Source organism: Nomascus leucogenys, chromosome 13 (assembly GCF_006542625.1).
Source record: "Nomascus leucogenys isolate Asia chromosome 13, Asia_NLE_v1, whole genome shotgun sequence".
Taxonomy (NCBI): Eukaryota; Metazoa; Chordata; class Mammalia; order Primates; family Hylobatidae; genus Nomascus; species Nomascus leucogenys.
In genome coordinates this window covers 62892781-62964869 of record NC_044393.1, presented here as the reverse complement: position 1 = coordinate 62964869, position 72089 = coordinate 62892781, and the positions used below count along the sequence as shown (strand labels likewise).

General features: G+C 36.2%; 1 protein-coding gene across 1 annotated transcript; it reads left to right on the top strand.

Moving 5' to 3' along the window:
- The first annotated feature begins 28019 nt into the window (after positions 1-28019).
- On the top strand, positions 28020-70448 carry PPP1R3A (protein phosphatase 1 regulatory subunit 3A). The gene is made up of 4 exons (XM_003261214.2): positions 28020-28864; positions 64968-65026; positions 65122-65246; positions 67161-70448. Exons 1-4 carry the CDS (start codon positions 28029-28031, stop codon positions 69555-69557), a joined length of 3417 nt encoding a protein of 1138 aa, XP_003261262.1. The 5' UTR covers positions 28020-28028; the 3' UTR covers positions 69558-70448.
- Positions 70449-72089: the final 1641 nt, after the last annotated feature.

The following is a 72089-nucleotide window of genomic DNA, read 5'->3' as shown; positions in this document are numbered from 1 at the left end:
ATGGAACTGGAGATCATTATTCTTAAGTGAAGTAACTCAGAAATGGAAAAGTAAACATTGTATGTTCTCACCCACAAGTTGGAGCTAAGCTATGAGGATGCAAAGGCATAAGAATGATACTATGGACTTTGGGAAGTTGAATTTATTTTTGAGTTGATTGTGCTCTTTTTTATTTTTTATTTTTCCCCTTAAGGATTTGACTTTAATGTTTGTAGTTTATTGAAACCTAAATCAGCTCTGGGTGATTTCACTGGTACAGGCTCTGTATGAGTTTTTTGGTTATAGAGTCTTTGTGTGATGGTTTTCTCAGATTCCGACTGCAGTAGTGATGTACTCAGTGTGTTCACTGTCTCCTGTCAGGCCAGAATGGCAAAGGTTTCATGAAGCTTATCTTATTCCCCAGTGGTATTCACTTTTTAAATTATTTTCCCCCCAATATTTTATTCACTTGGTTGAACAGTTCAGCCTTCAGTCCAAAGGAGGTTTCCACAGATAAAAACCAGCTGCAGCTCAATCAGGTGGATAAATGCAATGCCCAATGGTGGGCAGAGGTTCCAGCCTTGACAAAGATAGCTGGGGGAGCTCTCAGTGAAACACACTGAGATCTTTTTAGGGGGAAAAGAGAGAGCAACTTGCAGCTCTCTTACCCGGCCATCAGGAATGCAATCCACCTCCTAGTCCCACTCCTGATCCATTGTTCCAGCTATTCAGATCAGACAGGTACCTCTTTTCATCTGCAGGAATGCTATTGTTCCATGTAGAGAGAGATTGTGGCTGTCCCTCATGCAAGCCTGAACCTGGAGGGCACTCCTCCTGTGGGGATGCAGTCACCTTGAAGTGTTGCAGAGAGACTGTCGCAAATGCACCTACGCTGAGCTCCCATGGGAGAAGACCCAAAGTTGTAGTAGTAGATGAGATGGAGAAAAAGCCCCCTCCTCCAAGACTCTTCATGAGCCCCAGGGCTGCCTGACTGTTGGGGTAGAGCTGCAGACTTTCCCCACTGAGCCAAGCATTGCACCTGTGCCTCTGCTGGAAGAAACTTCTCATAAACTAAAAGTTCTGGGACTCAAGACCTGCAGTCTGGATTCTTTTGTCCTACAAGGTGCTCCCTTGATGTGATGCACTTTCTCTTTCCCTTGGAGTAGGAGTCCCTGAGGGCCAGAGAACTACAAATCCTTCTGCTCCTCTGGGTCTAACTGCGTAGTGGGGCTGCCATGCTTCGGACTGGTACTGGGGAATGTATGCAAGGAACCTAGTGATCTGACCTGTGCGGTAGTCTTCTAGCAGTGGGTACCAGCGCACACTCTGCTGGGGGTAGCAGGGGACTGATGTAGACTCTGTGAGATTTCCTTGCTTATAAATAGCCTTAGAGTGTTGGCTTTCTCAACTGCCAGCTGTAGTAGTAATGTATTGGTCACATGGACAGACTCACGACCTCCTGGTTAGCCAGGGTGATGCAGCAGTGGTGATAGCTGAGGTCATGCAAAAGTTTTCTCCTTCTTGGGCTCTGTGTTATTCTGTCTGCAGATGCTATACTGGATTGTGTTGGCTGGCCTCCAGCCAGGAGCTGGTACTTGCAAAAAAGCACCAGCTGCACTGGTAGTGGTAGGATTTGTGCTTGTCTTATGTCCTTGCCAGAGAAGGTACTCTGATTTCATAGGCAATGGGTGGGGCATTGGGGTTACCCAAAGTCCCCATCCTTTGTGATAAACTACCAGGTCAGGTAGGGGGACAAAGCCAGGTTGGGGCTAGGTCAGGTAAGTCTATGGTTTGGCTCCCCATGTGCAGGTACAAGCAGCAGCTCCAGTGGGGATGGGAGGGCATTTCTCTGGCCACTGGGGTAATGTTCCAGGGAGAAGTGCAGCTACATCTGCTGTACAAAAGAACCTGCACAGGGAAGTGGGGGTAGCAGGCAGCAGTAAGCCCCACCCAGCTCCCATGTACTTGGCAAGGCAGGTTTTACACCCACAGTGTTCCAGCAGCTAGCTGGGTTCCAGGCAGCCTACACTCAGAACTCAAAACTGCCCCAGGCCATAAGCCTTCCCTACTAAGACAGAAGCCACAGCTTTCAGGCCATGCCACTCCTGGTCTGCCTGCAAAGCAGGGATGCCCAGCTTCTGCAGCTGCAGCTACAGCATACTTCCTACTTGCCCCTTGGTTCTGGCCAAAGGGGTTTGTTCCCACTCAAGATTATATCATAAATCTCAGTTGGGAGCTTCTCTCAACTTGTGAATGCCACCTGAGTTAGCTGGCTGAGTTCCATGAGGTCCCTTGTGAGACAAGATCAGGAATGGCTTCCCTTCTTCTCTGCTGGAGTCTGGGAGTGCATGCAAAGCACACCCTGGTGCTGCTCCTTCTGTACTCCTCACTGCTCACCACATCAGCTCTGGTTCTAGATAGGGTTAAGGGATTCCCCCATGCCCTGGATTGCTAAGGTTTCCCAGTGGGATTGTATATTACAGAGACAGTCTCTCCCCATCTCACACTCTGGAGACTCACAGTTTTCCACCTGATTTATGGTATAGTCTCTGTCTGTCACTTTTTTTCAAAGGGTCTGTGGTTTCTTTCACTTTTCCTGTTAAGTTCCTGTGTTGCTTCTTGGGAAAAAGTTCACAACATGAATCTCTATACACTATTTTGTCTTTCCAAGTGGGAGAGGCATGCTAACAAATTCTCCAATCCAACATCTTGGGAAAAAAAGCTTCTGCCCATTTTCGAACTGGGGTATTTGATTTTTTATTCTGATGAGTTTTAAACACTATAGAGATTCTATTTATGAGTCCTTTATCAAATATATTATTAACAAATATTTTATCATTTTCTGTAGGTGGTCTTTTTCTTGATAATGTCCTTTGGAGCACAAAGGTTTTTAATTTTGATGAAGTTCACTTTTTAATCACTTGTAATTTTGGAGACCTAGATAAGTAAAATTGTCTACTCCAAACTCATGAAGATTTATGCCTATATTTCTGTCTATAAGTTTTATAGTTTTAGCTCCTACATTTACATCTTTTATTCCATTTTGGGTTAATTTTTATATATGGTGGGAGGTGGGAACAACTTAATTATTTTGCATGTGGATATCCAGTTTATTCAGAATTAAATGCTATACTTAATGATAAAATACTAAAATCTTTTTACCAGGTGAGAACTTAAACAAGGATGCTATTTATAGGAACTACTATTGAATATTGCATTATAATTTTTGCCAGTGCAATAAAGCAGTAAAATAGCACAAAAGATATACAGAGGAGAAATTGGGAAATGAACTATAATTATTCACAAAAGACATGATATTGTACACATAAAATGCAAAATAAGCTATAAATAAACTATAATTAATAAACTTAGTAAGATCATTAGATTCAAAATCAGTATGGAAAAATCAATTGTATTTCTATATAGAAACAAAAGGAAAATTTGAAAATGATATGTTTTAAAGGACACTATTTATGCTAGCATAACAAATAAAATACCAGAGAATTCATCTAATGATAGATGTGCAAGGGCCGCTCAATGCAATCTACCAAATATTATTGAGATAAATTTTAAAAAGCTAGAATATGAAGGGCTACACAATGTTTACCAACTGGAAAGGTCAATAATGTAAAAATGTCAATTATTTTCAAATTCTCTTCAAATATTCTATAGGCTCAATGTATTCTAAATAAAATCCTAGCAGTATTTTTGGGAGAAATTAAGCTGATTCTAAAATTTAAATGGAATTGCAAAGGGCCAAGAAAATTGTGAAGGATAATGAATCTGGAATTTACCTTGCAGGATGTTAAGGCTTATAATAAAATCTCAGTAATGAAAAATATAATCCTAGCATAAAATAATAAAATAAACCAGTTGTTCAGACTGTAGATTATAGACTACAAAAACAGATCTCCACACATATGGTTATTAATTTTATTATAAAGGTGACACCACAGTATATGGAAAAAGAGTAATCTTTTCAATAAATACTGTTGGATAAATTGGATATCCTTATGCAACAATAATATATCTTGATTCTCCTACTTCATATCATACCTACAGATTAATTCCACATGGACTATAGATCTAAATGTGAAAGAAAAATTTTAAAGGATTTACATAAAGAACTAGCAAATGGACTCCATTTAAAATAAGTTCTATTCATCAAAAAACACCATTCAGAGTGGAAAGACAAGTCACATAATGGGAGAAATAATCACATATAGACATATACACATCTCTTCCTGAAAGAGGACGCATATCTACATATATTTGTGTCTATCTACCTGACTTGAACTCCACTTCAAAAAAGCAAAAGATCCAATGGCCAAAAAAAAATGGTGCTCAAATTTATTAGACATTAGGAAAACTCAAATGAGAAACAAAGGATACCACCGTAAAACGACCAGAGTGACAAGCAAAAATACTGACAATATCAAGTGTTTGCAAGGATATGATGCAACTCAAATTCTTATACATTGCTGTTTGGGAGTGAAAATTTGTCCCACCACTTTAGAAAACTATTTGGCAGTATCTACTAAAGCATATATCTAATGGAAATGTGTATACTTGTGCATTAAATGACATATGCAAGAATGTTCAGAGAACCATCTTTAGAGGTTCAAACCTAGAAACAAACCGTAATGTTTATTATGAGTTATTTATAAAATAGAATATTATACATCAAGAAAAATAGGTGAATCTCACAAACATAATATATTAGGAAGAAAAGCTAGACACTGAAGAGTCTGGCTCTATTTATATGAAGTTCAAAACCTGCAATACTAATCAGTATTTTTCTACCAATGATAGAAGTTAGGATAGTGGTGCACTTTAAGAGGCACCTATTAGGAATAGACATAAAATGAATTTCTGGCTGAAGTGCTGATGATCTCTTTTTTGAACTAGTTGAGGGTTATATAATTAAGTTTACTTTTGAAAAATTCACTGAGCTGTATATTTATGGCTTGTGAATTGTTCTGTACGAAAGTAATACTTAAACATTTTGCAGCAGTTACAATAAATTTTTATGAAGACTTTGGTTCACACAATACATTCTTATGAGAATATCAAATGCTGCTTCTAAAACAAAAATAAAAATAAAACACAAAAACTGATACGCATTATATTGTGGCACAAAATTAGAAAGAAGTTTTAATTAAAGTTTTTCAAAAATGAAAGGTGCTGTTGTATGCAGCAGTGAATTTGTTATCATTGGATGTAGGCAAGCTGAAGCATTCCTGTTAACATATCTTATGGGGAGGCTTTAAAAGGTGAAGGTTGGACAAAATGACTTCCAAGCAGCTTTTCAACTCTAAGACTATATAACTTAAGTTGTATAATTCCACATAATACAAGTTCCCAAATGGGTTATACCACATAATTTGCCAAACACTGTTCATCAGTGAACAAATCACTTAAACTTTCAAACTGATTCCACTTGAAAGAACATATATTCCTCACTTCCTTCTATTTTTGACAACTTTTGTTACATGATTTAAAAATATATATGACTCAGCTACTGGGCTAGGAAAGAGATTATGCCTAGGTTTTTTTTTCTTTCTATTCTTAAGAAAAATCCAAAATAATCTAAAGATAGTTGACTGCTATAGTGGTAAAAGATGATTTGCCATAGGAAAATTTAGAAGGATGCTAAATATATCTATTCACTGTACTAGGAAATACCTTAAAAAATTAAGCAAGTTGCTATTTATTTCTCACCTGAATATTCAGATTATGTATACATAATATGTATATGCCTTCGTATTACATAGCAAAGATAATTTAATAACAGATACTGATTTAATTTTAGCTGAACAATAACTTTAGATGCATAAAAGGTAAATACTGGCATATACTTTACTTTTAATTCATAGGACCAACTCCTCCTGATTGTTAAATAATGATTTGCATATATCAGTAATAATCATCGTCATCTGCAGATTCAAATTTTTTATTTTCTATCATTTTATTATAAAAATTTAAAGCATACAAACAATTTGAAAAAATTATACAGAGACATTCCTAAATTTTTGATTCAGGTACCTGGGCCGAGAATTTCATATATTCTACATAGTGAAATGTAGACATGCACAAACAAAATATAATTTTAGATAACATTTTGGACCCTTTGTTTTCCATCTACAGACTCTGTGGGGTGTGCATATGCTAGATTACAAACTCCTGGCCTGGCAAACTAGTAAAATACAACATTTAGACAACTAGCTAATTTTTCTGGCTTTTTCATATTATTAAACATTATTAAGCATCCTACCCTGCAGGCTAAATTCAGTCAATTCTTTAAATTGTTGCAGAGACATAAAGTATTCATTATCACCCAAACTGTGCCAAGTACTGCATAAAGCATATGCATAATCTTTGAAACTTTTGGAGAAATTCATACTTATTGCTGAATTTTTACCTATATTAAGTAACCCAAATGATAGAAGATCCATAAAAAAATGAGTCACATATCTTACAATACTACCCTATAAACAGGTTGGAAAAAATGAAAACTTTTGTATGCTGATTTATGTAGGACCCCGTAATAAAATCCCAGTAACTCTTAATTTTCCACAATCAAATTTTGTTTTCTTCCATGTCTTATGTTGTTTCATCCTATTTTAAACCATTTATTGAATTCTATGACAACAGGAAGGACTAATATGGACTAGTGGAAAAGTACATAGTGAAGAAGTCACATAAATGGTCTAGTGAAAAAGGCAAAAGTCTTTTAGTAATCTGTACTAATGGTGACAGTCTAAAGAAAACATATGCCTCTAAAATAGAGTAGTATAAAGCAAATCCAAAACAACTAAGCAATTCTTCTGCTCTTATTTGGGTATACACATGATGGAGGGTCATCAATATCATGCATTGGGATTTACTCTCTTTAGTATGGAAAATATCTGATCTAAACAAAGAATAGAGATTTCTGTTTAAAAAATGCTTTGGAGATGGAGAATTGGCACATATACCACACATGAATAACCATTTTGTAATGATTTAGAAGGTACTTCAAGATCTTATATTGTTGAATATTGATTTTTACTATATTTTAGAAGTACAGAAATAGCAAGAAAATGTATCATTAATAGACTACTAGGAAGATGAGGGCTTATGTTAAATTCATTCATTCTGCCTGGTATCTATCCATTTACCCATCCATCTATCCAGTCATTGATCTATTGATCCATGGATGCATCCATTTATCCACACCATCCATTCATTCATTTACACACTATGGGATTTATGGGGATACAGTGTTTCACAAAATAGATATTTTTTTTTGTCATGGAAGCTTCAGAAAGAAAAATACGCAATGGCTATACTAGATAATGGGATTTTAAGTAATCTTTTCCCTTGTAAATTTTTAACTACATAATTTTGACTGATACAGATATTGTTATTGTTTCAAAGCTTTCTATTAACTCATTTGATCCCTGTAGCATCCTTTTGAGGTAGTAACTGTTAGTGTTCTTATTTTACAGTTGGGGGAATAAAAGCAGAGGAAGAGTGAATAATTACCTATGGTCACTCAGCTAATAAATAGAAGAAGCAGGATTTGAGCTTGTGCAATGACTCTTCAGACACCGTGACACTGTGTTCTGAACCCCACAGCTATGTTGTCTCTTAATATTAGAAGTATGTTAATACAATCATCAATACTGCAATATTATCAGCAAGAATAACAATAATAATATATGCCACTTTTACTGCTTATAATAAACTTGTCACTATTGATAACTGCTTATAGACATGCACTAGTTTAATCCTCCCAGTGATCAAATGAGTTAGGCATTATTGTGCTTCATTCATAGAATGAAAAGTAAGACACAGAGTGATTTGATATCCTGCTCAAGATCAAACAGCTTATAAGAAAAAGAGCAGGCATTTGAATCAGGTCTCTTATTCTAAAACCCAGATTCTATGCCAAGAAGCCATAAAAAAGAACAAGATGGTGCCATTTGCAAAAACATGGATGGAGCTAGAGGCCATAATCCTAAGTGAACTAAGGCAGGAACAGAAAACCAAATACTGCATGTTCTCACTTTTTTTTTTTTTTTGAGATGGAGTTTCCCTCTTGTCTCCCAGGCTGGAGTGTAATGGCATCATCTTGGCTCACTGCAACCTCTGCCTCCTGTGTTCAAGTGATTCTCTTGCCTCAGCCTCCTAAGTAGCTAGGATTACAGGAACGTACCACCACGCCCAGCTAATTTTTGTATTTTTAGTAGAGATCTGTTTTCACTATGTTGGCCAGGCTGGTCTCGAACTCCTGACCTCAGGTGATCCAACCACCTCGGCCTCCCAAAGTGCTGGGATTACGGGCATGAGTCAGCCCTCCCGGCCTGCATGTTTTCACTTATAAGTGGGAGCTAAACATTGAGTACATATGGACACAAAGAAGGGAACAACAGACACTGGTGCCTACTTGAGGGTGGAGGGTAGGAGGAGAGAGGGAATCTAAAAACTACCGCTGGGCACAGTGGCTCACGCCTGTAATGTAGCACTTTGGGAGGCTGAGGTGGGCAGATCATGAGGTCAGGAGTTCGAGAACAGCCTGGCCAACATAGTGAAACCCCATCTCTACTAAAAATAATAAAAAAAAATTAGTTGGGTATGGTGACAGATGCCTGTAGTCCCAGCTACTTGGAGGCTGAGGCAGAGAATCACTTGAACCCGGGAGGTGGAGGTTGCAGTGACCCAAGATTGTGCCGCTGCACTCCAGCCTGGGTGACAGAGTGAGACTCCATCTCAAAACAAACAAACAAACACAAAAAACTACCTGTCAGGTATTATGCTTATTATCTGGGTGATGAAACAATCTGTACACCAAATCCCCATGACACAGAACTTACCTATAAAACAAACCTGGACCCTTGAACCTAAAATAAAAGCTAAAGAAAGAAAAAAAAAAACCCACATTCCTGACCACTTGGTAAACTTCCAGCTAAATGTTTAATGAAATAAATATTGTGTATAGGCCGGGCGCAGTGGCTCACGCCTGTAATCCCAGCACTTTGGGAGGCCGAGGCGGGTGGATCACAAGGTCAGGAGATCAAGACTATCCTGGCTAACACGGTGAAACCCCGTCTCTACTAAAAGTACAAAAAATTAGCCGGGTGTGGTGGCAGGTGCCTGTAGTCCCAGCTAATCAGGAGACTGAGGCAGGAGAATGGTGTGAACCCAGGAGGTGGAGCTTGCAGTGACCTGAGATCGTGCCACTGCACTCCAGCCTGGGCAACAGTGCAAGACTCCATCTCAAAAATAATAATAATAATAAGTATTGTGTATAAAAAATATGACATACATTGGAACAACATGGCCAACTAGATGCAGCCAGGTGGAACAACTGCTGCTAAGGGTCTGGGACTACTGGTGCACTCCTAACAGATCTGCAGAGGGAAGGCACTGAGAGTGCAGGGACGGAAGACACAGAAGCTGGGCTGAAGGGGAGGAAGCTGGGAACCCTGCAAGGGGCTAGCTTGCACCAAGACTCCTACCTGGCCCCCAACGACTCTGGCGGAATGGGTGAGTTGAACTGGCAAGGAGCAACCTGCTCTCATTATAGAACTCTGGAATCCTGGAAGGAGGACACCCCTTGACCACCATGGACACTTGAATTGGCAGGGAAAGCTGCTTAGAGAAGTCTTAGGGGTAGCACATCAGCCAGTGCAGAGCCCTGAGGGTTTGGTGTGAGAGCATCTGTAGTAAAGCATGGGCAGGAATGCCCATCCCCCTAGGCTCCACTTGCACCCATAGCAGACTTAGGTCCTAGGGAGACTGTCAGACCTAAGCTCTGCAGGGCAGTCTTGCTCATCAGATGACGCCAGTCCTACCTGAGCAATCCTTGGTCTGCTGGCCTCTCCCAGGGCCCCAGCCTGTCCATGCCTGCTTGCATTGCATCCTCAGGTGCCCTGGGGGCCCATTCATAGCTCCTAGGCTGGCAGACCATGCCTGACCAGCAGACAGCTCCAGCAGGGCAGCCAGCCTACAGGGTCATGCACCAGCCTGCCTGCTCCCTCCCCAACTGCAGCTTCCTTGGGGGACCATGGCCACCCCCACATCACTTTGCTGGTGTGTGTGCACACGCAAATTTTGCCTTCCCAGTCCTGCCAGCACATGTATGTGCATGCACCCTGCCCTGACAGCACATGTATGTGCATGCACTGTGCCTTGCCACTGCTGCCAGTGGAAATTCACTCTGCCCCTCCTCTCCTGCTGTATTGCCATTGCACTTGGAGCCTTGGTGGGCACAGAGCCTGACAGCCCCATCTCCACCAGCACCTCACCCCCACCAGTGCCCCACCCCTGTGCCAAAACTGCCACCAGGGTGAAACTAGGCACTGGAGAACAGCAGACACTCCTTCACCCTGAGTGGCCACCCCCAACTGCATTAATGCACAGAGAGGGCACACACAGGCCTGCATCTGCCACTGCTCTGCCCCTGTGCTAACACCACCACCAGTGTGACTACGTGCAAAGTTACCAGTGGGTACCACCAGAGCCATGCTATCTCCATTGCTGCTGTGAATGCAGGCATGGAAGAAGGCACCCCAGCACCTGCTAGCACCCTGCCACAGCCGATGAGCATGTACCTTGCTGTGTTGCCACTGCTGCTGCTGGCACATGTGAATGAGGACAGATCCTGCTGCCACCACCCTATGAAATACTTTGGCTGGATGGCACCCACCAGAGGGTAGTGGCCAGTGGTCCAGGAGCACCTTGGCTCCACTGGTGCAGTGGGTTCCTAACCTCGAGGAGATGGAGAAGAAAGTTGGGCCTGTTACAAGTCCTTCAGAGTTAAAGCATGCAGCCCAGGAGATGGGATCTGAATCTTGGTCCCTAAAATCTTCCAGAAACAAGCCAGTCAACTGAACCCACCTTATACCTCAATCAAACTCTCAAGATCATCAAATAGGATAAAATGAAAAAAAAAAGTCCAAAGGACAGCAACTTCAAAGATAGAAGGAACATCAGCCCAGAAAGATGAGAATGAGCCAGTACAAGAACTCTGAAAACTCGAAAAGCAGACTGCATTCTTTCCTCTAAATGACCACACTACCTCTTTAGCAAGGGTTCTGAACTGGGCTGAGACGTCTGAAATGCCAGATAGAATTCAGAATATAGATAGGAATGAAGACACTGAGATCCAGAAGTATGTTGAAACCTGATATGGTTTGACTCTGTGTCTCCACTCAAATATCATCGTGAATTGTAATTCCTATGTGTCAAGAGAGGGACCTGGTGGGAGGTGATTGGAACATGGAGATAGTTTCCCCTATGCTGTTCTCATGATAGTGAGGGAGTTCTCATGAGATTTGATGGTTTTAAAAGTGTCAGTTTCCCCTGTGTGCTCTCTCTCTCCTGCTGCCATGTAAGATGTTCCTTGCTTCTGCTTTGCCTTCTGCCATGATTGTAAGTTTCCTGAGGCCCCCCTAGCCATGTGAAACTATAAGTCAATTAAACCTCTTTTCCTTATAAATCACCTAGTCTCATGTAGTACCTTTATAGCAGTGTGAAAGCAGACTAATACAGAACACAATCCAAGGAAGCCAAGAATCATGAAAAAATGATACAGGAGCTGAAAAAAAAAAGAATGTAACTGATCCGATAGAGCTGATGAACACATTACAAGAATTTCATAATGCAAGTATTAATAATAGAACAGAGAATGCTGAGAAAAGAATCTCAGAACTTAAAGACTGGCTTCCTAAAATAAGACAGCCAGACAAGAATAGAGAAAAAAGAATAAAAAGGAACAAACAAAACCTCCAAGAAATATGTGATTATGTAAACAGACCAACTCTATGACTCATTGATGTCCCTGAAAGTGATGGGGAGAATGAAACCAATTTGGAAAACATATTTCAGTGTATTATCCAAGAGAACTTCTCCAACTTAGTTAGAGAGGCCAACATTCTAATTAAGGAAATGCAGAAAAACCCAATAAGACCCTTCTTAAGGAGGCCACCCGCAAGACACATAATCATCAGATTCTCTAAGGTCCAAATGAAAGAAAAAATGGTAAAAGCAGCTATAGAGAAAGGTCAGTTTATCTACAAAGGGAAGCCCATCAGTCTAACAGAAGACCTGCCAGCAGAAACCCTACAAGCCAGAAGAGACTGGGGGCCAGTATTCAACATTCTTAAAGAAAAGAAATTCCAACGACTAACTTCATATCCAGCCAAACTAAGCTTCATAAGCAAAGGATAAATAAGATTGTTTTCAGGCAATGCTGAGGGAATTTGTTACCACCAGACCTGCCTTATAAGTGGTTCTGAAGAAAGCACTCAATATGGAAAGGAAAAACCATTAGCAGCCACTACAAGAACACACTTAAGTACACAGACCAGTGACACTAAAGCAACACACAAGTCTGCATAATAACCAAATAACATCATGATGACAGTATCAAATCCACACGTATCAATACTAACCTTGAATTTAAATGTGCTAAATGCCCCTAATTAAAAGGCATGGAGTGACAGGCTGGATGAAGAACCAAGATCTATTGGTATGCTGTCATCAAGAAACCCATCTCACATGCAGTGACATGTGTAGGCTCAAAATAAAGGATGAAAAAAAATCTACCAAGCAAATGGAAAACAGAAAAAAGCATGGGTTGCAATCCTAATTTCAGACAAAATAGACTTTAAACCAACAAGGATTTTAAAAAAAGAAGGCTGTTACATAATGGTAAAGGGTTCAACTCAACAAGAAGAACTATCTTAAATATATATGGACACAACACAGGAGCACCCACGTTTATAAAGCAAGTTCTTAGATACCTTCAAAGACTTTGACTCCCACACAATAGTGGGGGACTTCAACATTCCAGTGACAGTACTAGACAGATCAAGGCAGAAAATTAACAAAGATATTTAGGACTTGAACTCAGCACTGGTTCAAATGAACCTGATAGACATCTACAGAACTCTCCACCACAAAACAGCAGAATATACATTCTTCTCCTCACCACAGGGAACATACTCTAAAATAGAACACATAATCAGACAAAATGCTCCTCAGCAAATGCAAAAGAACTGAAATAACAACGACTCTGTTAGACCACAGCACAATAAAAGTAGAAATCAGGACTAAGAAATTCACTCAAAACCGTACAATTACTTGGGATTCAATAAACTGTCCCTGAATGACTTTTGAGTACACAGTGAGATTAAGAAAGAAATGAAGAAGTTCTCTGAAACTAGTGAGACAAGACATACAACATGCCAGAATCTATGGGACAAAGCTAAGGCAGCGTTAAAAGGGAAACTTGTAGCACTAAATGCTCACATTAAAATGTTAGAAAGATCTCAATTTAACAACCTAAAATCACAACTAAAATAACTATAGAACTGATTTGATTTGGCTGTCTCCCCTCCCAAATCTCATTTTGAATTGTAGCTCCAATAATTTCCATGTGTTGTAGGAGGTACCCTGTGGGAGATAACTGAATCATGGGGCCAGTTTGCCCCATACTGTTCTTGTGGTAGTGAATAAGTCTCACAATATTTGATGGTTTTATAAGGGGTTTCCCCTTTCACTTGGCTCCCATTCTGTCTTGTCTGCCACCATGTAAGACATAACTTTTGCCTTCCATCATGATTGTGGAGCCTCCCCAGTCATGGTTTTTCTTTATAAACTACCCAGTCTCAGTTATGCCTTTATCAGCAGCATGAAAATGGACTAATACAGTAAATTGGTACAAGGAGTGGGTGCTGCTGTAAAGATACCTGAAAATGTGGAAGTGATTTAGAACTAGGAAACAGGCACAGGGTGGAACAGTTTGGAGAGCTCAGAAGAAGACAGGAAAATGTGGAAAAGTTTGGAACTTCCTAGAGACTTGTTAAATGGCTTTGATCAAAATGCTGATAATGATATGGACAATTAAATCCAGGCTGCGGTGGTCTCAGATGAAGATGAGGTACTTGTTGGGAACTGGAGTAAAAGTGACTCTTGCTATGTTTTAGCAAAGAGACTGGCAGCATTTTGCCCTTGCCCTAGAGATTTGTGGAACTTTAAACTTGAGGGAGAGGATTTGGGTTATCTGGTGGAAGAAATATCTAAGCAGCAAATCATTTGAGAGGTGACTTTGGGGTCAGGCACGGTGGCTCATGCCTATAATCCCAGCACTTTGGGAGGCTGAGGTGAGCAGATTATGAGTTCAAGAGATCGAGACCATCCTGGCCAACATGGTGAAAACCCGTCTCTACTAAAAATACAAAAATTAGCTGGTTGTGGTGGCATGCACCTATAATCCCAGCTACTCAGGAGCCTGAGGCAGGAGAATCACTTGACCAAGGAGTCGGAGGTTGCAATGAGCCAAGATTGCCATTGCATGCCAGCCTGGTGACAGAGCAAGACTCCATCTCAAAAAAAAAAAAAGGTCAGAAAATTTGCACCCTGATAATGTGATAGAAAAGAAAAACACATTTAATGAGGAGAAATTCAAGTTGGCTACAGAAATTTGTATAACTAATGGGAAGCCAAATGTTAATCACTAAAACAATGGAGAAAATGTCTCCAGGGCATGTCAGAGACCTTTGTGGCAGCACCTTCCATCACAGGCCTGGAGGCCTAGGAGAAAAAAAATGATTTCATGAACCAGGGCAGTGCCCCCCTGTGGTTTGCAGCCTAGGAACTCGGTGCCCTGCATCCCAGTTGCTCTAGGCATGGCTTACAAGGGGCGAAGGTACAGCTCGGGCCATGGCTTCAGAGGGTACAAGTCTAAAGCCTCGGCATCTTCCATGTGGTGTTGAGCCTGTGGGTCCACAGAAGTCAATAATTGAGTTTTGGGAACCTTTGTCTAGATTTCAGAGGATGTATGGAATTGCCTGGATGTCCAGGCAGAAGTTTGCTGCAGGGGAGGGGCCGTCATGGAATACCATTGCTAGAGCAGTGTGGAAGGGAAATGTGGGATCAGAGCCCCCACAAAGAGTCCCCACTGGGGCACTGTCTAGTGGAGCTGTGAGAATAGGGCCACTATCCACCAGACCCCAGAATGATAGAGCCACCAACAGCTTGCACCATGCACCTGGAAAAGCCACAGACACTCAACTCCAGCCCATGAAAGCAGCCAGGAGGGAGGGCTATACCTTGGAAAGCCACAAGGACGGAGCTGCCCAAGACCAAGGGAATCCACCTCTTGGAACAATGCGACCTGGATGTGAGACATGAAGTCAAAGGGGATCATTTCAGAGCTTTAAGATTTAGCTGCCTCACTGGATTTTGGAATTGCATGGAGCCTGTAGCCTGTTAAATTTTGGCCAATTTCTCCCATTTGCAATGGGTGTATTTACCCAATGCTTGTAACCCCATTGTATCTTGTGAGTAACTAACTTGCTTTTGATTTTACAGGCTCATAGGTGGAATGGACTTGCCTTGTCCGAGATGAGACTTTGGACTGTGGACTTTTGAGTTAGTATTGAAATGAGTTAAGACTTTAGGAGACTGTTGGGAAGACATGACTGGTTTCAAAATGTGAGGACATGAGATTTGGGAGGGGCCAGGGCAGAATGATATGGTTTGGCTGTGTCCCTACCCAAATCTCATCTTGATTGTAGCTCCCATAATTCACACATGTTATGGGAGGGACCCCATGGGAGATAATTGAATAATGAAGGTGATTCACTACTGCTGTCCTCATAGTAGTGAATTAGTCTCATTCGATCTATTTATTAGTCTGATGGTTTTATAAGGGGTTTCCTCTTTGCTTGGCTCTCATTCTCTTTTGTCTGCCACCATTTAAGACGCTTTTCACCTTCCACCATGACTGAGGCCTAACTAGCCATGTGGAGCTGTAGGTCCATTAAATCTCTTTTTCTTGATAAATTACTCAGTCTTTGGTATGTTTTTATCAGCAACATGAAAATGGACTATTACAAGAACCAAGAGCAAACTAACTCCAAAGCTAGCAGAAGATAAAAAATGACCAAAATCAGAGCTGAACTGAAGGAGATTGAGACATGAAAAACCATTAAAAAGATCAACAAATCCAGTTGAATTTTTGAAGAAAATAATAAAATAGACAACTATCTGGAAAAATAAAGAAGAAAAGAGAGAGGATACAAAGAAACAGAACAGAAATGATGAAGGGGATATTACCATTGACCACACAGAAATACAAATAACCATTAGAGAACATTGTGAACACTTCTATGCCCACAAACTAGAAAACGGAAGAAATTGATAAATTCCTGGACACATACACCCTCCCAAGACTGAACCAGGAAGAAATTGAATCCCTGAATGGACCAACAATGAGCTCCAAATTTAAATCAGTAATACATAGCCTGCCAACCAAAAAAGTCCATGACCAGATGTATATTAGTCAGTTTTCATGTTGATGATAAAGATGTACACAAGACTGAGATGAAAAAGAGGTTTAATTGGACTTACAGTTCTGCATGGCTGACGAGGTCTCAGAATCATGGAGGGAGGTGAATGGCACTTCTTACATGGCAGCAGCATGAGAAAAATAAGGAAGAACCAAAAGCAGAAACTCCAGATATACCCATTAAATCTAGTGAGACTTATTCACTATTACGAGAATAATATGGGTAAGTCCAGCTCCTATGATTCAATAACCTCCTCCTGGGTCCCTCCCACAACATGTGGGAATTCCGGGAGATACAATTCAAGTTGAGATTTGGGTAGGGAGACAGCCAAACCGTATCATTTTGCCCCTGGGCCCTCCAAATCTCATGTCTTCACATTTCAAACCAATCATGCCTTCCCAATAGTCCTCCAAAGTCTTAACTAATTTCAGCATTAACCCAAAAGTCCACAGTCCAAAGTCTCATATGAGACAAAGCAAGTCCCTTCCACCTATGAGCCCATAAAATGAAAAGCAAGCTAGTTAGTTCCTAGATACATTGGGGATACAAGTATTGGGTAAATACTGCTATTACAAATGGGAGAAATTGGTCAAAACAAAGGGGTTACAGAGCCCATGCAAGTCTGAAATCCAGTGGGGCCATCAAATTTTAAGCTCCAAAATGCTCCCCTTTGATTTCAGGTCTTACATCCAGGTCACACTGATGCAAGAGGTGGGTTCCCATGGTATTGGGTGGCTCTGCTGCTGTTGCTATGTAGGGTGCAGCCCCCCTCCAGGCTGCTTTCACAGGCTGGTATTGAGTGTCTGTGGCTTTTCCAGGTGCACAGTACAAGCTGTCAGTGGATCTATCATTCTGGGGTCTGGAAGACAGTGGCCCTCTTCTCACAGCTCCACGAGGCAGTGCCCCAGTGGGGACTCTGTGTGGAGTCTCCAAACCTACATTTCCCTTCTGCACTGCCCTAGCAGTGGGTCTCCATGAGGGCCCTGCCCCTGCAGCAAACTTTTGCCTGGGCATCCAGGCATTTCCATACATCTTCTGAGATTTAGGCAAAGGTTCCCAAACCTCAATTATTGACTTCTGTGTACCCACAGATTCAACACCACATGGAAGCTGCCAAGGCTTGGGGCTTCTACCCTCTGAAGCTGCAGTCCAGGCTGTATGTTGGCCCCTTTCATCCATGGCTGGAGTGGCTGGGACACAGAGCACCAAGTCCCTAGGCTGCACACAGCAAGGGGACCCTGGGCCCAGCCCACCAAACCACTTCTTTCTCCTGGGCCTCTGGGGCTGTGATGGAAGGGGTGCTGTGAGTGTCTCTGACGTGGCCTGAAGACATTTTCCCCATAGTCTTGGGGATTAACATTAGGCTCCTTGCTACTTATGCAAATTCCTCAGCTGCCTTGAATTTCTCTCCAGAAAATGGTTTTTATCTTTTCTGTTGCATAGTCAGGCTGCAAATTTTCCAAACTTTTATCCTCTGCTTCCCTTATAAAACTGAATACCTTTAACAGCACCCAAGTCACCTCTTCAATGCTTTGCTGCTTAGAAATTTCTTCTGCCAGATACCCTAAATCATCTCTCTCAAGTTCAAAGTTCCACCCCTCTCTAAGGCAGGGGCAATATGCTGCCAGTCTCTTCACTAAAACATAGCAAGAGTCACCTTTGCTCCAGTTTGCAACACGTTTCTCATCTTTGTCTGAGACCAAGTCAGCCTGGACCTTATTGTTTGTATTGCTATCAGCACTTTGGGCAAAGCCATTCAGCAAGTCTCAAGGAAGTTCTGAATTTTCCCACATTTTCCTGTCTTCTTCCAAGCCCCCTAAACTGTTCCAACCAGTTGCAAAGTCACTTCCACATTTTGGGGTATATTTCAGCAATGCCCCACTCAACTGGTACCAATTTACTATATTAGTCCCTTTTCACACTGCTGATAAAGACATACCTGAGACTGGGAAGAAAAAGAGGTTTAATTGGACTTACAGTTCCACATGGATGGGGAGGTCTCAGAATCATGGTAGGAGATGAAAGGCACTTCTTACACGGAGGTAGCAAGAGAAAAATAAGGAAGAAACAAAAGCAGAAACCCCTGATAAACCCATCAGATCTCGTGAGACTTATTCACTATCATGAGAATAGCACTGGAAAGACTGGCCCCCATAATTCAATTTACCTCCCGCTGGGTCCCTCCCACAACACGTGGGAATTCTGGGAGATACAATCCAAGTTGAGATTTGGTTGGGGAAATAGCCAAACCATATCAAGATGGTTTCACAGCTGAATTCTACCAGATGTACAAAGAAGAAATTGTACCATTCCTGCTGAAACTATCCAAAACAATTGAAGAGGAAGGACTCCCCCCAAATTCATTCTATGACCCAGCATTATCCTGATACCACAACCTTGCAGAGATACAACAATAAAAGAAAACTTCAGGCCAATATTCTTGATGAACATTGTTGCAAAACTTCTCAAAAAATACTGGCAAAGCAAATCCAGCAACACACCAAAAATCTTATCCACCATGATTGAGTAGGCTTTATTCCTGAGACAAAAAGTTGGCTCAACATCTACAAATCAATAAATGTGATCCAAACAGAACTAAAGTCAAAAACACATGATTATCTCAATAGATGCAGAAAAGACTTTCAATAAAATTTAACATCCCTTCATGTTAAAAACGATCAATAACATAGGTATTGAAGGAATAAACCTCAAAATAATAAGAACCATCTATGACAAACCCACAGCCAACATCACACTGAATGGGCATAAGCTGGAAGCATTCTTCTTGAAAACTGGCACAAGGCAAGGATGCCCTCTCTTGTCACTCCTACTCAACGTAGTATTGGAAGTCCTGGCCAGGGCAATCAGGCAAGGGAGAGAAATAAAAGGCATCCAAATAGGAAGAGAAAAAGTCAAACTATCACTGTTTGCAGATGACATAACTCCATATCTAGAAAACCCCAGTCTTGGCTCAAAAGTTCCTTCAGTTGATAAACAACTTTAGCAAAGTTTCAGGATATGAAATCAACAAACAATAATCACTAGTATTCCTATACACCAACAACAGTCACGATGAGAGCCAAATCAGAAATGTGATCCCATTCACAATGGCCACAAAAAGAATCAAATACCGAGGAATACAGCTAACCAGGGAAGTGAAAGGTCTCTATAATGAGAACTAAAAACCACTGCTCAAAGAAATCAGAGATGACACAAACAAACAGAAAAACATTCCATGCTCATGGACAGGAAGAATCAATATTGTAAAAATGGCTGTATTGCCCAAAACAATTTACAGATTCAATGATATTTCTATCAACCTACCAATTATATTATTCACAGAATGAGAAAAAAACTATTTTAAAATTCACGTGCAACCAAAACAAAGCTCAAATAACCAAGGAAATCCTAAGTGAAAAGAACAAAGCTGGAGGCACCATGCTACCTGAAACTCTAGTATAGGGTCAAACTCTAGTATAGGGTTACAGTAACCAAAACAGCATGGTACTGGTACAAAAACAGACACATACACCAATGTAACAGAAGAGAGCAGCCAGAAATAAGGCTGTACACCTAAAACCATCTGATATTTGACAAAGCAGACAAAACAAGCAAGGGGGAAAGGACTATCTACTCAATAAATGGTGCTGGGATAACCGGCTAGCCATATATGGAAGTTTGAAACTGGACCCCCTTCCTTACACCATATAAAACAATTGACTCAAGATGGATTAAAGACTTAAATATAAAACCCCAAAGTATAAAAACCATGGAAGACAACCTAGGAAATACCATTCCGAACATAGAAACACTCTGTACATTTGTTTAAGTTCCTTATAGATGCTGAATGTTAGATCTTTATCAGATGAATAGTTTGAAAATATTTTCTCCCATTCTGTAGGTTACTCTGTTGATAGTTTCTTTTGCTGTGCAGAAGCTCTTAAGTTTAATTAGGTCCCATCTGTCAATTGTTGCTTTTGTTGCAATTACTTTTGGTGTCCACTCTGGACAAAGATTTCATGACAAAGACACCAAAAGTAATTGCAACAAAAGCAACAGTTGACAAATGGGATCCAATTAAACTAAAGAGCTTCTGCATAGCAAAAGAAACCATAACAGAGTAAACAGACAATCTACAGAATGGGAGAAAATATTTTCAAACTATGCATCTGACAAAGGTCTAATAAAGAACTTAAACAAATGTACAGAATAAAAGCAAACAACCCCATTAAAAAGTGGGCAAAGGACCTGAACAGACACTTTTTAAAAGAAGACATAACATGCAGCCAAGAAGAATATGAACAAAAGCTTAATATCACTGATCGTTAGAGAAATAAACATCAAACCCACAGTAAGAGAGCATCTCACACCAGTCAGAATGGCTATTATTAAAAAGTAAAAAATAAAAGGTGCTGGCAAGGCTGTGGAGCAAAGGAAATGCTTATATACTGTTGGTGGGAGTGTAAATTAGTTCAACTATTGTGGAAAACGGTGTGGCAATTCCTCAAAGACCCAGAAACAGAAACACTATTCAACCCAGCAATACCATTACTGGGTACATACCCAAAGGAATATAAATTGTTCTATTACAATGATACATGCACATGTATGTTTATTGCGGCACTGTTCACAATAGCAAAGACATGGGATCAGCATAAGTGCCCATCAATGGTAGACTGGATAAAGAAAATGTGGTACATATACATGATGGAATACTATGTAGCCATAGAAGAGAATGAGATCATGTCCTTTGCATGAACATGGATAGAGCTGGAGGCCATTCTCCTTAGCAAACTAATTCAGGTATAGAAAACCAAATACTGCATGTAGTCACTTGTAAGTGGGAGCTAAACGATGAGAACACATGGACACATAGAGGGAACAACACACACTGGGGCCTACCAGAGGGTGGGGTTTTGGAGGAAGGAGAAGATCAGGAAAAATAACTAGTGAGTGCTAGGCTTAATACCTGGATTTGTATAACAAATCCCTATGATATGAGTTTACCTGTATAACAAACCTGCACATGTACCCATGAACTTAAAATAAAAGTTAAGAAAAGACATATGCATGCAAAAAATGAGTGAAAATATACATTGTCTAAATGTAACTATTAGAAATAATAAGTTTAAGTTTAAATTTAAAATGATCTTTTGATAATTCATATTAACATAAATAGAACTTTAAATTTTGCCTTTCCCCCTAATTGCACAAACCAATGATTCAAGGCTATCTGTATCATACCAAGGGATATTTGACTCTGGTATGGACTCCTTGGTATTTCTTGGCTGATGCCTTTTGACTAGGGTGAAAGTGTGGGGTAAAAAATCAGCAGAGTTTTTGATTAGCATACAAGCACTTGAGTCCCTGCCACTGAATGATTAACAAAATCAACAAAGTCAATAGTCACAAAAGTCATTATTTGCAGGTTTTCAAGTCCAGACTTCTTTGAAATAGTGATGGATGGTCCCTTGCTGCTAAAAAAAATTGTAAAAATCTGTCTATGATACAAGAGTCCAATTCTAACATAATAAAGGGGAGACTATGGGCAGAACACCTAAAGCCAAGTTTATGATTTCCCAATCAATAACCAAAGCTATTAGCACAAGGAAGTGAGATCCATAATGATGGAGAATTTCTGTTGTTCCCTCTCTCCATTAGATGCTAGGGTATTGAGAACAGATTCTATATTTTATAACTTACTTTGTAATCTTAGGATCTAACACAGTGCCTGACGGAGTAGAAGTCAATATACGTTTGCTTCACAAATAAATGACAACTTTCATGATAAAATGTTCATGTGTCTGCAGATTTCACAGTTTTGAAGAGATTTTCAGTAATATTCAGACATTTATACAAAGAACTTAAATGATTTCCAAGGTCACAGTTTGTTAATAATAAGCATGGCTCTAGAACTTAGGCCTACTTACTCCTAATACAGTGTGCTTAGCTATATTTTTAAATATCAAAATGCATATACTATGAGCATAAATTTTATGGGTCAATTAAAAATTTCCTAACATATTATTAGATGGTATCTGTCTTTAAGCTTATAATATATTTTCCTTCTAGGGTTAATGCTGGAATCACACGTCAAGGGAGAATCCAGTTGACCACTGAAATTTCAATTTTCTTAAGTGTAAAATGAAGAGGTTATCTCTGATGTGTGCTTGCTAAACACCTTACAGATCTAGATTTCTGACTATATATTTGTATGTCTTTATTTTGTCAAAATTTAAAGCACATTATACAATTCCTGTAAAATAAGCCCTTGGTGCTTGAGTATTATACTAGTTTATCTTTGATAAATTAAGCTAAACAATCTGAATGCTGCCTTTGGTGGCCAAACTCTTCTGCTATAACATGATCAATTATCTATATTGAATAATTAAACTCTTCAAGAAATAAATGACACATCCCTTTACAAATGTAGTGACCAGACTGGGCAATATAGTGAGACCCCCATCTCTCCAAAAAAAAAAAAATAGCTGGATGTGGTGGCATGTTCTTGTAGTCCCAGCTTCTAGGGAGGCTAAGACAGGAGAATTTCTTGAACCCGGGAGGTTGAGGCTGCAGTGAGCCATGGTCACGCCACTGCACTCCAGCCTGGGCAACAGAACTAGACCATGTCTCAAAAAAAAGAAAAAATTACCTATATCTTGCAAAGTTTCCATTCTGTTCTGACTTAACTGTGCATGCCCTATTGGTATATATGAACATTTTCAAAGAAAACTTTTCAGTGACTGACATCTGAAGAACAAACCGGTGTCTCAAACTATATTTGAAGTGATACCCTTTCACTAGTAGTCTTTTAAAATACTAAATATCAAATTTAGTTCTAAGAAATTACATAATTCATTTTTATAACTTAGATCAGTAATTCTCAAATAGAAATATAGCAGTGTCTCTGAGGGAGAGAGAGAACAGTATAAGATATTAAATTTATTAAAGGGGACATAAGCTGGAAAAGGTTGAGAGAGCTTGTCACAAAGAAAAATTATCTGGACACCCCTGGAGATCTTTCATCAAATGGAAAAAAGAAAGTTCACAAAAGTTAATTGATTTTAAAAACATAAATGAAATCTAGAACAAATTAATTTTAATGACTATTTTCAAAGAATGATTAATTTGTTAATTATGAATTCTAAAACTAGAAGTTGGCATATGTATGGAATAATATGGACAATATTGGACTGAGAGCAAGAGAGAGCTGAGTTCAAGTCAGCTCTCTGCTATTAAATAATGGAGTCCTTCATTGTTCTGAATTTATGTTTTCTTATGTGAGTATGAAGGGACTAGCCTAGATGATTGCTAAGTGACCTTAAAGTTCTACCCAATTCTTGTTATTTTTTTTTGTAAAAGCATTTTATAGCCCCCACACACACTAAAATAGCACATAGTACATATGTAGAGGGATAATAGCTACAATTGTTTTCATAACTAGAACTTAAGTCCCTGACTATGGCAGACAGACTAGGAGATCATGCATTTTTTTTTTTTTGAGACCTAGTTTCACTTTGTCTCCAGGCTGGAGGGCAATGGAGCAATCTCCGCTCACTGCAACATCTGCCTCCTGGGTTCAAGCAATTCTCCTGCCTCAGCCTCCCAAGTAGCTGGGGCTACAGGTGAACACCACCATGCCCAGCTAATTTTTGTATTTTTAGTAGAGATGGGGTTTCACCATGTTGGCCAGGATGGTCTTGATCTCTTGACCTGGTGATCCGCCCGCCTTGGCCTCCCAAAGTGCTGGGATTACAGGCATGAGCCACTGCGCCCAGCCAGAGATCATGCATCTTAACCAAGTCTATATATCAGAATCACTTGTGAACCATCATCCTCTTGGAAAATCTTATTTGAACATCTCTCCCAGTAATTTTTGACATCTATCTCTGGTTTTAAAAACTACAGTTCTACACTCTCTCTTGACAAAACTTTTCTTTGGGTTGCAAAAACTATGCTAACATGGGAAACAAATGCAAAATCATAATTAATTTCAAAATAGATCATTTCTTTCCTACCCATTTGTGGATAAACATAATATCTTTTATTTGTGATTCTTACTGGATCAGAGCTGATCAGACCTTAGATATTTAACTTTTTCTTCTTGAACCCATGACAGTAGAAGATCAGGTAATAGAAACTCAGTTGGCATTGAGATAGAGTATGTATAAATAAAGAGGAACACACATATGTATTTTAAGTTATATATGTATGTAATATATATAATTATATCTGCATATATTTCATACCTCATATCTTCTGTTTGCTCCTCCAAATCCACTTACCACCCTTTCCACCATCTTCCTCCCTGTTTTCTGCTGCGGGAGACTGACCTGAATGAACTGTAATAGTTCCCATGCCCTCTGGCCAATAGGTAGCTCTAGTAGGACATCATAAAAAGGGAGAAGAATGAATTCAGTTTATTCATGCTCCCGGATCACTCCTGGCAAAGTCGTCTTCAACTGGCTGTGTCCCTTGACCAGGTCTCCAGTTGGTAAGCTCTTTATGGCACTCTCTGCTTTCAAGTTCTGATAAGTGTTCCCTTCCCTTATCCCTTGAGGATGGTAAAAGCTCTGATGCAACTGACCCCAGTTTGTCACACTAGTTCTTGTGGCTTCTCTGCCTTTACACTTTATAAATAGACCCTTGTAAATAAATCCTCCTGGAATTATCTTATTTGAGCATGCCATCTATTTCCGATTTACTGGGTTCCTGACTGTTACTGTTTTTTATGTTAATGGTGCCTTTGAGAATATTTGATTAATACCAAAAATTGTGGAATGCATGGAGACTTGAGCTTTAGTTTGCAAAAAAAAAAAAAAAAAAAAGAAAGAAAGAAAGAAAAAGCTCTAATTCTTCTAAAAACAATATACCTTAGCAGCTGAAGAAGAGTGTGATAAATTGTGTTGAAATTGAGGTAGTGGTGTATATGAGAAAATGGGACGTTGGTCTGATCTGTGATATGGAAATAAAGCAAGGAAATGTGAATTTTAACTGAATGCAAACACCAAGTCACAAGGCTGAGGCTGTTAGTATTTCTTTCCATGCTCCAGAGACACTTGATCTGTAATATTGCATTCATCTGGGGGCAGCTCATTAACAGAAAAATATAGGCAAGCTGGAAGGAGTTCATAGAGGAGTAACAAAATGGTAAAAAGCACTGGAGGATTGACATGTGAGAAGAGATTAAAAAGATGAAATCACTCTGCTTTAGCTAAGTGGTGACTAAGGGGGAACATGTCAACTGTCTACAATTATGTGAAGGTTATAAATTCCAAAAGAAAGGCAGTGATTACTACAAATCAAGGTAGTGCTCTCTGTAAAGAGACACATTAACAAGGGAAAAGTTTAGATCAAATAACAGGACCATTTTCTAATGTAGAGCTATATTATGTCTTATAAAGCTAAGTGTTACACACTATAGCCTTTGAAAAAGACAAAAATGAAACAAATTACAAATCATTTCTTAATGATATATATGAATTCTCTGTAGCTAGATAGATTACATATCTATCCATCTATCTATTGATATATCTTAGAAATCAGCCTTTTACAAACATATATCGGAATTAAAATAGTGACTGGTGCTATTACTATAGGTTTTGTGCTAGACATTTAACAAGAATCTTGTTTAATTTTTAACATTGTACTTTGACAATTAAGGCAACTGTGGGTTAGAACATCTGAGTAACATTCGGAAGGTCATCCAGCTAGTAAGCAGCAGAGCCAAGAAATGGACCCAGGGGTCTTCATTTCAATTCCTTTGCTAACTAACTCCTGGATAGTTAAAATATTTTAATACATTATTATATCTTAAATTTTCATTATCCCATTATTTACATGGCTATATGAACTATTTTACTAATTTCCATAAAGCATTTTGTTGCTGATTTCCTTGACTACATAGCAATGTATTTCAGGTACCTTGAAACATAGCTACTTATGGTCATCAAATCTGCAAGGCACAGACATTTCCACAGCCATTACCCATTCTTGAGCAATCCATGTGGTCACCACCCATTCTAGCTATGTGGAGGAGATAAAGCTCAAATAATTTCATTTCTTTATCCTTCTAGACACTAATCACTTATAATTTTAGAAAATAATTTCACCATCCACTACTTTATGCAATTCAAATTACCTAATAAGTTATACCATATTAATGAGGTTTTCATTTGAAAGAAATTATGCTATTGGGCTCTTTTTAAAAAGAAAAACTAATCACCTTTCACACTTTATATATTTTTTCAGTTTAATTAATAGATATTTTGCAAGAAAACCATGCTCATGTATAATATTTCAAACAATACAGCAGACCATAAAGTAAAATGAATAGAGCCCCCCTTCCTCTGCCATCTTTAAGTTCTGTGGATAGAAGTAAATACTGCTAACATTGTCTTTTGTATCCTTCCAGGAATTTTCTATGCACATATCTGTACACATTTTCTTTTTTTTCACTTAGCCATTTTCTTGGTTATCTTTCCACATTAGCACATAAAGTGCTACTTTATCCTTCTAAAACATTCTATTGTATGGGTTATTTATCCAGTGCTCTTTCGAGAGGGACATTTAACAGGTTTGTAGAGATTGTTAAACACACAATTCTGTTATGAACATAGATCTGTATTTATCTCTGTATACTTTCCCATACTGATAGAGCAAATTTCTAGCTGGGGCATTTCTGGGTCAAATTGTGTGCAGTTAAAATTTTTATAGGTTTTTACCAAAATTATCATCCCCCAACTTGGGTTTTATGACATAAAAAAATGTGACAGTTTAAGCAGGCTGTTCATACTTTAAAACTCATATCAAATTTCAAGGTGTGATGGTATCAACTTCTGCTTTGTGGGCATAAAATGGCCATTTGCAAAAGAACATTTTATTCTACATAAATGTATTAGTCCTGGGTCAGGCTTACCTTTGCCCACTTATATTTGCAAGTCAGTAACACGTGTCTTATCTGTATTTTCCCATGGCTTAATTAAAATAAATGTACTAATGTTTAAAATAATGAATTTGATTACTTCCTTGTTCTAGGCTTTTGCTCGGGCTATTTCTTCTACCTGGACAATCTGCCTTGTTCCAAGCTTGCATGTCTAAATTCCACCTGCCCTTCATGCTTTATTTAAAATGATACCTTCCCCATCTGAATCATGTTTCCTTCCTCAGAACTTTCAGCACCTCTATTTAACCCTTTTGTAATAAAACTATACATTTATAAATCCCTGAAAATGATAGCTGTCATTATTAGTAGGCTCTGGATCTCTTCAGTTCTATAAATGTTCTTATCTTTTCCTGTTTGCACTTACCTGCTCCATGGATTAATTTAGTCCAAACTACATATTCAGTATTGTGATACTACTTTTATTTTATTTAAAAAAATCCACATTTTCATTTTTAACATCAACTAATTAAAATAATATTTTTATCCTAAAGTTCCAGGATTTCCAATACAGCAGAATATTATTTAAAAATATCTGTGTGGAACTTAGCTCATAAACAAATACAACTTTAAAAACTGCCAGTTAAATCTGAAACATACTGGCGGGAGTAGCATGGATGCTATCATATTCAAGGCCTTTAGAGGGAGGCTAGCAGGGTTGCAGGCTAGCATAGTTGACACGCCATTGGACCTATTTATAGAGCTGACTTCTTTTTGCAGTGTCAACTGTAACGTTATACTTATTTTAAGCCTCAGTATCTCAAATGTCAGCCTCTACTAGTTGTACATTTCTCTCTTATTTAATATCAGAGAGCCCAATGGAGCCTTCTGAAGTACCTAGTCAGATTAGCAAAGATAATTTTTTAGAAGTTCCTAATTTATGTGACTCTCTTTGTGAAGATGAAGAAGTTACTTTCAAACCTGGTTTCTCCCCTCAACCGAGTAGACGAGGTTCTGATTCTTCTGAAGACATATACCTGGATACCCCATCTTCAGGTACTAGAAGAGTTTCATTTGCTGATTCCTTTGGATTCAATCTCGTGTCTGTTAAAGAATTTGATTGCTGGGAATTACCGAGTGCTTCAACCACTTTTGACTTAGGGACGGACATTTTCCACACAGAAGAATATGTTTTAGCCCCACTGTTTGACTTGCCTTCTTCAAAAGAAGATCTTATGCAACAACTCCAAATACAGAAAGCAATACTGGAGTCAACTGAGTCTCCTCCTGGGTCTACAAGTATCAAGGGTATTATTCGAGTTTTGAATGTTTCTTTTGAGAAGTTAGTATATGTAAGAATGTCTTTAGATGACTGGCAGACACATTATGACATTTTAGCAGAATATGTTCCTAATTCATGTGATGGTGAAACTGACCAGTTCTCCTTTAAGATTTCATTGGTTCCTCCTTACCAAAAAGATGGCAGTAAAGTTGAGTTTTGTATACGTTATGAAACTTCTGTTGGTACATTTTGGTCAAATAATAATGGCACAAATTATACATTCATTTGTCAAAAGAAAGAACAAGAGCCAGAGCCTGTAAAACCATGGAAGGAAGTTCCTAACAGACAAATAAAAGGCTGCTTAAAGGTAAAACCAAGGTGAGTATATATCTTACAAATTTTATTATTCGTAATCTTAAAGTTTTTATGTCATTCTTTATTTCATGTGTTGTAAGAAAGTCACTCTATTTAAAAATATACTGCTTGCTATGTAAAAAACAATGGTGCCAGGCTTTAACAAGGCCAAGCTATTCAAATAATAGCACTGTGTTATCCTTTCTACAAATGTGAGAAAAAATATGGCTATAATGCAATAGGTTGGGAGAGAAGTGCACTGTGTATACTACTTGCCTAATGAGTTATAAATTATTCCTGTTCAAACCATGAAATCTAGGTTATTCACATATAAAATTATTTACTTTGACATTTAAAGTACTTTTATTTTCAGTCGTTTTTAAATGTCTATGCTTTCCTTTGAAACAGTTTTGACTAATGTAAAACTATATTTCAATATGTATCTAGTTCTCAGAAATTTGTAAACTTCTCCCAAAAGCTGCAAAGAACTTCTTAATAACTGTTTGAGCTATACAGGGATGTTTGAAGTGATACATGTTAATTTAAATTATAAAAGAAATGACCTTAATGATTAACAGAAGGACATAAGTACATCAGTTATATATGAGTTACACACAAAATTTCATTAATTATAACCAAGAATAACATTATGGAACACAAATTAGTATAATTTAGTAAAAGTCAATGGAGCAGAACAAAAAATGACCCAAATATAAATAGGGATATTCAGCTATATAGATTAGAGATTTGGGATGTGACCCCTCATTAGTAACCTTGCTCTCTTGTTAATGTGAAAAATAAGAAAATCTGGCATTCAGCTGTCTCGATAGTACATAGCTGGCTAATTTCTGTGACACTAGGTAAGTAGAGAAAACATTCAGGAGAAGTGAGACCCCTTCTGCTCCTCAGTATCCCAGAAGGAAAGTCTACATTGCTTCAGCCACAGGCAAATGTTTGATTATCCTCTGAGTGCTCCATCCTAACTGTCCCTAAACCCAAGGATTTTGGTAACTGTACCAGAAATAGTGTAATATAGGAAATAGGAAAGATAGGAAATAGGGAAGGGAACTGTTTTGGAATCAAGACACCCAGATTTAATTCTCTAAGGGGAATTTAATACAAAGCATAAGATATTATATTGGGAAATTTTTAAAAAAAATATACTTTAAAGGATAAATAATAACCACTAAATGCATTGTTCCAATGTATTAATAAACTAAATGCAGTATAGATGGAAGCAATTCAAACATATACATTATGTTTATTTTCATTTTCCTTTAAAGTCATTTGAAATACTGGCTTAATCAACTTCATGAATTAGGCCAACTTTCCTGGTCTAAATAAAACTTTCTTTGATTTTAACTGATGCTGTTAGGACAGAGAGTATAATAATAATCTCTACATAGGCTAAAATAATAATTTGGATGTTTATGAAATTAACACATTAGCTACACTAACAAAATAAGTTCAACATTATTTAGCAAACTAATTTATATGCATAAATACATACATATTAAATACTTTAAAAAGAGATAATCATTAGTGGATATCTGTTAAACACGCTGCAACTTGCTCTATATGTTAGAGAAAACAAAATTTAGAAAAGGCGCAGCATTATTGTCTAAAAGCTCATAAAAGAGGCAGTGTTGAACTCAGCGGATTTTTCTGCAATTTAATGCAGTTTTAAAATTCAAGCAATACCTGCTGAATTGTGGTTTGGATAGGGGATTCCTTTGATTCCTTTGATAGGCCAAACTTGACTGATACCAAGACAAAGACTAGCCAACTGATAGGCCTCATCTTCTACCTTGGTCATAATATTTTTGGAACTTCTCCTAGTTGAAGATATGTAGAACTATATGTATCCACACATACATTTGTATTCAGAACAGTAATCATTGGATTCACAGCGGACACCATTCAAGTTTTAATATTGCTTTGGGGAAAAACCTGAGAAGAACTAAACCACAAAATGGTCTGAAGGCCTGTAAAGTTTCCTAATGAGTTATAAAAATGGAAAAAATCTCTCTCCCTCAAAACCACAAATACATTTTCTGCACTTCTGTAACTTAAAAATGACCAACATAATTCAAACCACATTTTGAAAAAAGCATTTGCCTCTGGAGGAGGCATTTTGTGCTGAATTTCAGTCCAACATGAATTTTTACATCTGATTTATATACCACTCAAAATGGAGTGCATAAAGGAAATCCTGACAGATCCTTAGAACAGCATGTGCCATAATAGAATATTTATACAGCTTTTCCATGATATAATTTATATGCAATGAGGTTTCAAATATTCCTAAAACTCACACAAGAGAGCATTATCAAATTTCTAAATGAATATTGCAGTTGGATTTTATTGTGAAGAGTTTGGTTTGTTTAGAGAAAAACAGCACACCTTATTGGTGTTATTTTACAAAATATGTACTTGACTAAAATAAAAATGAACTAATACTTATTTGATCAAAAAATTATAGATACTAAAATCTCCTCCTCTCTCCAAATAGTTACAGAATCTAAATGGGTCATTTCTGAGCATTTCTACACTTCCTATGTAGCTTAATTTGGAGGTTATTTCTTTCAGAAGGTAAAAATAGAATATATATATACATATGTATGTATGTGTATATACGTATATGCACATGTATGTATATGTGTATATACGTATGTATACATATGTATATACGTATATATGTATATACATATACATACATATATACGTATATATGTATATACATATACATACATATATATTATTTTTTTCTTTATACCTGCAAATAGATTAGTAATAGTGTGTAATATCATAGTTAAAATGAAAATCAGGCTGCCCTAGTGTAGAGAATAACAGCTAACTTCAATTATTCTTAATACAAAAGTTAATTTGCTATCAGGGTCCCTGAGATTGTATCTTCTGAAAGTGTCAATAATCCCTTCTAATAAGTATAGAATGAACGAATGTGGAAATACATTTAGGTAGGATTTCTGTTAAGTCAATCACCCACCCAGGCATTATGTTTTCTCTATGGAGATTTTTCTTATGTTAAGAGTTTGCAAATCTCCACATTGGTGTGGGTTGTCTATTTTCTTTTGATGCCTGATAGTCTATACACTTTGGACAGAAAGAACTATGTAGAGAGAGGAGGAGGCAGAGCTTGTAACTCATAGGCATGTGGTTGAGAGTGACCCAAAGATATTTAATTGCACCGAAAGGCATGCATCATGAGGTACTTGTTAAGTATCACCACATATGCTAGCAAACTAAGCAGATTTCTGATATATCTGATGGGTTTTATTTTAAAATCAATGACAAAAATGACATTGATATAAATCACATTAAATGTACATAGACAAATAAGCTAAAATAGCATGCACAACAATATAACCCCAAAGTTAAGTTTTTAGGCTTCAGAGTTAAAGATATCTGAGTTTGAATCCAAGCTCTCCTACTTGCTAGCAGTGTGAACTTGGGCAAGTTAAGCTTGTTTTTCTGGTATGTTAATTGAGAATAACCACAGCTCTATCTCATAGGAGTTGAGATTTTGGTGAAGTAATACATATAAATTTTTAGCACAGTGTCTGCACATAATAAGTTATCAGTAAATGTTAACTGCTGTAAAAAGGCAATGGTAACTTCAGCTTTAGGTGTATCTGAAAAACTGCAAGGCTCAAGCTGCACCAAATTTCTTCTCCTCTTTCCTTCCAGAGCTTCTAAATTTTTAGCTTTGGAGAGCCATTCCTTTGTCTCTTGCAAGATTTTGATCAACAAGGAAAACTAATTGAACTATAAATTTTCTTGAGATATGTGTCACTTTATATATGAATTATCTTAAAGCTGCAAGAGAACTTAGTGAATGTTAAAATTTCCACATTTAATAGATGAAAAAAATGAAGAACTAGACCAAAAGAGATAAAAAGGCATTCATTTAGGATTGAACAGACATGCATATTAATTTCAGTAAAGTTTACAGTTAGTAGCTATGTGGCTGTGGGCATATTACTTCAGAGCTCAAAGCCTCAGTTTATTCACCTGTCAAATAAGGGTCATGATGTCTAGTGTCACATTGATTAAAATAAGTTTATATACTTAAAGCTTTTAATATAGCATGTTAGACACACATAAGGATATCATCAAAAGCCCTTCATCACAATTGTCCCTATTATTATCAAATCTTGTTCAGCTAATGTCCTGACTCTTGAACTTGCATTATTTCTCCATACATCATAGGTTTCCTTGTTTCAGGCTCCAAAACTTATTCAACAAATGTTTACTAAAGAACTGTATGTCAGGTTCTGAGTTGTTAGGCAGCAGTATCTAACTGAGAAATGTGGCTGGAGACAGGTGCCTGTGAAGACAAGAGGCCCCAAGGGAGAAGGCCTTGAAAAGCAGAGAGAAATGAAGGGGAGAGAGAAAACACCAAAACCAAGTTCAGATTCTCTGGGTATACAGTAGAAGCCATAGATAAAAAATGAAATAAGAATTATTTCCACTTGAAGTTTTCTAGAATATGTGACCTAGAGCTGACATTGTGTACTTACTGGCCTGGGGGGTGGTCTCCCTTCTCAGCGTCTTGGCTTTTTTTCCCCACTGCTTGCTAAATGTATGTTCCTAATGGCTGGGTACACCGGTTGAGTTCATCTGGTTTTGTATTTTATTAAGTGAAACCAATTTATTATTTTAAGTAAAGAAACTGCATGATATAGGTGTTTGATGGTATTTCTAACTTGGCCAGGTGAATGCAAATAAAGTCCTAAATGACTTTAATGCCAAAGAAGAAAATTGATTAGTCCTTAATTTTTGTACTGTAGGAAAAAAACCAGGTACGTTCAGGAATAGGAAAGGGAGAACTCCTTTCTAAAACATAATTTTAAGAATACAGAGGGTTTATCTTTCAGGGTGGTAAAATTGTGATAATGAGGCCAAGAAAAGCATTGGGAAATGGGGTCTAAGATATGGCTACATTGTGTGTTTCAGTCAGAGCTGTTGGATTGTGAGACTTCCTTAATTTACACGTACAGTATAATCTGGGGTCCTGGAAATATTCCAAAGAGGTGTAAATAGCCCCAGGAGGCCTTTGGGACCTCATGTATGCCATAACTAACTCGTTTTGAGTCCACACTAATTGTAGAAGCTGGGTCTGTTTAAGGAGGGACCTCTGGCAAGGCCACGTGGAAACATAAAACACAGCTGTGCAGGGCCCATCAGGAGGGTGTTTGGAAGCAGCCAGCTGGTTGACAGCGAGGCGCCAACTGGCTTCGAGTTTCCTTGGAGGTCCACCAAGGCTTCGTGGTTTCCTGGTTTTGTGGAAATCCATACCCCATCCTAGACTTTCCCTAGAGTGGTTTTGAAACTTTTCTGGGAGAAGAGGAACAAAAGGGTATCCTCCTTCGGGGTGTCTCTCATGCTGTGGCTGAAAGGAGTCACTATGAATGCCATGCCTCAAATGGATCCTCTGGGATCTCTGAGATCCTGTCCCTCCCCACCTGAAGCCCATCTGTGGCCTGTAAAAATAAAGCAGGGCCCACTATTTCTGAGCCAAAAATGCTCTTGGCAAAAAAAAAAAAAAAAAAAAAAAAAAAAGAAAAAAGGAAGAAAAAAAAGATGGCACCGTTACGAAGTAGGCCAACTTAGTTTTTCACCTTCCTCCACTTCTGCTAACTGTGACTCTCATCCCTATTCCAGGTTTTTACCCCTACCCCTCAGCAGGAAATAACGCAGGGGAAAAGACCTCAAGGGCAGATATCTGAAGTGGATCCGATTGCCCAGGGCCCTATCAAACTTAAAAAATCCTCTATAATCTGACACCTCATTTTGTAACCCTGCCTAAAATTTACATATATGTGTTTGTGTATATATATATGTGTGTGTGTGTTGTATGTTTATATATGTATGTACACATGCACACACATGTATGAGATTTTCCTTCTTAAATGCAGACCCCTCGAGCGTGGCAGGAGCTATTTCAAACTTATACTCATTGAGGTCAGTTGCACGGAGGCACTTTGAGTTTGGATTGAGAAAATGGAAATGTCTGATTTTAGAGCAGAGAGCACTACAGAATACAAGGTAGATTTAAGTACGTTGTGATAGGGTTCCATAGTAGTATAAGACTCATGGGGTCTGGAGTACATGTGTATATGGAGGGTGGAGAATTCCAAAAACATTGAAGCATAATGGAAACAGCAAGAGCTTTAAAGTAAGGCAAGGCCTTGAGGCTTTAATTCTAACTAATTACTATCTGCTTGTACTTGGATAAATTATATTTTGTATCTATTTTATTCAAGTGTAAAATAGGGATAATAATTTCTACTTGGCAGAGTTGCTATGAGGAATACATTAGCTAACACATACAAGCATCTATTCCAGTTGCTGACATTTTGTAGATACTCAAAATGGTAGTATTAATGACATTGGTGATAAATTCCACATTTTCCAATCTTGTGTATGGCTAGTACTATGCCCAAGATTAACGGAGAAATGCTGTTTTCCCTCATTATCATTCCTGCTACCAGGACCCAGGCTAAAACAAATAGTTTCAAAATTAATCACGTTATGGTTCAATAAGTCTTGGGGGACTAGCCAGGGAGACGAGTATTTATAGCATTGCTTCTATGGGAAAATGATTTCCAAATTTTAGCAACTTCTGGGTCACAAAAAAAAAAAAACTTTGGAACATCACCTGTTCATAAATTGGAAACTGAGGACATGTTTTTTCTTAAGATAGCTCTTCTGAAGATGGTTCTTTTGGACTAAATAACTGAGTTGATTGCACACAATTCACCTTATTATCCCTTTATGCCTATGAATAGAAGACGAAATTGAAGTTTATATAATTCTCTTCTTCTAAGAAAATATATTATGCAACATCAAATTTCGGTCATTCCTCTGTTTTAAAGCATTCTGTGTACCCCAAAACTATACGAAAAGGAATATATCTCTTTTCAGAGTATTATCTCTCAAATCTTTGCCGGTGTCCATTCTGCTGCTTCAATAGCTTTACTAGGTTAACTAGCATGGTAGTGTTATTATCTGTTAAATAAAAATAACAGCTGGTTTTGAAGCCTTAATCATGCAATCCTGCTGTTTAAAGAACTTATGATAAAAAGATGAAAACAAGGAAGTTGCTAAATTTAACTGTTATACTGCATTGCTCAGGGACAGAGACCAATTAAACAAACCTGTCTTAGGAAATTCTAAAATTCCCTCCACACCAAGTTACTCTGAAAATGATCTGTCTGTGTTGTACATCAGCACTATTCAAGTCACAACTATAAATTGAATTTTAATATTGTAATAGTTGTCCTATGTGTAGTCATGGTTTTGATTTTTATTTACACCTTTTGAAATTTGCAGTAGTAAAAAGGATTCAAGTACCCTCCCCATTGATATTTGTAAATTATACTGAATAGTGAAAATGCTTTTCCTAATTATGTGAAAACATTTCTTAGCCCATTGACACCATCAGAATACCAGCCGTGGTATTTGGAGAATTAAGCCATGGTACAAACCTAACCTATTGACTCTAAAGCTGTATGAATAACCTCCAGCTGATTTTCATTTTTAAAAATTACTGTGGATGTGTTAACACAATTACAAATCACATAGAATTGCTAAGATAAATTTCATTTCACAAACTATATTTGAAATACAAAATATAGTCTATCAACCTCACCTTTTGAAGATTAATATTTATAAATAATTTTATAATATGTTAAAACAACTTAAATCTTGTAAGTACTTACCAATAGAAAAATTGAAGTTTTAAAAAGTCACATTTAGCTGCAGCAGAAAATAGATTATATTGTTTACATATAATCTTAAGTAGGTGCATAAGATTATTGTGTTTATTGTATTTAGTGTAAATATAGTTAAAATTATTGTTTCCAATCTTAATACAGTACTTGATTTCTGAACAGTTTATGTTGAATCCTTTTGTAGAAGAGACCATCTAATTCTATCCTTTGCTTTTAGCAGTATTCAGAAAACACTCAGGTTAAATTGTTATATAGTTTCTTCTTAATCATCTTGATACGGTTTGGCTGTGTCCTCATCCAAATCTTACCTTGAATTGTAATAAGCCCCACGTGTTAAGGGTGGGGCCAGGTGGAGATAATTGAATAATGGGTTTGATTCAATTATCTCCACCTGGGGCGATTTCCCCCATACTGTTCTCGTGGTAGTGAATAAATCTCGTGAGATCTGATGGTTTTTTATAATGGGAATTCACCTGCACAAGCTCTCTTGCCTGCTGTCATGTAAGACGTGCCTTCGCTTCTCCTTTGTCTTCCGTCATGATTGTGAGGCCTCCCCAGCCAAGTGGAACTGTAAGTACATTAAACCTCTTTCCTTTTTAAGTTACCTAGTCTTAGAGATACCAGGTATCTCTTTATTAGCAGTGTGAGAACAAACTAATACGTATCTCTTGGGAAGATTATGTTCTTCATTAATTTGTTCTATCAGAAAAGTTCCATGACTTTAATGTAGCCACTTATATTGTTCTGTCTTTAGTCATTTATTTACTCTTTTAGTTGAATTAAATGTTGGAATCCCTATCCTTATACATTAAAATCAAGCAAAATTATATTGTTTCTCTCCCAGACTTGTATTTTCCATGTCAAATAACCTCAATAACTTTGTTTTTCCCTTGAGGTCTGAATTAGTTAACTAGAAAACAAGTTTGTAGTGTTTTAATGCATATGCCAGAGAAGAAAAAACCCCATCATCAACTGAATTCTCATAAGGGGTGAATGATATCACTATTACCAGGACCATACATTGCCAATACTGATGGATCAGGAATAGCCCAGTTGGTCAACAGTAGTTTAACTAAGACGCTCTCCAAGTCCTGCCTTCTTTGTTTGAATTCTCAGTGTTGGAGGTACTATTATTACAGTATTTCCTCTGGGAGTCAGAGAAGGAAAGGAAACTTTATTTTATAAAATTAGAAAGTTAAAAGTACTTCAGAAGATTTATTCTTCTATCTTACCTAAAAAGATAGCTATATTAGAATTCTTGAAAACTGGACAAATAATGAGCAATTAAGAATTAAAGTTACACTATTTTCTAGATACCTAATTTTAAAATAACATTTCTTTCCAGAATGTAACTGTATAAATAAGATGCTGAACATAACTTTTTAGCCATTATTAATTTCTTTTTTACATTTTTATTTTATTTTAGATTCAAAGGTGTGTGCAGGTTTGTTACATGGGTTTATTGCATAAGGCTGGGGTTTGGACTTCCATTACTCATATCGTAAATGTAGTAACCATGAGGTGGTTTTTCAAACCTTGCTCCCCTCTTTCTCTTCACAATTCTATCGTCCCCCGTGTCTATTGTTTCCATCTTTATGGCCGTATGTACCAATTATTTATCTCTCACTTGTAAGTGAGAACATGCAGTATTTGAGTTTCTGTTTCTATGTTAATTCACTTAGAATAATGGCCTCCAGTTGGATCCATGTTGTTGCGAAGGACATAATTTCATTATTTTTAAGGGATGCATTGTATTCCATAGTGTATATATACTTTTTCTTTATATAATCCACCCTCAATGGACACTTAGTTTCATTCCATGACTTTGCTATTGTGAATAGTGCTACAATAACATCTAGGAGTGTGTCTGGAAAACAAATGTTGAATAAATTTATAAAAATAAAATGCAGTTTAGACCCAGTGAAATTTAAATTGGTTTACATTGTATCCCTTTGTTTTAAAAAGGTTAATATTGTGTCTACAAGCAGAAAATATTTGAATATATGCTAAATTTCTTGACTTTGTGTGTATGTATAATTTTAACTAAAAGCTATTCTATCAATGAATATATACAGAATATTGGTACAGCCATTCCAGTTGATTATTTAGGAAATTAAACGTGGGGAGCAGTGTAATACTGCCCAGTTACACTCAACTCATCCTTGATGCACCGCTTTTTTCTGTGGAAAAAATACACACACACACACACACACACACACGTGTGCACACACATGAGCTTTTCACTTAACCTGATCTCTTTCTTATGTGTGTGTGTAATCCCTATAATAAAGACATTCTTCAGAGAGTTCGTATGTTAACTGGTATTTTATATTTTCTATATCAGTAATATCTCATTCCAAGTTAATGTTGGTAAACCGAGTTTTTAGACGTTGGCAATTATGTGAACATTCAAGGCATTTGCTTGCAAATCTCATAAAACCCATTTAGTTCAACAGGACCCCTAGTGCTACTCTATCCATATTATGGAACTTGCTTTGACCTCTGATTACTGTTTTTACTTTCTTTAATTTACCAGTATTTCTAGTAACATTTTCCCATGAAAAAGCTAATTCTAGAGCACAACTTTTTCTAAATAAAAAGTTTGCTGTTTGTCACTATTACATCTGATGCAATTTATTTATAGGCGAAGAAATTAATACCTAGCAAAAGACTTACCAGATATTTTTGTGTCTGGAAGAAATAGAACCTTTGCCACACTGCCCTCTATATCTGTTTAGTCAGCATGTTTACAATGGTGGCATTTCTAGGCAGCCTCCAGGTGTGGTCTATTTTTTTTCAAACCATAACATTATATTTTATCATTCATAATTTTTATATTTTAATAAGTAGTTTTATTCCCTTGTGAAAAATTCAAAAATTATTTTATTGTAAAACACTTCAGTTAATTCTTAGGCTACTTTCAAAGGTCATTTATTACACTTACACCATTTAAAAAAAAAACAATTACGAAACTACATCTTGCTGGCCATAATATAGGCAGGGTGATGGGAACAAATATGTTGATTTTTTTTGGTTAAATTCCGGAAATGTATTCCCTTAATCCCACGAGGTAGTTATAGATGAAGAAACTGAAACTCAGACTTTTCAAGGTAACTCTTGATGAAACTGGAATTACAGCCGCTTTTGATGTCAAAACCACCTTCCCCTTCACTACTAATGCTGCCTCATTAGGTAGCCATTTGTGAACAGTAAAGGATATTAAATCTCAGTAAAGTAGTATACCCTCAATATGCTGAAATGTAAATATTTAGAAAGCTCCTCCAAATTTATGAATACAATGTGATTGTAATAGGACTTTCCTGGTTTCTGATGCTATTCATGCGCAGTAGTGATAAAAATAATACATTATGGGGTTTAACAATTCTATTAATAATAAAAGATTCTGACTTACAGGTAAACATGAATACAGCCAAAAGATGTTTTTAGAGCTTTCTGTTATGCAGACACTAGCTCTTCCACTTGTGTTCACTGTTTCTATTCAAGCCACTTGCTTGCTTTGAAAACATTTTTTTCCTTGTCTCTTTCTATTCCATTTCCACCTTCCACAAGAACCAGTTTGATTTTCCCTCTTACTTGAGGCTTTCCTAACGTCTCTAATTTATCCAGATCCTTCCTTTCTCTAGGCTCAGCATTTAATGCCTACATCATTCATCTGGTAAATGTTAAATATTACCTATTTCTGCACTTAAGAACTTGTACGTGTGACCTTTTTCCCAAGTTCTTTGAGGTCGGGAATGGTATATTAGTCTAAGTATTAGTCCCCATGTGACTAAAAAAAACCTTTGAAAAACTATTAATGGCAAATAGTTTTCTCATAGATAACTCTGAGGCATAATAAAATCCAAAAAGACTTCTGAATAGTTAAATAATGAATTATGTTTATTATAGTTCAAATGATGAATGCATTTATTGTTTTCATGATTTTTAAAAATCAGATGCCCCCTATACATCTCCATCTGGATCTCCAAGTTGCAAATTACTTTGTGTCCCAAGTCAAAGTTACATTTATCCCCCGATCCTATTTCTTCATCTTATATTTTATATTTTGTTTAAGTCATAGTCATCATTCCTATCATTCAAATAAGAAACTTTAATATCATACCTGATTTACCTTTGCCAACTCCTATTCTACATCCATATTATATTATATGGCCATGGCGGTGATGATTGTTCCTTTGATCAAAAATACAAATTATTTTAAAAATTAAGAATGCAGTAGAATATACAAAGACTATATTTATATATGTTAAAAACAACAGATAGAAGGGGATTTGTCCCTGCAATAACTACATGTTTGTTGTCTAAATTGAATAAAAATTAATAGATAATTGAACACATTAATCATTGTAACATCTTGTAGACAGTCTAAATTTAGATGGTTTCTTTCAGTTACAAGGATATCAACGAAAAATTGAATTGAGAAATAATATAATCTCCTACAGCATACTCTAATTGTTCAACACTTTCCTCTTTTCTATGACTTCTAAATAAATGATTAATTGCGCCATCATAATTTTACTTTTCTATAAGTTCAAGTAATTCTAACATCTCAAAAGAAATATTTATTGGTCAGCCTTTGGCCTTCTTTATGATTCATACCAGTGGGACCAGAACAAGAAACATCCAATAGGCTGAATAACAAAAGAACAAAGGTAGAAATTCTATGTTCACTGATCAGAAATGATTTACTTACCTTTTTCTTCTTGACAGGGCCACTGCTCATATTAGTGCTGACGCTTATGTGGTCCTCACTGATGCTGGCATCCCTAGACATTCTACTGGTTGTATTCCACTGACATTTCTATCTTGAGATTGCAGAGTCTTGGTCCTTCCCTAAATGAAACAGAGCAAAACAAAAACCTAGAACCAGTAAGAGTAATGCAATGCGTCTAAATGTTTAAACTCAAGACCTACAAAAATTTAGTGTGATGTGTCTGCTACACTCTACTGTATACTACTTAAAAGGTTTTTAAAAATGATTTTTGATAAAATTTTAGATTTATAGAAAAGTTACAGGAAGAATAGAAACAATTCCCATATTCCTGTATATAAATATTTTAAACTGTGTAACAGAGGGGTCTAGTTGCATTGATTCTTGTAGGCAAGGGCTTTTACTTTTGTAAACTTTAAGCAATGGGAATTTTTAGTTTGTAGCTGATTGCTGATTTTACTGAATACAAAACATTTTAAATATTTTGTGAAAATATTGACAAACTCAAACAGAATTGTACTATCAGGCATATTATAACACTCATAACTCTTAAAATTATAGTATTTTTATGACAATTGGAAACATATTTTAGGAAATTAAGCTGAAGTCTAAATAATTATGTATTTTATATAGCAAAAGTAATCCATCTATTATACATCAATTAATTCTTACATTACTACCTTTAATCCTCATAGTTTTCATTAAGAATTCTAGTATAATTTTTCCTAATACTCTTGCGAACTTCATTGTACAAAACCTGAAGTCTCCACCCAAAGTAAAAATGTGTTATGGAGGTAGGTAATACATGGTATTTGTAAGTATTTTATTTTCCACTTTCTCAGAATAATTGTTTTAGTGAAAGTAGCTAAAAGGTAAAATTTTATTGATACATTTTGTTGTTTTCCTATTAGCTTCAATATACAAATATGGGTCCCAGTGAAAACATTGTGAGATTGAATTAAACATATTTTTGAGAAAGAATTAGCTGTTGACTGAACAATATGGAGGGATACTGTTTTTAGTACAATAGAATATAGTTGTCTGTACAAACTGTGACTTATGAAGCAATTAATTTTTGAAACCCTTTATATAATTTTGCTGACATAACTATTTTGTATTTCCTATATACATTTCCTATATACATAACTATATATACATACTATATACATACTATATACTATATACATACTATATACATAACTATATTGTATTTCCTCAATTTCTGGGTAATTCTTTGACCACTTAAGATGATTTTGGACCAATTTCCTTTTATTCTTTTAATTTTGTATTTGAGGGTCTGTAACATTTGTTAGAACTTGGCTACAAAACCAGGTAAGAATCTCATCTTGTGTATAATGAACTGTAGTGTATTGAGAACTTGAGATTTATGGTGTTTTTACCATGTTAATAAGTTAGCTTGTTCTTCATCAATTTAGAATTTGCTATTACATAAAATTATATTTTTTAAATCTCTCTATTATGACTTCTTAGGTGATATAACATTATCTCCCATTACTTCACAGTTACATTGTAGTAAGCAGAGCCAGTCCCATTTCACATAAGAAGAAATTTGTCAAAGGAGATTTATTTGATCAAGTCCAGGAAATATATAACAGGCAAAGCTGGGTTTGGGATTTAAGGTCTTTAACTCCCTATAGCTCTGAGGCATAGTGCTTCGATAAACTAATTATTCATAAAGAATTTATAGTCCCTATTTTACATAGAACTCTTTTAGGTAGCTTCTATCTCTAAGCAAAGATTTGGTTTAGTGATAATATTTGTACACATGAGAAGTTAGCTATCGACATGGTATTTACCAAATAGAGTGAAACATACTTGGACGAATTCATAGGAGATAAAGAGCAATAGGCATTAGAAAAACGATTATACTGCAGGCTACCACGATTAGAGACAGCACCACAGAGGAATTGAATTTGACCTGCAAATGGTAAAATTTGTGAAGGTGGAGAATGAACAGAAGAACATTTACATACAGTATAAATATACTTATGGAGATGAATGTACAGAAAGTAAGTTGAAGATGTTATTAATCACACTGCCTGAAATGAAAGGAATTGTGGGAGTCAATCTTGAAAAGCAAGATTGAAAAAGAGTTGTACAGTCTTGCTAGGCTGAAGATTTTGTGCTTTAGTCCCTATGCTCAAGAACAAAGTATTTTGGGTTATATTAATCCAGAAAGAGTTTGGAGGGCACATTAGAATGGAGAAAAATGTATGATTCAGTTTGCTAACTGTAAGGAAGAGAATTGAATGTAATCGTATTGAGTATGATTTCCCAACTTTTTTCTCCTTAGAGGTTTTGCATTGATGATGTTATATGAATGGTCCTTCATTGCCTTCTGCTGAAGGAATTTATGAACACCATGATACTTACAGGGCATATTTTGGGGACGTCATAGTTTAAATAATTGTTTCTGTGTTCATAAGCATTTTTATTTACTTGTCTATACATGTTGCTATGTTTAAAACATGGGTTTCATCCTTTTCCCATTATCAATATTAAGTACTCAATTCTTCTATAGGTCATTTTTTATATAAATAAGATACATATTGCACAGATTTTAGCTATTTCTATACCTATTTCATGGGTGATTCTTCTTACTACTCTGGTGGTGCTTAAGGGAACTTTCTTATTGTAATTAGTTTAATCCAAATTATTCCTTCAAAATCTAAAGTTTACACTTTTACCTAGTGAAAAGGATTAATCTAGGCACCTCAATCTTTATCCTCTTAGATGGATATATGGGAACTACTCTACTATGGTTTCTTCTGTAATACCAGTGACTTCAAGGTTGAGAGGGTATGGATCTTGGTTAACATTAAAGAAAAAAATACACAAATATCTAGCAAAACTCTTACTATGCTCTTAGCTTGTGTATTGATGGAAAGTAAAAAAAAAATCAGTGACTGGAAGAAATGAATGATGAAGGACCATCAGTCATTCAATAAATATTATTGAAAACATACTATGTGCCAATATTGTTCTAAGCACTGAGGATACATTAGCAAAAAGACAATGCTATTCTTATGTAGCTTACATCCTAATGGAGAGAAAACTAATAATAAGTTATAAGTATAAAGAACAACTAAAGTTACCAGATAAATGCAATTGAGAAGCATAAGCAGAATGAGTGTTCTTCCTTCACTTTCTCAAAAGAATGCACTTCATCGAGAAGGTGACAATTGATCAGAGACTTGAAAAGAGTCAGTGACGACTCTGTTCTATGCTGAAGGAACCACCCGGTACAAATTCTCTAAGAAGGGAGTGAACAGGAATGTTTGCAGACTAGCAAGAAGGCCCGTGTGGCTAAAGCAGAGTGAGTGAAGGTGAACACAGCAGGAGATGCGGAGAGCTCACAGAGAGGCAAGCTGACTCTGACTGCATGGATTGCATTAAAGTGCATTGTAAGTCTTTATCCAAGTGGAGATATAGAGTGGACAATTAGATGTAGTCTGCCATTTGGGAGAGAATTCTGGGCTAGTACAAATTTAGGAGTCTTCAGGCTATAAACGGTATATTAAAATGTAAGACTAGAAGTTATCACCAAGAATATATCATACATAAAGAAGATAACAGGCCAGGCGCTGTGGTTTGTGCCTATAGTCCCATATACTTGGGAGGCTGAGGCTGGAGTATCACTTGAGTTCAGGAGTTGGAGTCTGCAGTGAATAATGATTGTGCCCCTCCACTCCAGCCTGGGTGACAAGGTGAGACTCCATCTCTTAAAAAAAACACACACACACAAAGAGAAAAGAGGAACAGGACTGAGTTCTCAGAGATTCCAACATTAAGAGGCCAGGAAAAAGATAAGGAAGAAAACAAAGATCGTTAAAATTAGGAGCCAAGTTATACAACATGCTTCTTGTTTTCTAAAAGTTATGACTAAAATTGTATATACAAAATGACTTCAGTTATAAATTTAAAAATCCCCGTTTTGATGCTCATAGTTTGCAAAAGGTGGCATTTGTTTATGATCTTTTTTCAACAACCCTGTGATGTAGGTCAGGCTGATGTTATTATCTCCATTGTGACAATTGCAGAAAGAGGATTAAAGAGGTTTACAATACCTTTTGAGGTCACAGAATGAGTATGTTGGTTTTGAGGGTAATTGAAAAGAATACTTTTGACACCACTGCATATGATCTTTCTACTGTGTCCTGCCACATGACCCCTTACCACTCGCAGCTAACCCTGGACCAGTTTGCTTAGTTAGGAAGAGTTCTGTCACGAAGATCGTTGGCAAGGAGGGTTAAGAATATTAAAATGAAAAAAGCAAAACACATTCTTTATTTCATAATTTTTTCTGTGACATTCCTACTTTAACCCATTCACAATTTTATTTCATTGAGGAGAAATTAATTTGGAATATAAACTTCCAGGTTTTTTCCTAAGTTGATGCAAATGTATATACACACTGTCGCCATGTTTTAAATAGAAGTGAAATTATGCAATGCCTGTGTATTGGACTATGACCTGCTTTTTTCTGCTCATCAATATATTAGGTACACTGTCGTGGGCCAGCTATAGAGTTGGAGAGTCTAATTTAGAAGGGGGATGGTGTCTATGTTTGGAAAATGTTCAGGTAATGGACCTTCTCCATCTGTTTTCATTGGGTTTTAATGCTCCTTGGGGCTCCTATACCCTCTTTGGGTTATTTCACACAGAAATGTCACTACCCACAGTGAGAGAGAGTGCAGGAAAAGTGCGGATGAACACATGCAATTGGTGGCTTGTCTTTGAACTCTTTGGGGATCCCTTTTACCTTTACTCTAGCTGCCTTCTTGCGGTCCAGATCTTCAAATTCTATCCTTCAGGTTCATCTTCTCCCACTGAAGTACCCAGTTGCTAATTCTCAGTGAAAGTAGAATTGTGTTACAGTAAATCTCTTCAAAGAAGAAATTCTACATCTGCATTATTTAAAAAAAATACTTAATCATTGTAACTATCATTTTTTGTTTCAAAATGTCTTAACTTGAATATTAATTTCTAGTACTGTGCAAGCTGGATAAGTTTATGTAAATTAGTACTTAGAAAATATTTTTTATAAAATTAGTATATATACATATATAATTATATATGTATATACTATGTAAGTATATACTTTATATACAAGTGTATACAAAGTATACTATGTAAGTATATATATACACTTGTATATACTATGTAAGTATATATATACACTTGTATATAAAGTATATACTTATATTTACCATTATACATACTTACATATATCATGTATAGCACTGTATGTATATATAAAAATCACTATATATACACATAAAGTGCTATATATAATATGTAAATATACATTTTTGATATGTCATATATACAATAAGAGTATATACATACTATATATGTATGATATATGTCAATATTTTATGTATAATGACATATATAATGATATATGTATAAATCAAGCAAACCATTGGAAAGCGTTGATTCTGAAAGACTGCAAGTGTAATCTTGCAAGTGCCTTCACTTATATACCATATTAGGAAGAAAGAAAAAGACCAGAATATATATGGTTATGCTATTTTTATATGAAATATTCTCTTACTCCTAATACATTAAACTACCAACATTATCCATGAACTTGCATTTAAACCATTATATTGCAGTTCTACCTTCTTCGATAACTGCCACTTTATCTCTATTATTTTCACCTCAAGACTCTATTTATTTTATGAGATATACTTTGTGGTACTTGCATTTATAGTAATTGCGCTATTCACTACATAGTGCAACAACTGGAAAACATTTTGCTAGCCCAAGTCTAAATCTTCATAAACATGATCAAGTTTGTAATAAGCAGAAGTTGTTAACATAGAAATGATAAATGTTTCCTACCTAAAACAACATCTAGGCTTCCTTTCAGTTAAAAAAAAAAAAAGTAAATTTAAATGCATTGAAGTATGGAGAGATAATCCTCATGATGAGTGAAAATTAATTGTTTTATAGACTTAGTAGTAGAAGTGCAATCCATATACAATTTACATTAATGCTAGCATGTTTGATTATGCATGCCCCTCTCGTCCTCACTCCTCTAGAAAACCTTAATAGCAGAATATTTTTACTAAAGGGCTTAATTTCACATTAACCATACCTTCATATAGTAAAAGCCAATGTAGAATAGCAGTATAAACCAGTGCTTCTCAAAACTGGCTGCACATAGCAAAGGGAAAAATAAGGCACCCACACCCAGATCCAACTACAAAGACTGTAAGTTAATTGGTCTGGGGTGGTTTCAGGCTTGGTATTTTTAAAAGGTCTCCAGACTACTCTAATGTGCACAAAGATTGAGAATGACTGATGTAAACAAAGGGCATAAATACTGGTGTTTTGAGTTATAATTTAAAAAATAATGAAAATCTTGTAACTAGTCACACTATCCACCAAAAGAATAATGCTATTTAAACAAATAAAAATTAGTAAATCCAAATAAAACAACACTTTAGAAAATGTGGCATGAAGTATTTTAAGTATTAAAAACAATATTAAGGATGTGGGACATTCAGATACAAAGATAAGCTTTATATATTTATTAAAGATACTTTGCTGCCTCAGTGATGACTTGGAAAAAAAGGGAACATTTCTTTGGGAGAAAAGGTACATCACACAGCGTGGCAAAGTTAATTTTCATTTAGGATGATGTAAACTTTTAGAAAGTATTCATTTTTCTTTTTAAAGACATTGGATGAAGTGGTAAGCACAGATTTTAATCAATAATACACTACTGAAATAAGGAAGTGGGGTACATCATGAAATGAACTCAGCTTGAATTGGTACAGAGGTGACTGGGCATTTTTAAGGGAGAATTTTTAAGTAGAGAAGGGGCAAATAGTGTCCGGGTGAGTTCCTGACTCTTACTAGAGTCAGGAAACTGAAAAATTGCAAAGGACTGGTCTTTGTAAATGCTGATTAGGCCAGTCAGTCTGTTAGCTTGAAATTCTAGTTAGGATTCTGTCCTTCCATAGACTGGGAAATAGAGACCCTATCCTTCCTGGTGATTACATTTTAATGAAATGGCTTTCAGGCCCTGGAAAAAGACAGTACTGAATTGTAGGACATACATATACATCTTAACAAACAGAGAAAGGATTTACACTTGTAAGTCCTTTTTAGTAAAACTCTAAGAAATGGTGGCCGGGGCCTTATCTTCAGGTGTTGGCTAGAACAAACAATAAATTCTTTTGGCAGCCTTGAGCTTTCTCAAGCAGGCGCTTTAAGTATGGCTAGGGTCATCCTAGAAATATGGCCTTGAGCTTTAGAAAAGATGTTAGTATTTGCTTAAGTCTTTTATTGTGGGGAAAGGAGGAGGACAAAACCATTTGTGTTGAGAGGCTGTAGTTTGTGTAGGCCAGGGTTGAGGCCTAGTCAAGAATATGGGCCTGAAGAGCCTGGCTAGAGTTTGGTCAAAGCGAAAATTTTTATCATTATCTTTGTCACTAAGATCTAATTGTACTCATCTTTTAGTTGTTTTTGTTGGACACATATCTCTCTCACTACCATGCCCCAGGATATTCCATCTGCCTGGAATATTCTGCTCTGTCTTCTTCATCTCAGTAGTGATACTAAGCCCTCAGGACTCAAACAAAATGCTCCCTCTGCCAGGAGGCCTTCCCTGGCCACCTCTGTTCTCTGAGTTTGACTTAGTTCTCTTATTATTTTCTTCTATTGAACTCCATGCTACCCCAGTCATTAAGCTTACAGCTGTGATTTTAAAGTGCTATTTTGTGTTATCCTTCATTAGACTGTAAACTTTATGAAGGCAGAATTTGTTCGATGTCAGCCTGAGCTAGGGGTTTAGCTTCTAGCCCAGTACAAATTAAATATTTGTTGAATGAACGCATGTTGAATTTTATCCAACATTACTCTGAATTGGTATCATATCCAATAGACGGACTGAGTCCTTTAAACTCACTGGATAGCAGTGTCCTTCCAAGTGTTGACTATAATGTCCTGTGCTGCTTTGTTAAAAGTGTGACAGAGATCCCCATCCTTATCAACATAACTGCATCTCAGCAGAGTTTGGCTCTTGCACTTCACTCCTTTAGCAATCCCAGTGCATGGTCCATTTCCTCAGTCACCTGCTGTTTGCCTTTCTCGTTTTATCTGGTTCTCAACTTGACCTTTCCAGAACACCATATTGCTCTTATACTAATTTTCAACAGTAGTCATCTTAGTGAACGCTTCTCACTTCATGTTAGGATTTTCTGGTAATAAATTCTACTCGTTTAATCAGGGACCCAAAAGCCTTCAATGGGGCAAGTTGTCTTGGCACTTATAAGATCATCCTGACCTCCTTCATCCCCTCCAGTGGGTGGCTCCAGTGAATATAAGATGGTGTCTATACTGTAAACTTCTAAGCTTCCTACATAATTTGCATAACTTTTTTTTTTTTTCTTTTAAGAGACAGGGCCTCATTCTGCTGCTCAGGCTGGATTGCAGTGGTGCAATCATAGCTCACTGCAGCTTCGAACTCCAGTAACTATTTAATGTTTTCTGGCATTCAGTATTGAAATCAATGTTAGCCAGAATAAGAAGTGTAATTAGCTGCTTGTGATAATCATGTTAATTAGCATAATTTATTCTAAAACATATTACCTCATATTTAAAGAGTTTTAATCAAATAAAATCTATGTAGGATCTCCTCAAGATAGTGAGGACCTTAAAGCTAACTTAAAAATTATACAAATTAATTTATATATGTGGAGATATAATTATTTTATACTCAATAAATATAGACTTCTGTAGACCCACTGCAGTGCTTAGGATATATGGAGTTTATAAGTAAAGAACTAAGGGTCTGTATCTCCCGAAATTTAGGAGAGAAATAGTAATAAAAGATTGTGTTGTACTTTAGATCAGGCTAGAATAATAAAGTGTCAAGAAAGTGAATATAAGCAATATTTAAAGTCTCATATGAAAAGTTATACCGTAACATATTTTCCATAACATGACATATGAATAGGCTTCAAAAAATACTTGAATACCTTTCCATGGATTCTGTAGCTAATTCTCTTGCAGGAATGTAAGTTTGATTCCCTTCTTCATAGACTGTTAGTTCAAAGACTGAACAACTTTTACTCCATGTTTTTTTCATAAGGGAATGTGTTAATTTTTTTGCATAAATGCAAAATGCCAATATAATAATAATAGTTGATGCTTCCTGCTTGCTTGCTGTATGCCAGACATTGAGTGGCTTACATCTGTTTCCTCATTTATTGTGTTACATTGGTATCAAATACTCTTACTTGATTTAATTGCATTCTTTTATCTGGTGTCCTCTCTTGGGCCTTTCTCTGCTCTTTTTCGGTATTCCATTCCACTATGTTTTCCCCACCCACCTTCAGTCCAAATTATTCAACTGCTAATTATGCTACTCATGTTTCATTTTTAAAAACAAGTGCTTTCTTCACTTTGATATGTCTTTAGCCAAAAACCAATTTCACATTGGAGAAAAATATAAAAGCAGCTTTTGTACTGAATTTTGACTGGTTTAGTCAAAATGGTGCAAGCAAGTGGTTTGTATGTATAAACTAGCCTTAAGTAAAAAACAACAGAAACCCAAAACTGAAAAAAAAAAAAAAAACCCATGAACTGAAGAGGAGTTCTCTGAATGTGAAGTGGTAGATTCCATATCAGTATAGGCTCTTTTATGAAGAAATCTGTGACAGAGGATGGAAGAAACAAAATAGTTCACAAAAGGTGTGGGTGAGGGGTTGACAAAGAAAATGTGTAACACAAAATGTGGGCATTTGTGAGGTATGCCTCAGTGCTTTGCATTCATAATTTGCATATTAAGAAGTCACGGGTCTGCACGTTAATGAATCCCCAACTAGTCTCTGACACAATAGACTGATAGTCCCTGGAGGAGTCATTATGTCCTATCATGTCAATGATCCGCATATTAATGACTGTCTTATACACTCATCAACAGGTAGCCTAATAGGCTTCCATTGAGTTCTTTTTCATTTGCTTTATAAATATATCCTCTCTTCTCTTCCTTTTGTAATACTATTGTGAAGAATTGACAAAAAGGTGCATTAAGATGATTTTAATGTGTGACGTAAGTTCATCAAAGCATTAAATTTAGAAATAATGCTTTAAGACTTACTGAGTCTGCGTAGAAAACTTTTCAAATGCTGTTAAATACAAATCCAGTTTAATAATAGGGTTCTTGTTTGGATTTTAATGCAAACTAACCCAATTTACTGTATTTCTATTTTCCCTGATACATTAATTTATGGCATGATTAGCATAAGTAGAATAACTAATTTGAAAATATGTTTGTAAAATGGAATTGCTTGAAAATAGATATAAATTCCAACAGATTTCATATCATAGAGACATCTAACCACTTATAAAAACTATAAAGCAGTAACTGATAATATAAACAAAAACATGGAGGAAATACTAGACATATATTTGATTGCATAGCAATCCAGAAACATGCCCAGGATCTAAAAAATGACTTCATAGCTTTTAAAGTTAATATTTAAATAAGATATTCACTTCATTGTTGTGACTACTTTTAACATTCTAACTTGCTTTGGCATGCTTTAATTTTATTAGTCCAAATTATTTAAGATATCTGATTTTTTTTAACAAATGTAAAATCTATGATTTACCATAAAACATATTGAAGCATTGCTTTTCCAGTATTTTTATTGAGTTATGCATCATTTCACATGATTTACTCTCCAGATAATGGGAGGGCTGTTGACACACATTTGAAATTCGTTGTCAAGAGCCAGGAATGAGATAGAAGCTGGGAAAAAAAGTTGAAGTTTGGTACTTTGTTCTCCTTAAAAAATAAACAAACCGCATGAAAACATCCTATCTTGGGGAACATTAGAGGCCACACATGTTCAGATGAGTGGCTGCAGTTTGATGCTGTGAGGTCACACCTGCCACCCTATTGGGTAAGATATTCCTCTCCTGAGAGCTGTCACTTCTGAATGATTTGACTTCAAAGTTTGGAAGTCTCATGTCCTGCTGTATTCGTTCCTTCTCCAAACCCTTCCAAACATATACTGAGAATATTGGTTTACATTTAAGATCACCTTTTGTTAACAACAGTTTTCAAAATAATATATTAATTCAAATACTGTAGAGTTTGGAGGTTAGAGCTCAATATTTAACAAATCAAGTGACTTAGGTGAAGTTTACTGTAGATTCCATGGAGGAAACAGGTTTTGTTGAAATGGAATTAGTTGACTCAGTGGTCATGACTCTAATAATGATTTTTTATACAATCACAAAAAATTAGCATCATTATGAAGAAAATAATGCCTGAAATTTAGTATCCCTAGGAAAAAAACACACATGACAATACACTGATTATTTTTGAAGGTTGTAGGTAGTATAAAGCTGTCAGCAGTTATGTTGTGAGGAAATTGTGGAGACAGAATTGTGGAGATAAGACTTCTGAGGTAGCAAGACTCTCAGCTGGACAATCGCTACTTTCTTGCTACCCACCTGTTCCAAGGGTGACTATTGTTTAAGAACGCAGGTAAAATAAGGACTTTAGGCCAATAAATTTGAGATTTTTTTAATGGTATCTCTCTGAAGTATATTCAGTTGTTCCAGTATCCATCACTGAAAAACATTTGTATTTTTCTCTCAATTGAATATGATTGGCAGGTTATAATGGAGTTCTTTGGGCCAGCTTTATCTGTAAGTCTTCTTCCGCTTACAATTTATGAATGCTGCTTGTAATTACATCTCATTCCAAAGCAACCTGAATGTTTTTTGGTTCGCACTTGGACCTCCCAGATTCTACTTAGTTATGCGTTAGATCCTGACAATTGAGTGCCTCTTTGGAGAGTACACAGCTCTACAGAATCACACATGGTGCCCAAACCAATCAGAGAATTAAGTCTAGAATGTCTTTTCTCCCTACTTCCTTTGGGGTAAGCTAGAAAAAAACACCACCCCCTACCACTTTGTCAGGACAAAGTAAATTTAGACCTGTTATCCTTGGTAGGAACTGAAGAGTTAACAAAATGAAGAAACTTTTGAAGAGAGATTTAGCAAACAATTCTCCAATAAGATTGTTTTTCAGTTGCTTTTCTGTCTGCTGTTGAAATTTCCTGGATCAATAAGGCAAAGTACCTCTTGTTTTCAGTAAGATCAAGCTCCGAGGTACTGGGCAAAGTTCTAACTTAGATATTGAAATAGAGAAGATTTTTAGAAATGCAACAACTCAGTTTTATGCAAAGAGGAAGATAATTCAATGAAACAATCTGGTCACAAACATACTGGTATGTTCTAAGTTACTAAAATGCTTGAGCAGTTTAGTACAATTTCCCCAATGGACTTGTGGTTTTCCATGGTTTATAGTCACATTTTAAAATTAATAAATTAGCTTATATAATAGGTATATTCAAAGTATTTTTCTTAATCAATTATAGATATTGGTAATGTTTTACTTTTAAAAAGGTTTTCTTTGCCATAAATAAAATATCATGGAAATAAACCATTCCATTACATGTAGTAGAAATAATATAAGACTAGCTCACAAACTATGCAGGTGAGATTTCTGTGGCATTAAATTTAAATTAATGATACTGATCATATGATTTAATTGACAATTTATCCTTGGCTATATTGCAATTTTAGGTTAGCAGTTACTTCTATTGATTCTACCAGCATTTTTGTTTTTGAAAAATATTAAGAATTTGTTCAATTAAATACCTCTAAATGATACTCAGAATACTCCTATTAGTTATACAGATGTAGAACTCTTAAACTGCAAGGCATGGTTATTTAATATTAAAGCTGAGAAGTGAAATTGGTTCCATTTTGAGCAATGAAGGGGTTGATGGGTAGTGGCTGCCTGGCTGTGTAAAAGAAAGGTAGGGGGGCTCAATATGGCCACAGCAAGGAAGTCCCTTTATCTGTTATCAGTGCTTGCCATGAGGGTTAGAGAGAAAGGTCAGCATGACTGTATTGTATTTGTGGCCTTCTAATCTAATCCAGAGCTTTCACTTTACAGATAAGAAATGTGATGCCCACAAAAAAACAATGTGTCGGTCAAAACCAAAACAAAACGATGTGCCTTACTGTGTCAGTTATTAGTCCCCAGATTCAGCATAGAAGAATATAAAGACATTTTTAAAATTCTCACTTTTTTTCTTGAGATTATTTTTGCTTCTTTCAATGCCTGTTAATCATGCCCAACTGTATTCATTTCATTTTCATTTCTGGCATTATCATCAAGAAACTGAACCTAATGCATCTTTTCATCCTTAATTCCTTCTGCATAGTTCCATAAATTTGTTTTTCCTCAAGTGCTTCTCTTCACAATTAGACACTGATCCCTCTTTTAATCAAATGTTTCTCTTCTGCTTTTGGTTTTATTCCTGATCAAGAGAAGATTAGCCAGTACTGTAACACCAAAGGAAAATATATTAAGCTGTAGTAGTTGGCTAATGTATTATGAATTTTGCCTATTGTTAAGTCTTTACAATAGGCATATTGAATATTCCTTTCTTCCATATATGAGTGGCTATGAAATGGCAGAATTCTAGAAAGTCAATTTTTAGAGAAACTGCAACATAACATTATGAAAAGAAACAGTCCACAATACACTATATAATTATTTACCCTTGGAAAACCTGTTCGACATTTCTGTTTGTGTCCACTTAGTGCCAACGATGATATACTATTCTTGAGTGACTTTTTAAAAAATCTCAAAGGAGGCTCATATTTCTGATTTTAAAGGTCGTTTATTTTCCTTTCTTTTGTGGAGCGGAGAGTGAAAGAAACGAGATCACAAGCTTTGAACGAAGAGGGCTGGTCTGAACTTGAGTAGTTTCACATTTACTTTTTAGCTGTTTATCATAGAGTGAGAGGTGATGCCCAAGAATTCCAAGTTGGTCCTATTTAGAAAATTCTGAGCACTTTCAGGCTGAGTGTTAAGGAGACACAAATACAATATTCATGATTCACTTTGGAAATGATCCCTTTTCATGCCAACATTTTCATTCCTCTTGGAGCAGAGTTAGACTTTGCTGTTTACAACCTAATCCTGCCATTCACCTTAACTGGTTGGGTAATTCAATCACATCAGACTTAGACTTTGTGGCATAGATCTTTAAGAGGTTTTGCTCCTTTTTAAAGAGACATATGGGGTTTTAGCACAACGGCATTATAGGACCTTTGGAAAAACCATATTATTATACTAAAAATGACTACATTTTGGCAATGTTAAAATTAATTGTAATTCCAAAAGCAAAAGTGCAACATATCCAGAAACTGCAGTAATATTAACATGGTGCCTAAATCCTGGCACTGAATACATCAGTTGGGTAATGAAAGAAGGTGCAAATTACCATGCCAGTGTACGTTGTATTTAGAGAGAATACTTTCAGACAAAAGGTTACTGTCACTGAATATCTAATGATTTTTCTTTGAAGGGTGCTCTTCTGATAATAAGGGTATATTTACATGGCTGAGAAAATATACTATCATAGACTGCAAATTTTACTCTTAGAAGTACCTTGAATATTAAAGATATGAGAGAATTTGGTAAACATTAAAAATATAGATAACTCAGAGTAAAAGAAGCAGCATACAAATTGGTTTTTGTGATAATGTAGAATTAATGATCAGTGTGCCATTTACTACATTTCCTAATAACAATAATAATTTATTAAACACTTTCATGTGTTGGAAACTATGCTAAATAATTACTCTGTGTTAGGAGGAGGCAAGATTTTGGAGAAAAATGAGGCGCAGAGAGGTTGATTAAGTATCTTGACTGAAGTCACATGGTGAGTAATTGAGTTAGTAGGTGTTAAGTAACCGGAAAGACCAAGATTTGCATGCAGGTTTTTTGTTGTTGTTGTTTTTTTTTTTTTTTTTGCTTTTTTTCACCACAGACTGACCCTTTATGGAAAGAACACTAACATAATGACTAAGAAACTTGGAGCTAGTTATGGATTTTCCACTAGTTGGTTGGTATAACTTCTGCCATATTGTTTAACTGGGCTTTAGTTTTCTTTTCTCTATAAAATGATGGGATAAGACAATCCAAGTATGAGGTCTCTTACAAATCTGAGAGGAATTTGGCATAAAAAGTAAAATAAACTTTCTGTAAGTTGCATGGGGCTCAGAGGTAGAGTCTGTAGAACTCACATTTTTGAATGATCAATAGCTGACTTAGAAACACAAATTATTTTTTGCTTACTTATTAGATAGGTTGAAAATGTCCTTCAATTTCTATCCCACTGATGTTTCATTATTTTATTCTGTAAGTCACAGAAGATGATTGGTCTATTCTTCAATGTGTTTCTTCTTTCCTGGGTGTGTATGAGATACACATTTATTCTTTTGTATGTAGAGCTATGGCATAATTGTGTGTAACTTGCTGGAAAAGTTTGAGACGTAAAGAGGCACTTCATGTACCAATTTCCTGGAGTCTTGAGTGTCTGCCTGTAGATATTCTTTTTTAATATATGTAGTTAGACAAGCACTAGTGCACCTCAGCTAACTCTGAGGTTCCAGTTAAAAATGCAGATTCCCACTGCCCACTCAGAGATGCTGATTCAGTAGATCCAATTTTAGTGCACTTCAGCTAACTCTGAGGTTCCAGTTAAAAATACAGATTCCCACTGCCCACTCAGAGATGCTGATACAGTAGATCCTATTTCTGGCCCCTGAAGCAGCATTTGTTATAAGTACCAGGTCATTTTCACATAGGAGGTCTGTGAACCACATTTTGAGAGGCACTGTTTGGGTTTGAATTTGTGCCTCTTAAGCTAGTTGACTACAAATTGGTTGGTGCCCTGGGCCTTTAGTCTTTCATTTTTGCTAAATTGTATCTTGGATTACTTGACATGTTGAGAATAATTCTTTTTTTTTTTACTTATAAGATTTTTATAAGCTTGGAATTGCTTCTCTCCTTTTCTCTAGCTAAGGCTTCTTATTTAGGTTTCAGCTTACAGGCCATGTCCTTCTAGAAGGTATTCCTACCCCACTCTGTTCCTCACGGAGCACAGTTATCATACCCTGGGGCTGTACTTGTCCACTCTCCCCATTAGCTTGTGAGCCTTTTGAGGGCAGGGACTCCATCTTGCTTTTTGTGGTAATCTAGCACATTTCACAATTGGTGGGTACTCACTAAATATTTGTTAAATGGTGATGGATTGAATGAATAAATACAGATTGCTATAAATTTAAAATTGCTACTACATTTTACAAGTGTAACTATTGCCTGGAAGACATTCATTTCTTATGTTCAGCACATATTTATTTAATGTCTACTAGAAGTCATCACATAAAATTTCAATATTATGTCTCATTTCTTTGAAGTGAGGGAAAATTTACCTCAACTTATAAAGATAGTGCAAGCCTTTGTGCAATGATATTGTAAGGGAAAAAGGAAAAAATGTCAGTCTGGGCATTTTCCATTAAACAAACACTAGTTTTCACTTCCCATTTGGTTAAAGAGTTTACAAGTTTAACATATTTCCTTCAATAAAGCTTATCCTCTTTCTTTCACCCATGCTTTTCCTTTTAAATCTCCATGTCAAGTAATGGTGGTTCCATCCTTTTAGATCTCCAAGTTAGAAACCTCTGCATAATTCTTTATTTCTTGATTATCTTAAGAGTTAGGTAAATAGTAGCAAAGCATGCTTTAAACTCATATGGAACTAGTAAGAAGCAGGGGAACTGGGTTTGAGGCCAGGAATTGCAACTAAAGGAATGACTCTCCCATCTGCCTATCATCTAGGGAGGAGCAGTCTGCATAGCTAAATCCGGTGGGGCAGTGAGATGCATTGTTGTCCATACTAGGAGTTTGCAAATCTGGCCTCACATCAAAGTCATTTTAGGAAATTTTTAGCACCATCATTCTCTATTCCCCATCTTCACCTCCATATACAGGTCTAAATTAATTTAGATTTTACAGAGGTAGGGCCTGAAGTTTCTGACGTGAAAGGCAATTCTGGGAACTATTGTTATATTTGAGATCTATTGTATTTATGAGAGAGGGGAGAGACAAGGTAACAGGGCTTCTAAACAACTGAGAAGTTTAAAGTTCCTTTGTGAACTTGATTTCTAGTTCCTTAGAAATTCATCTAGTAGAATGCCCAAGGGGGCATTCTAAATGTTGGTAAGAACTCCTTAGAATGTTATGGACCCAGGTGACTACTGTGAATGAGAAAACATTTTATTTTCCTCAGTGAACAACTGGAATCAGAAACCTAGAAATAACTTGCTGGTTCACCATCTAGACATGTGTGCCAGAGGTTAGGGAGGAACCCTGAAAAAGGTGTCCACATAAACTCCTGGGAAGCAAGTCACCCAGCACATAAAACATGAAAACCAATCTGCAGACTAGTTCAGGATCTTGCTGACGTAGTGCAGGACCCCTCAGTTAACTGTCTTTGCCTAGGTCTTGGAAGGGGCAACAATGTAGATTTCTAATTCTGATGAATGCGACTGAGGTTGGGTAGAGAAGGGCATTAAAAAATCTATGTACAGCATATTGATCAAATCACATTGATGCTACATCAAAAATTAAAACTCACATTTGGTTCTTTTTCTCTTTCTTCATTAATAGTACCCTTCGCCCTTATCATTTTGTGCCTGAAATGTTTCAGGAACCTCTGATTAGTCTTTCTGCTCCATTGTGGCTCATCCCATTCAGTTTCTCCTGTACATTACCTCCAGAAATAGGTTGGTAAATGTAAATCTGACCACATCTCTCTCCTGTTTAGCCCTAATCCTCATGCCACTGGTTAAAAAGTACCTAAATAATTCAACCTCATTTTGCCTGCTATGCTATGCCCTTTACAATCTGGCTTGAACTAACTCTCATTCTTCCCCTTGGCATTCTTTCCCCAAACAGAGTCCAGCCCTCTGAACACTTCACTGTTTCTAGATGTGACTTTTTCTTTTGTGCCTTTTTTTTTTTTTTCTTGAGACAGAGTCTCGCTCTGTCGCCCAGGCTGGAGTGCAATGGCATGATCTCTGCTCACTGCAACCTCCTCTTCCCGGGTTCACGCGATTCTCCTGCCTCAGCCTCCCGAGTAGCTGGGATTACACGTGCCTGCCACCACGCCCAGCTAATTTTTTGTATTTTTAGTAGAGATGAGGTTTCATTATGTTGGCCAGGCTGGTCTCAAACTCCTGACCTCATGATCCACCCTGCTCGGCCTCCCAAAGTGCTGGGATTACAGGCGTGAGCCACCACACCCTGCCGTTTTGTGCTTTTTTAGTCTTGTCTTTGGCCACCTGTTGTTCTCTCTGCCTACAATGGCTGTATTCTTCTCTAATTGGGAAACTTATAGTTATCCCTAAAACCTAAATCAGAATGTTGGGAACTTTGAGGTAAACTTCCTGATTCCTCCAACAGTCTCCTGTTAACTTCTGTCCTTTCTTCTTATTTCTAAGAGAATATCTATCATATCCCATTGTTTATTATAATACTTATCACTTATAGTAATTATAATTACCTGTTGATATGTCTATTTCCATCTTCACATTACAGCTTCCTTGAGATAAGAAACTAGGGCATATTTATTTTCAATTTCTCAGTGTTTGTTATAATTCATGACACATAGATATTTTAAAATATCTGTTAGAAAAAAGACCATGATTAAATAATATAGATGACTATTATCTAATTTAAGGTACACTGGAAACAAAGTATTGTTCCATTAATTAATTTCTTTTTTACTTTTTAATTTCTAAAATTATAATAATTTTTAAATTATGCTTAAATCTTGACTCATTATTAACTCCATAATTGAAAACATTGTCCTGAACTCCAAAGGGGTAATACTTTGTCTTAGAAGATAAACGAAAATATACATATTTTAAAATATCATATTATTTTCTGAAATTAGAGGAGGAAATAAGAGAACACTGTCATAGTAATGTTGGCAAAAGGTAGAGAGAAGGGAGGGTGGAAGGGATGCTGTGCATTTACTCACTCAACAGCATTTCTTATGCCACTACTATGTGTCAGGCACTGTGTTAGCCACTGAGAATACGGAAAAATATGAAACTTTCCTTTATCAAAAAGAACTCAAGGAACATAAAGGGGAAATGAGAGATATTCAAAAGTGTACTTTCTTCATGTCACAATTGTCATAGTTCTGGGCCCTATCATCAACCATCAAGTTCTTTGTCGTTTTTCCCAAATGTTCTAAAGGTCTTGAATTCATCTCTTTAGATGTAATTGGTCATATGGCTAGTACTTCGAATTTCAGAGTGGTATTTTATTAATAGGCATCCTCTAAAGTGGGCCAGAGAGTAATCCATCTATCTGCATAACTTATTTGAAACTAGAATTGAACTATTTAGATATTTCAAATTATTAATAAGCACCTGCAAAACAGTCACCCAAAACAGTGACTGAATTCTACTCATTTCATTTCCTGATTCCTTCCCCCTAATTTGACCCACCTATATTAATCTGTTTTCATGCTGTTGAGAAAGACATACCCAAGACTGGGCAATTTACAAAAGAAAGAGGCTTAATGGACTCACAGTTCCACATCTCACAATCATGGCAGAAGGCAAGGAGGAGCAAGTCACATCTTACGTGGATGGCAGCAGGCAAAGAGAGAGCTTGTGCAGGGAAACTCCTGTTTTTAAAGCATCAAATCTCATGCGAGTCATTTACTATCATGAGAATGGTGCAGAAAAGACTCACTCCCATAATTCAATCACCTCCCTCCGGGTTCTTCCCATGACATGTGGGAATTGTGGGAGTTACAGTTCAAGATGAGATTTGGGTGGGGACACAGCCAAACCATATCACCACCTGATATAACCATAATATCTTGAAAATCAAGTTATTTTTAGTGTAACTATTTATTATATATAGCAAGTGATAAGTAATTTAATATGTAATTTATATAACAAACCACAGAGACATACAACAGTATGTATAAATCTTAGCAATATAATATTAAATGAACAGTTCCAAAATATTAGAGGACATTCCTATTAAGCTAAAAACTACACATATGTAAATAAAATTACTTATCCCTTGCCATATATATTATAAATTAAAGTTACATATAACTATATGTAACTCTGTAATTTATATTAAATATATTAAATATTATATATAGGTATATATAGCTATAATTGTATAATTTCTATATAACTATGTATATAGCAAGGGACAAGTAACTTTATTTACATATATAGGTAGTTTTTAGCTTAATAAAAAGAATGTCCTCTGTTATACTTTGGAATGGTTCATTTAATATTATATTGCTAAGATTTATCCATATTCTGTGGTGTGTTAATTTTGAGTGTTGTATAATACTCCTTTTTGTGATAATAATTTTGTATCTATTCTTCTGTTGATTTGGGTTGATTCAAGACTTATACAGCTAACAATGACACCATGAACATTCCAGTTAACAATGACACCATGAACATTCCTTTAGATATCTCAGGTAATATATGCTAGAGCTTCTCTTGGGTATACACCTGGGAGTGGAAGGTAGTGGTCATCATTTATGTAAATGTTGAATTTTGAAGATAATGTCAGTCAAACTGTTTTTCAAAGTGGTTTTACCTATTCATTCTTCCACCAGCAATGTACAAGAAAGCCTGGGGGCCAGGTGCGGTGGCTCATGCCTGTAATCCTAGCACTTTGGGAGGCTCACGCGGGTGGATTGCCTGAGCTTAGTAGTTCAAGGCTAGCCTGGGCAACATGGTGAAACCTCGTCTCTACTAAAATACAAATTAGCACGATGTGGTGTCACGTGCCTGTGCCTGTAATCTCAGCTACTTGGGAGGCTGACGCACAAGAATCTGGGAGGCGGAAGTTGCAGTGAGCTAAGATTGCACACTGGACTCTAGCCTGGATGTCAGAGCAAAACGTTGTCTCCAAAAAAATTTAAAAAAAGCCTGCAGCTTCAACCATCTTCAACTCTTGGTATTAATAGACTTTTAATTTTTTATCAATTAAATGAGTATAAAATTATAACTCTTTGTGGTCTTGATTTCATTTATTTTCTAATAATGCTGACCGTCCCATTATGTACTTATTGGCTATGCGTTTTCTCTTCTCTGAAATGTCTGCACCCTTGCCCCCCTACACACAATGAATTGTTTGTACTTTCTTGTTGATTTGTAAGAGTTCATTGTGTATTCTTGATGCTTATTTGTGTTGATTTTGCGTAATGAAAGCATCTTCTCCTACTTTGTAACTTCTATTTTTACTGCATAGTCTCTTAATAAACATTTTAAATTTTACTACAGTTAAACTGACCAATTTTTTTAATCTTTTTTTTCTTAAGAAAATATTTCCTCTTAGGCCCAGAAGATATTCACATATATTTTCCACTAAGAATTTCAAGGTTTTTGACATTTAAGATCTAAATCCAATTGGTAGCCATTTTCTCTATCTCAATTTACTGAAAAGTACCATATTTCCTATTCTCTGATACCATATTTCCTATTCTCTGACATGCTATGTTTGTCATATACCAATGTTCTGGATATACCATTTGTCATATACCAAAGTTTCTAAGCTCTCAATGTTGTCTTATTAGTTTGCCTGACTCTGAACCAATATAACACTATCTTAATAAATAAATCTTCATTAAAAATACTTAATCTGGTAAAGTTCCTCCTCCCTGCTATTTCTCAGAAACATTTTAGCCATCATTTGCTCTTTATTTTTCTGTTTAGAGTAATATTTTCAAATTCTATAAAAAATGTTTTGGTGTTTTGGTTAGTATTGAATTTGTAGATCAATTTGTGAGAGAATTGACATCTTCATAATATTTTCTATCTATGAACATGGTATGTTTATCAACTTTTTGAGGATCGTTAACATTCTTTGATATAATTTTATTACTTTCCCCATAGAAATCTTACATATTTTCGTTTTTGTTTATAGATTATTTCATATGTTTAAATTTCATTTATTTCTACTTTTATTTGTACTTGTTCCTGAATTTGAAGTTTTTCTCGTATATTTCTATGTTTACATTTTAAGACACTAACATAAGAATACATAGTCAAATACTTATTTTGTCCCCAAATAAGTTAAAGCAGGCTCCTGTCCTTTTGACTCTATCATTTTTTAAGAATTAAACTATATTAGAGAATTGAATTAGAGAAGTGATTGATAGCATTTTGATTAGATAAAAACAAAAATCTTTGACTATTTTTCTTCTACAAATAATACTTTCAGTATTGTTATGGGAATAGAGACAAAGCAGGAATAAATAAATGCTGTTTAATGGCTTATATATTTTAAAGCACATAAACATTATGTACATGGAGAAGGAAAGGTGTGTCAGCCTGCAGTTGGACTTCGTAAAAATAAACCTTGGCATAGTTTTTGACCTCATTAAGCAATATAGATTTATAAATTAAGTCAGTATCAATTATGCAAGCAGTATATTTTTCTAATAAAATTATATAGAAGCATTATTTTCTATATGTGGGCCCACTAAAGATACCAAATGTTTTTAGTAAAGTTAAAATTATTAATCATAAAAATATATAAAACTGAATTATCTTCTTGCATGGTCAGGATGGAAGAATTTTCAATTTCTCATGATTTGTGGATATAAAATTGGCCTTGCTGGGATTTGGATCAGAATTGCTCATGCAATGAAGTCTAGACTCTTATTACACAAATTTATCAGCCATTGCCAACTTTCCAGATTTCTTTTGTTGCAGAAAAGTCCTTGAGAATAGTCACCATAAGTAAATTCAGTTGAAGACAGTACAAGAAAATGTGTATATTGGGCCAAGTATTTCTTATAAATTGACTTGTGACATAACTATACACAAAGTGGGCTTTTTTACCAACATTTTTCCTACTGAGTTTCATGGACAAATCTAAATTCTAATGACTCCACAAAGATAACTACAAATAGATTCCATTTGAAAGAAAAAGGTATTTGTCTTTTGCAATCAGTATGCAGGGTATGCTAGAAAAGGAAATGTAACCCAAATCATTTTAAAGAAGGAAAGTATATGCTTGCATATAAATGATCCAAAGTCTTGCTTATAAAATTGGCCTGTGGCAATACATATATAAAGTCTTTTAACTGAGTATAAATTCAGCTGCCTTTCAGTTTTTTAGTTAGCTTGTTTCTTTCTTTTACTTTTTGTGGGTTTTTTTTTTTTTTTTTTGCTTTTCTGGAGAGAGAGTTAATGTTAGTCTAACTGGAATAATTTTGAGTAAAATGGAACACAAAAAATTAATTGAAATGTTAGCAATTTCCATGACCACAAATGGACTGTCAGTTCATAAAATTTTATCATTAAGCCATGAGAAAAACATTCTCACTTGAAAAGATGAAATTTATTGAAGATAGAATAATCTACATTTACATATATTTTTACTTTTGTTATATAAGTTTTAATATGAGAAATACACTGTTTAGAAATATGGCATTGTTTGAATTACTTTTAAATTTTTCTACAACCAATACTTACTATTGCATCATTCCAAAAAGATCATTTTTATTTCAAAAAATCCCAAGTAATATAGGAAAATAAGAAAGGCTATATAATGTTTATTTGGCTTGTTACTGACTGAATTTCCCCCTGTGTAAAAATACTTAGAAGATGCAGTCCCAGAAAAATATATAACATTTTCCTTTAAATTTAACAGTAAAGAAGAATCATCAGTAACATCAGAAGAAAATAACTTTGAGAATCCAAAGAGTACAGGTAATATTCATTAATTTTAAAACCAAATTTGTCTCTTTCGTTAAAGTCTACAATTAAAACAATCTTACATAGGCACAATTATATTAACTTTACAGATACCTATATCCCAACGATCGTTTGTTCTCATGAGGACAAGGAAGATTTGGAAGCCAGTAATCAAAATGTAAAAGATGTAAACAGGGAACATGATGAACATAATGAAAAAGAATTAGAGTTGATGGTAAGTGTTCTGGTTGCCACGGTATTAGAGAAGATGAATCCATTTCTGCTTCAAAGATGCTGCAATGCCTGCCTTTCAATAGCTTCAACTAATATAATTTGCAAATGTGAAAGCACAGCCTATTCTGTCCTTGCATCTCTAGCTTGATCAACAAGGCACTTTGATTTCTGTATGTTACTTCTGGTCTGTGCAGTGGTAAATTAATGATATTCATTTCTTATCTCTTTACCAGTGGCTCTGAGTAATAGTTTGTAGGAATTACAGGAGAGGTAACACCATCCTGATGTGCATTTCTAATCTTTGTGACAAGTGTATACTTAGCATAAACTCGTCTATAAAATGAGAGGGCTGGACTAGAGGATTGTTAGTGTCCTGTCCTACTCTACAAGTCTATGATTCTCACATGTAACAGCATTTTTAAAAAAATTCCGTCCTTGTGAGAATCTCCAAGTCCTATATCATTGTAGAGTATTAAATTACCAAGTAAAAAAAAAATACCCTGTGCCATAATTTTAAAAGAGGAAACAAATTCAGTACTATACAACTTAGTATTAAATTTGTTATAAATTTCATATTTGGTGAGCATTCAATCTATTTGGAATTTTTGGGGGGATGGTTTAGACAGCACTTTTATCACAAAGGAAGAAATAGGAGTAAATGAGTCACATAATGCAATTTATCCTTTACTGTATTTGGATGGAGCTCATATCATTGGAATACATGGATTCATAATCATCTAAGATTAAAATGACATTTGCCTCTTCAAGTGTCAGTGCTGAAACAGGAAAGAAATAGAGCTCATCTATTTCCCCGCATATTCCACCTTTTCTATAGTGATCTGGGAGCTGCATCACTAAAGTATTCAATTTACTTTGCTCCAACTTTAAGAAACTACAAAGTTGTCACCCATTGTGAGAATTCTCACCAGCTGAAAGTTAACATGGCCATTTTTTTCAAACCACAGAATATAATGAAAGGGCCCTGAAAAATCACATACTTCACCAATACATCTCATTACGATGAGCAGGCTCAAATTTAAAAGTTTGTTTAGAAGTTACTGAGATTGTACATCCAATAAATGAACAGGGAGCTGTAATTTAGATGCTAATTTGCTCCATGCTGACGTTAATGCATAAAACAATGAAGCTCTATAATAGATGGAAATACAACCAAATCTGTGGAACCCACAGGCATTGGCTTACAAGACAGCTGTGCAGTTGACAAGTAACATGAGCCTTATGTGAGAAGAAGGGGAAAACGTAAGATTTGCATATAATTATTGAGATCATGCAAATGTCAGTTATGAGGAGAAAAAAAAAAAAAACACAGGCATCTCACTGTTAAATCCTGACAGTTGCCATCACTGAAGAGCTCAAATAACATTTGAGTACTAGTTGGCAGAGGGTCATTAAAACAGAATTTGCAGAGACATTAACTCCCTCACTTTTCTTTGAGTGACGTTTTGCTATTAATAGTTTGCAGAGGCTTTGCAGAAAACATATTAATAAGAGAAACTGTAATGGGGGCACCTACAGCAAGTGTAAATGCAGCAAGGGGCACCCAGGAAGCTGCTCTCTAATTGATTAGCATGGAGCTATCAATGTGTATAGCCTAAGTGAGGAGAAAATGCAATGACAAGCAAGAACAGTTGAATAATACAATGTGATATTTGGAAGCTGGGAAGGAGAGTGATTAATTTGGGCCCCCTTTCTTACTAATCTTGTTCCCCAGTCATAGCCTGCAAGGATCTCCCCAAAACATCTGGCTTCAAGAGTTTATATGAAATCCACAAATGAAATCAGTCAAAGAAATCTACCAGATAATTACTAGCCGAGTTAATAAAACCTATCTAATTCACTGTATATTTAAAAAGATCTTATGGTCATTATTTCTTTGTTGTTTTTATCCCATAAGATAAATCAACACTTAATAAGAACCAGAAGTACTGCTTCCAGAGATGAAAAGAATACATTTTCAACAGATCCAGTCAATTTTCCAAATAAAGCAGAGGGGTTAGAGAAGAAGCAAATCCATGGTGAAATATGTACTGACTTGTTCCAAAGGTCTCTGTCTCCAAGTTCATCAGCAGAAAGCTCAGTAAAGGGAGATTTTTACTGCAATGAAAGATATTCCTCAGGAAATGACTGTACGCATCAACCTTCAGAGGAAATTACTTCAAATATGGGAGAAATCAAGCCATCGTTGGGAGATACTAGTAGTGATGAACTAGTGCAATTACACACTGGCAGCAAAGAAGTCCTGGATGATAATGCTAATCCAGCCCATGGCAATGGCACAATGCAAATACCTTGCCCCTCTTCAGATCAACTAATGGCAGGAAACCTTAATAAAAAACATGAAGGAGGAGCTAAAAAAATTGAAGTAAAAGATTTGGGATGTTTACGAAGAGATTTCCATTCAGATACATCTGCATGTCTCAAAGAATCAACAGAAGAAGGATCTTCTAAGGAAGATTATGGCAATAGTAAGGATGATGAAGAACAAAGAAGATATTTATGTGTTAATGAAAAACAAAGAAAAACTTTCCAAATGATCTTACATGACCCAGAAAGGAAGATGGGCAACCCTAAAATAAGTGTGGAAGGGATTGGAGCTAGTAACAGAGACCTGACTGCTCTGCTGAGCGAAGATACTGCAATCCCCACTCGGGCAATCACAGCAGACATGTCTCATTCACCAAGGACAAACTTAAGTTGGGAAGAAGCTATGTTAACCCCAGAGCATCATCGTTTGACCAGTGAAGGCAGCGCTTTAGGAGGGATAACTGGTCAAGTTTGTTCATCAAAAACTGGAAATGTTTTGAGGAATGATTATCTTTTCCAAGTTGAAGAAAAATCAGGTGGGATTAATTCTGAAGATCAGGATAATGGCCCACAGCATAAACAAAGTTGGAGCGTTCTGGAAAGTCAGGGAAAATCAAGAGAGAATAAGACAAACATAAAAGAGCATATCAAAGAACAAACAGATTGTGAAGATGTGTGGGGAAAAAGAGATAATACGAGGAGTTTGAAAGCTACTACAGAATTGTTTACCTGCCAAGAAACAGTGTGCTGTGAACTGTCTTCTCTAGCTGATCATGGTATTACTGAGAAAGCAGAAGCTGGCACAGCCTATATAATTAAGACAACATCAGAAAGTACTCCAGAAAGCATGTCTGCTAGAGAAAAAGCAATAATTGCTAAGCTACCTCAAGAGACAGCACGAAGTGACAGGCCCATCGAGGTAAAGGAAACAGCGTTTGATCCACATGAAGGGAGAAATGATGATTCACATTATACCCTTTGTCAACGAGCTACAGTAGGTGTAATCTATGACAATGATTTTGAAAAGGAATCACGTTTAGGTATTTGTAATGTACGTGTAGATGAAATGGAGAAGGAAGAAACCATGTCTATGTACAATCCTAGGAAGACACATGACAGGGAGAAGTGTGGCACTGGAAATATAACATCTGTGGAAGAATCCTCACGGGTCATTACAGAATATCAAAAAGCAACTTCAAAACTGGATTTACAGTTGGGAATGTTACCAACAGACAAAACGGTATTTTCGGAAAACAGAGATCACAGGCAGGTTCAAGAATTATCAAAGAAAACAGACTTGGATGCCACTGTTCATTCTGCTTTTAACTCAGACACTAATAGAGCTCCTCAGAGTAGCTCTCCTTTTTCCAAACATCATACTGAAATTTCAGTGTCAACTAATGAGCAGGCAATAGCTGTAGAGCATGCAGTTACTACCATGGCTAGCCAACCTATTTCTATGAAATCAGAAAATATTTGTAATTCAACAAGAGAAATCCAGGGTATTGAGAAGCACCCTTATCCTGAGTCTAAACCTGAAGTAGTTTCCAGAAGTTCAGGAATAGTGACATCAGGTAGTAGAAAAGAAAGATGCATAGGCCAGATTTTCCAAACAGAAGAGTGTAGTGTGGAAAAATCTCTAGGGCCAATGATTTTAATCAGCAAACCTCTTGAGAATATGGAAGAAGCAAGGCATGAAAATGAAGGATTAGTAAGCTCTGGGCAATCACTATGCTCTTCAGGTGAAAAGGAATCTGAGACCTCTGCTTCTGCTAGTCTTCCTGTCCAGGAAAGTCAAGCTCAAAGCAATGAATCTTTGTTTTCAAAATATACCAATTCTAAAATACCTTATTTCCTTTTGTTTCTGATATTTCTTGTAACTGTCTACCATTATGACTTAATGATTGGCTTGGCATTCTACCTTTTGTCATTGTCCTGGCTATCCTGGGAAGAAGGTAGACAAAAAGAGTCTGTCAAAAAGAAGTGACCCCAGCACTACTATTCTCTCTTAAAAGATAAGCTATTTAACCCCAAACATTTGGATTGGTGAATGGGACTATTCATTGTTGAAAGATCCAGTGCAGTTTTTCTCTTGAAGGATCATTTAAAAAGGAACGCGAATAAGTTTGCTCCTTCATATAAGTAATTATTCTATATAGGACCATTATGTTTGGATCATTAAATACCTATATGAATATGAGATCTGAAGCACATCAAGTTGAAATTAGGTACAGCTGTTGCTCCTTAGCAGGCTATGAAGTTGCAATGCTTCACATCTCTTCACTACTTAAAGTGCTATTTCTTGAATTCATTTCTCTTGCAATAAAGCTTCATTTTTTTTTCCCTGAGAGTATATATTTTCCCCTACGGTTTTAAAAAACAGATAAAACATGGACAATGGCAGAGGACCTTTTTGGTCTTTTAGTATTGAACATGAATTTTGTATTTAACACTGTATCATTTATCAGGATTCATTGATAAAATATTTCAACCTTTCATATTTTTAAGAAAACACCCATATATATTGAAATGTAAACTTAAACATATTCTGTTCACTTGAGTGTAATACTTGATGTGCATACACACACACACACATCTTATACCTTCTTTATAGCTACGAAGTCAGGGCGTTCATAAGCAAAATCTGACAAGACTGAAACAATTGGGAGATTATCTTTCTATTCTGCAAAATTCTGTGGGTGGCCTGTCTTTAAGCAATGCTTTTCTCTTGTGAGGGAAGACTGTAACACAGCTGAACTAGTTCAATGTCAACTATTCAGAATTGAAAATGTAAATTAAAATTTCCACAAGCATTGCTTCAGAATGAATTTGTACCTATAAAGCATAAGGCATTAAATGACAATAAAAATTCCAAATGGACTATTTGTTCCACATTGTAGTATTTTTGCCTTCAAACAAAGTTTTGATATTTTCTCCTAAGACAATGAATTATCCCCCAAAGTGCATTTAGAAAACAGTCTTTGGTGATATTTATTATGTGATTATCAGGTTGTTAGATGATAACTCAAAATTTTCAGTAGGCAAATAGGTAATGTGGAAATCTGAAGAAGAAATGAATATCCAGTATAGCAGTGACTTTGACTCTTGTTATTACCTATAGCTAAGTGTGTATGATAATGAAACTCATCATTTTAGTCAAGTAGAGGCAATGCGAAGATTCGCATAGTTTATTTCAACTATTTATTGAATGACTACTATATGCAAAACTCTGTGCTCTGTTCTGTGGCATAGCACTTCCTTTGATATGCTGCATAGATAGTTCCAGGCAAAGGTACGTAGTGTGACACTTTTGACTTCACTGAAATTATGGAAGAAAGTCACCCAGAGGAGGCCTCTTTGGCTGGTTCTTTTTTCATAGGAAATTCTTTCATAAAACATGTAACACTGATCTTCAGATAGAAAAAGCAATCAGTTTATTTACCTGTAAGGGCAAAGTCAATGTGTAAAACTTGCATATGTCATCCCATATAGCTAAGACATATGCATTTATGGGAAAACAAAATAAGAATGAAACACTTATACTGACTTTCATCTGGTAGTAAATGATTTCCTTAATTTTTATTAGGTACGTAACTATTTCCAAATCCTCTAATTGCATACTACTCTTAAGTCCCATTGAAAATGAATGCTTGACTTCAACTTTTTAGTTGACCAAATACAAACATCCTAAAGTAGAGCTTAGGGCAAATATTTGATTGAGAGGGCACAATTTAATTCAATACAAGAAAAGTACTGTAAGCAGTACTTAGAAATAATCTCAAAAATTGCTATCCTGATAATTTTGTTGACAGGTCTAAATTACAATGAAGTTAAGGTTGGGATTTCCTTAGTTCTTAATGTCTCAGTTTTTGAATTCTACCTTTAAGGGTTTTAGTCAACATGCCATATCATTATTGCAGAGAACACTACATTACTTTATGAACACAGGTGTCTGAACTAGAATTATTCTCTTAAAAGACAACATTTTATGTCTTTTATTTACTTTTTGGTAATGTTAACTTACCAAATCTTCTCCTATACATTTTTAATATGACAAAACAAATTTAAAAAGATTTGAAATAATTGTACTTCTCTGAATTCAATGAAGAAATAATTCATGATTCAACTGCATCTCCAAACATTACTTATGACCTTGAAATAAAGTAAGAACCTATGAAACTATTGATGTGTGAAGAGATGGGTTATTGCAACCTGTTTTGGTCACATCACTATGCCGAGCAAGAAAAGTGGATCTCAGGGGAGGACTAGCAGCCCCTGGTTAATGGAGATCTGGCTGTGAGTCATGATGTTAAGGGTAATCTTCATAAGCATAGCTGCCTGCACTCTGTCTCTCCAAGTACCCGTTAAGGCCCAAACGAGGGCATGTCAGGAGAGTTAGAGGTGCATCACACATCTGCTTCATATGTTGGGTAAGAAACATAACCTAGTCTTTATTTTGCTGGGCTTCTGACTTTTAGAAACAAAATTCTAAAAATTTGCAAGTCAAGTAAGTATGGGT

Excerpts from the sequence above, each read along its gene's own strand:
- PPP1R3A (XM_003261214.2), top strand. The coding sequence starts at position 28,029 with ATGTCAGCCTCTACTAGTTGTACATTTCTCTCTTATTTAATATCAGAG. Across the intron at positions 28,865-64,967 it reads TGCTTAAAGGTAAAACCAAG|TAAAGAAGAATCATCAGTAA; the intron begins GTGAGTATATAT and ends TAAATTTAACAG. Across the intron at positions 65,247-67,160 it reads AAAAAGAATTAGAGTTGATG|ATAAATCAACACTTAATAAG; the intron begins GTAAGTGTTCTG and ends TTATCCCATAAG.